Below are 72,089 nucleotides of genomic sequence, written 5' to 3' on the forward strand. Positions count from 1 at the left end.
CAATGTATGACCAAACCCTACCTCCTGTGATCGGTAGAGTTCTATTATCAATAGCCCCAACAGTACCACAGGAGCAGATGCTTCCTCTCTATGCAAGGGATGCTGAACAGCAAAAGACAATACACATTCAGTTCAAATGTTTTTATCCAAACACTAATTTGATAGGAATAGTTAGAGTCACTGTATGCATATATCCTTGTTTACTCCACTCTGGCCACATTGGCCTCCTTGCTGTTCTTCAAAAAGCCATACACACTCCTGCCTCTGAGCCTTTGCACATATATCTGGAATGCTTCTCTCACCTCCTTCAAGTTTGCATTCAAATACCATCTGTTCAGTGAGGATCATACTACAATGCAACACCCCTACAGCTCTACACACACACACACAGAACCTAGTGACTCAGCTTTGGCTTTTTCCTAAGCATTTATTATCTAATATATTCTGTGTTTTACTTAACTACTGTCTCAAGGCAACAGCATGAGGACAGAAATTCTTATCTGTTTCATTTACTCACTGATATATCTCCAGCACCTAGTGTAATGCCTGGCATATAATCGGTGTTCATTATATAGTTGATGAATTAACAAATGATGGAATCTAGCAGGGATGCCTCATGACTTTGTTAGATAAGGTACATTATAGTATTAAACAGGGGAGTTTAATACTATAGTACAGTACATGAATACAGTCTTCATTTATTGGCCTCCCTAGGCTTCTCCAGTCTAGCAAAATACACCCAACCTCAGCTATGTGGAACTAGACCCAGGGTGGGATTTCCACAGTTCTCTGGGAGGAGGGATCACCTTAGATCAAGCCTTATCTCACGTCCTTGTTGTATTTCCGCAATCCACAGGACTCAGAGGCTGCTAGCTTTCCTAATCCACTTTCCTTTCCCCCCACTACGATTTAAATCCTATTCTGAATCTAAACCCTGACACCCTACCTAGCCAGGAGGCTAGATCCTTTGAAGAGGATGCTCCTTCAGCCAGACGGACCACGTGGAACCAACATGCTGTTGGTTCTCACCATCAGTGAGAATGTCCCAAGAACATGGAGAATGGTGTTGCCACATCCCATCCACCAGACCGAATCCCTTTAATACTGATTTGGTCTGATCTTCCTGGACTTCGACAGTTCCCTCTCGGACTCGATATGCATTGCCGCTCTCCACCGGAATCCGGTCTGCCGAGTGATGCGCACGTCAACAAACATCAATGATCCGTGAGATAACTGGATTCTCTGAGGAGTAAACAGGCCTGGAATCCACCAGAGCTTCACACGTTTGCTCCTTCGTGCGACACTCAAAGGCCACAGGGCCCAGGTGTGTCTTTTCACCTCTGCAAACTGTCAAACGACCTCCCTACAGTGATACAGAAGTCAAAGGCTCAGTCGTCAGTCTGCCGTTGAGCGTGAGTCAACCGTCAGCCCCCGAGTCCCCACCCCCGCCTCCCGGTCTCTGAGAAACCGCGGCCTCGGGCTCTCTGGATTGGAAGCGCTGCGGCGGAAACGAGTGAGGCCAGATGAGACTACAATTCCCAGCAGGCACAGCGGAAGAGGTGTCGCCCGGGCGCAGGCCGGAGTTTGGCGCGAAGCCCTGCGCGGGACTTCTGGGAGAGGAAAATGACAGCCCCAGGCTTGCGGCCGATCCCCCGCAAGCTACTGGAGCTTACCGGGGCGTTGCGGCGCGTGAACCGAGCTTGCAGCACGTTCCAAACCGTCGCGGAAGTTCTCAGGCTGCCCAAGAGACAAATGACGAAGCTCGCGTTCCCACTACAGGAACTCCAGCGGCACCTCACTCCAGACGCGAGGTTGGACCTTCACGTGAAGATCTTCGACCCGAGCTTGGAGGACATCTCCAAGGCGGAGAGCGTCTTCACGGCCACCGGCCGCAACCGCATCGAGTACCTCAGCTCCGCGGTGCGTCTCGACCACGCCCCGGACCTCGCCCACCCTGAGGTGAGACTCAGGTGGTGAGGACTGGGCCAGGCATTTTGCCCTCGCCTATTCTTGTCACCGAACGAGAGAGATTTTCTAGCTCTGTGGGGACGCATAAAATTATCTTAACTAAATACGCATATATAGTTTTAGTTACTTTGGTAATGTATATACATTAAATGATTGTAAAAACCAAACCAGTGCAAAAATTAAATGGCTTTTTATTCTTTCTCCTTCTTAATTGACGTAGGGAAAAACATGCCGAGACAAATGAGACAAAGTGAATAGGAAAAGTGCAATAGTTACACAAATGTGATGGTCCTTTAACCCAATCTGAATTTCCTGTCGTGCAGAAATAATAATTACATATACATGGCCACAATGTGGTTTTTATTAAACAACTTTAGTGAAATTCCACGAGTAGGCATTTTATGCATGTCTTAGAGATCTCATTATTTGCAACTGCACCACTGCAGTGGAAACTTTCCTTCGAATTAGAACTGCTATGGTAGTTTAAATAGTCAGAACTAAGGGGAATAGAAGTAGTTTCATAATTTTGAGACAACATCGTGTTTTGACTGAAGCTTCTGAATTGCTGGGCTTTTTGTCCAGTAACTTTTTGTTTCTTGAAATTTAGTTTTATTTATATATTATCATTGGATTTAATCTGGCAGAGCATTTGAAATTTATGCAGGACTCAGATCAATTCATACTGAAGGACTGACCCAGTCTTGCAAAATATGTAGCATCCCTGGCCCCGCCCACGAAGTGCCACCCAGTCCTATTCATAAGTAGAAATGCCCTTACAAATTTCTAAAACACCCCCCAGAGGGTGATAACCACTCTCCCCTAGAACCACTGATTGGTATTGTACCCCCTTCAACACCATGTTAAAAAGCAGTCATGTATATTAATGGTTAGTATCGGGAACATTATGTTCCTTTCTACACTATAGAGGTCTAAAGGAGAGAAGTTTAATTGCAACAAGAGAATCAAGAGAAAAGAATAACCTCATAAATGCAATGGTGTTATAGTCAACTCTGGGAGTTTGTGGGGCAATGCAGTTTGAGACGTAGTTGTACTTTAGAATAAGTTTTGTTGACATGCATATAATTTTTAACTTCAAAAAACTTTGTAAATAAGGAATGCTTAATAAATGTCCCAGATGTTCTTGAGTAGTATAATGTAATTAAAGGCACAAGTTCTGGATATAGATGTCCTGAGTTTAAATTCCAACTTCTTCCCTTCTAGCTATATAATTTTGAGCCAGTTGTTTAGCCTCTCCCTGCCTCTAGTTTTATCATTTGTAAAATGGGGATAATAATATTACCTACCTGATAGGGAAAGATAAAAAGTAGATAAGAAAATTTATGCTAAGTGCTTTGAACAGTACCTGGCCCTGGGAATCATTCAGTAGATAGTAGTTCTATGTCAGAATTTGAGGTTCAACTAAACATAAGCCTCCTTTTTACATGGCTAGGAAAGACAGTCGTTTAACAGATTTTTGCAGCGAATACAATATATAATAAAAATGTATATATAAACCTTGTACTCAGTTATCTTCTTTTTCCTTGTATAAGGTGTGTTTTATAGGCAGAAGCAATGTTGGAAAATCCTCTCTAATAAAAGCCTTATTTGCCCTGGCTCCAGAGGTTGAAGTCAGAGTCTCCAAGAAACCGGTATGTTGAAGGAAAGTGTTGGGGAGGCCCATGGAATATAAAAGAAACAGTATATTGAAATGTAAAACATGTCTGAACCATCTCTGAATTGACTAAAGTGACTAATTAATGTTGAGAGGTACAAGAAATCATACTTGCTAAGTTTCTAGAACAGTGATTTCTTTCAAACAAGTAGTAAACTAAGACATTTTATTGACACCTGTACCTATCCCTGAAGAAGAAGGAAGTATGTCTGGATTTATTTTGGTTGTCTTGCCAGTTTCTTGAGGAAATCTTTTGTTCAGATCTTTTCCAAAGAGTTGCTGCATGAAGTATTGTTGCCATTCTGTATTTGCTTCTTTAAGATTGATCATCTACTCCTGCCCTGATTTTAGAGGAAACTGCTTTGAAGTGATTTTTCTCCTATAATCCTATAATCTTGTATACTTTGCTAAGTCCTTTCTCCCTCCCTTCTTCTACTACCCCTTCTCTCTTTATATATAGATATAGATACAGATATATATGTATGTATACATATATATATATATATATATATATATATATATATATATTAGGCACACCCCAGTTTACCCAACGCCAAATGATGTGATTACCCCAGCCAGTCTGCTATAGTAGCTTTCTGGCATTTTTAAAATTTCCTCTACTCTTTCTCAATGATGCAGACTACCAATATCTAAGATACTGTGTCATTAAAATTCACCCCTAGTTCCTCTCACCTTATTATCTATCCGTGGCAAAATGTTCCCACCAACCTGCGGCTCACTGCCCCCCTTTTCTTTGCATTGGAACCCTTACATGAAGCTTCCTAGTCTTTTCTTGCTCCCTATTTCTTCATGTAGTTAATCTGGCTTCATCGCTAATGCTGATGATTGTATTCATTAAATCTCCTATCCTTAGGCCTACTCTGTCTCCTCAAATAACACAGCTAAACTCTGATTTCTAGGTAGGGTGGGTTCCCTTCCTGCTTGAGAGGACAATGGAAGAAGTGTATTCTTGACTTCCTAATCTGTCTTTTTTTATGGATAGACACATCAACTGACTGGGAACCTAAGCACTGTTTTTACAGAATATTTTCTCTGAAAATATTTGTTCTAAGTTCAACAATTGACGTTTTAAGTTGCTTATCGTAATCTTTTGTTTTCTGATAAATAGCGTCATTAGACACAAAACCATGACTTTTTACCATCTTTACATCATTTTAGTTTAACACATATTTTTAGTGTTGTACATGCTTTTAAAAAATGGTTTACCGAAAGCTCTAAAACCATCTAATGAAACATGCAAAACATCTTGATTCTAGGGAAGCAGTAGTCTAGATGTAACAAACTCTCAAGTTTTGCATCTAGGTTTTATGAAAACCTGTATGACTAACAGTAAGTATTTTTAGTTTAACCAATCTGTGCCATAATTTATATCCCTTTAAAATTTAGATAAATTATTCATCAGAGAATATTGACTAATGCAGTGACACCATTATAGAATAACCTTTCACTGAGAAAGAGCCAATGAAAAGACTCCAACATATTTTGGGTACATATTTCTAATCAGAAGTTCTTCTTAAGTCATATAGATGCTCTTAAAAAGGAATTGGAGGGTAGAAGTAGCATCAACTAAGCTTATCTCCAGCCACTTCTCTTCTATATTCTTTTCCTGTATCATCATCAGCATAGCTAGGATTATATTCAGAACACTTAGCCTTTTAATAAATATTTGCTGATTGAATAGAAAATGTTGAGTCATTAAATATATACAGGATGTATTCTAAGGAAGCTTTTATTTTTCCATTTATTTTATCAGGGGCACACAAAGAAAATGAATTTTTTCAAAGTTGGAAAATATTTTACATTGGTGGACATGCCAGGTTATGGTTATAGAGCTCCTGAAGATTTTGTTGACATGGTAGAGACCTATCTAAAAGAACGAAGGAAGTAAGGAAAATATTTTCTTATAAATCTAATCCAAAAGCATGTTATAGTTAATTGGATTCATGTCTCTTTCTCCCACTAGAGTTCGAGCTTTTTTTTTTTTTTTTTCTTTAAGATTGTATTTATTTATTTGTTGGAGAGAGAGAGAGAGAGAGCACAAGCATGGGGAGCTGCAGGCAGAGTAGGCAGTGGGAAAGCAGGCTCCCCGCCAAGCAAGTAACCCAATGCAGAATTTGATTCCAGGATCCTGGGATCATGACTTGAGTCAAAGGCAGACATTTATCAGCTGAGTCACCAGGCATCCCTATTCAAGCTTTTAAAGGAAGGTACTCACTCATCTTTGTGTTCAGCCCAAGCAGAGGATCTTAGGTCTAATATCTGCTATTAAAATAAATTAATATTTAGTAAACTTAGTTATTGAAAGTAATAGCATTGAGATTTATTGGATTATAGGATGAACTTCTAATAAACTGAAAATTCCCTTTGCCTAAAAAATTTTTATATTTTGGAGTGAAAATTATTCAAAAAATTTCTCCGCATAATGAGGGTCAGGGAAGAAATGAATGAGTATATTTGATATTGTCATTAATTTTTTATTTCTGCATTCTTATAGTTTGATGAGAACATTTCTGTTAGTGGATAGTGTTGTCGGAATTCAAAAAACCGACAGTATTGCCATAGGAATGTGTGAAGAATTTTCATTACCTTATGTGGTAAGTATTTCCTTTGAATCACAGTTGCTATTGGAAATACCAGTTTGTGTGTATACATGTGCAAATGCTTGTGTGTGTGTGTGTGTGTGTGTGTCTTTTCAGTGAGAGAGCAGTTCTTATCTCTGCAAGAATAGTTTTTGAATAATCTTTTTAATTATCAACCAGTAGTAGATAAGTTCTGTGGTACTTTAATTCTCTTTTCTTTCTCTCAGCTTTAAGTTTTCAGAATTATAGTCAAAATAAAGTATTTTTAAGCTGTTCATTTAGTGTTCCTAAGTGCTTTTTCCTTTCATTTTTTTAATGGCAATATAAATATTTGTCTAAAACATATTAGTGGCTCTTTAACAGCAGTTTGGCATATAGTACATATCGAAGTGTAAATGAAGTTGCAACTGAAAAACTTGCTAAAGCAATTTGTAGTTTAAGAACCATTGCAAGAAAATAACAGGCTCCAGCACATACAGGTAGGATTTTTATGTTCCTTAGGAAAACAATATTTCTTCTGGGAATATCTTACTTGTATTTTTTTTCTGTTGTTTGCCCTAGAATAGAATACAGATTAGTAGGTTGGTATCCACATTTATTTTGCTTCATGAGTTTTCCAGATAATATAGACCTCTGAAGTTCCTTTCTAAGAAAAAGAATCCTTTGACTGTAATTTGGTTTCAAAAAAAGAAACCACTAAAATGTAACAGTGAAGTTTAATGCAAATCAAACCATGTTACTAGTCAGTGATGTTTTTGTTTTCTTGGGGTTATGGAATTTTGGGATTTTGCAAAAGCCCTATGAAGCATAAGCTATAACTACAGTTAGTATGAGGAGTCAAAGGTTTGATTATAGTCCACATAGTAGAAAATACCCAGTAGTGCCAAACTGGTTTTAAGTGATACAGTATTCCTGATTTGGTATCATAGGTACCAGTTTATAAAATTGTATATTTTTCTCAGCTTCAAATTTAAAGAAATTCTACTTTCTCTTTTGGAAAGAGGTTGTGATAGAGGAATTATGCCTCCTTTTAAATACAAGCATGTTTGCTTTTATGAGAAAAGATTCCCAATTGGAAGGACTCACAAGTCATTAGAAACCACATGCTTTCTGCTACTCACTTCTTTTACCATTAACATTTTTTAATATCTGGAAAGCATAAATGATTAGTCAGGAAATTTTAATTTTGTAGAAATTCCCCAGGAAATTGATGGATCAAAGTTTTACTTTTTAATTGATTTTGTAATCATTCCTATAAGTGTAGTGGATATAAGATACAATAGCCTGATTTCTAGTTTTTCCTTTGTATTATTGCATATAAGGCAGAACCATTTTGTAGGTCAAAAGTGATTATAAGTTGGCAATTTTATTTGGATCAACCTAATACTATTCGTCTTAGTTAACATAAGATATATAGTGATCATATGAAATTTGTCTTATGTCAATTACAAATATGGCCCAAGGTCCTTTTCACTGGTCTTGAATCCAAGATATTTTGGCCCTTTGTAGTTAAAGCACCATTAAACAGCAAACACATAGTATATGTTTTATCCATTGCATACATTAACTCATTTAATCTTCATGGTAACTCCTTTTGGGGGTGTTGCTTTTATTTTATAGATGAAAAAATAAGTATAGAGAGAATAAGAAACTTACCAGGGTCATCTAGTTGTTATTAACCATGTGTAGTTAGGGGCGCCTGGGTGGTGTAGTTGGTTAAGTGTCTGACTTTTGGTCTCAGGTCAGGTCATGATCTTGGTATGGTGGAATTGAACCCTGCAATGGGGCTCTGCGCTCAGCCAGAGTCTGCTAAGTTTTCTGTTTCCCTCTCCCTCCCCCACCACTGTGCACTCATTCTCTGTCTAGAATAAATAAATAAGTCTTTTAAAAAAATTGTAGCTAAAACATAAAATTTTGTATTAAAGATTATTTATTTATTTACTTATTTGACAAGACAGATCACAAGTTGGCAGAGAGGCAGGCACAGAGAGAAGGAGAAACAAGCTCCCTGCTCAGTAGAGAGCCCGATGTGGGGCTCAATCCCAGGACCCTGGGATCATAACCTGAGCTAAAGGCAGAGGCTTTAACCCACTGAGCCACCCAGGTGCCCAAAATTTTGTATTAAAGACTTTTTATTTCTAATGCTTAAATATTTATTTTCTTAAAGATGGTATTAACAAAAATTGACAAATCTTCCAAGGGACATCTTTTAAAACAAGTACTTCAGATCCAGAAATTTGTTGACAGTGAAACACAAGGATGTTTTCCTCAGTTGTTTCCTGTAAGGTAAGAGCTAAATTATTTTGTAACTTTATGTACTAACATCCTTTCGTATTACATAGTATTTCTTAAATTGAGGTATCTCTTAAAATAAGAGGAGTTTGGAAGACTATGCACTTAACCATGATTTATTGGTACAATCCATCAGCGTTTTTATTTTTTCTTCCTTCTATTTTGTCTTCCTTCTACATGGTAGGTATCTTCCCTATAGGTATCTTCATTCTCTTTCTGCCTCATCCTAGCTCAATCCTAGATCACAGCAGAAATAAAAACTTCTTACTTTATAAAATCAGCTAAATAACAGCCACAATAAAGATACTACCATGCTTTTCTCAATTTCAAAGAAAAATTATCTTTATGGTAGAAAGCTTTTTCATGCTGTGAGGAATAAAAATTTTTCTTTAAAAGGACCATATGTAAAGAAATGTTTCCTTTAAGTTAGAATTAAGCATTGGTAGCAGATAGAATGGTTACTTCTAGAGCTGACAATTTTGAGATATTTGATAGTTTAGTGATGAAACACGAGTTTCATATACCTTGGATATACTGTACCTTGTACTAGAGCCGAGATACAGTGCCACTCCCATTTGACTTTCTTACTCTCACTTCTTTGTGGAAAGTAATAGGGTATTTGCAATGAGAAATAATTAAAAACAAGTAATAGTTGTGTATGAAACTGTCCTCTAATCAGTCATTCAAGGTCCTACCAATCCAGATCACATTTAAATTGTTTGTAATTATGAACATGCCTATCAGAATCCTTCGTTCAGTCATTCCTACAAAGTGCTCTTTTCCTTTGACTTTCTTTCAAGTATTTATCTTGTTCACTTGTCTGTGTCCCATCTATATAATGAAGATTCCTAAGGGCAGGTATGAAATCCCATTTCTTAGAGCCCTGAGCATTGGCATAGAAGAATAGCTATTCTTTTAACTGTTTAATAAGAAGGAAGTGAGACCTTCACTAAAAATGCAGCACAAACACAAGATGGACAGATTATGGCTTAACAGCAGCATTTATTGGGGAAAAAATTAAGTTTTAGTTGACCGTAAGCTGAATTTGAATTAACAGTTTATTGGAGCTAGGGAGAAACTGACAATGTTTTCTTGACCTACATTAATAGAATTATAGTGTTCCAAGCAAGGAAATGATCTAGCACTAGCTCCACACTGCTTTGAGCTACAGGCCCTCAGACCAATCAGGATAGACTGTGGCTAGACATTAAGAACTAGAGCTATCTGAAAACAGATGGTCTTGGGGAAGGTTACATCATTCATAATACTCACCTGGTCCTCACAGTCAACATCCCTATTTCCAGTTACGGTCACAGGTCAAGGAAATGAAGTGGGTTGCAGAGAGGTAATTGTTTAAATAGAAGGAGCATAGGCTTTGAGGTCAGACAGCCTAGATTTTGCATGGTTCCTCTACTTCTTGGCCATAGATTTTAAAGCAACTTACTTCATTTTCTGAGTCTGTTTTCTCACTAGTAAAAATATGATTGTTACAAGGATCAAATAAAATGTATTGTGACTGATGCACTCACAGCCATATAATAAATGTTAGCTTCCTTTCTTGCCAAGTCAGTAAGTAGCAAGGTTAGGCCAACAACCTGTAGTATCAGATTCTCACTACTTTTTAAAGATACTCCCTTCTTTAGATACATCAGCATTCTCTCCTGTATGACCCTGGAATCACTGCTGCCACTGTACTTGCCACAAGTGACCAAGGCACTGTAGAAGCCATACAAGTTCAAGTTTAATTGAGATGCAGGAACCTGGTGACTTCCAAGAACTTCAACATGTACTGTATATACAGGAATTTGGCATACTATACTATGTAGCTCTCAAAACTCAACTCAGAAAGTAGCGTTATATACGTTCCTTGGTTTTATGTGCAAGACCAAGTCCTAGTCCATCCCTCCAGAAAGAAGTTTGGCCTGTTCACAGAACAATTATTATAAAATAAGTTGGGTTTTATTTCCTTCTTATACGATCCTTGTAGGAGAAAGGGGGAATTATAGTCTAGCAAGCTTTGGCCTATAAGGCTTTGGCAAAAGTTAAATGCTGAACTTCATGTCAGAACTCTGCCCCAGCTGAGTACGGATTTGTAAATGGAGTAAAGCCCCTAATGATGCTGGGATCAATATGTTTTTATAGCTGTCATGGAGAAATATGTAAGTAGGTAGAGTATAATTGCTTTCTATATAGTGGAATTCCAAGCAAAGACAATGGACTCTAAGGACAAAGAAAATCACATTAATTGACAAAAATATTGCAGTTGAGTTCAAGATGCCATAATTAGTGTGTGGACAATCTAACTTCTATTTCTCCTTCAAGCTATATAACTTCACTTATAAACCAGAAATCATTATAGGCTGTTCTCAAGCAAGCAGCTTTGGTCAAAAAGTCTAAAATGCTATAATATATCAAGAAGGGAATTAAGAGTACAGCAGAAAATATTTTGCCTGTTTTATGTACAGGTATATATGATTCTTGTATCCACAAAAGTCATAGTGTATTCATAAAAGTCCATGTATCCTGAGAAATCATGTGGTCACTTATAGCTGACATATGGATGGAATTAGTAAGATGAGTAGACAATAACAGACACAATAGTGGTGATTATGATTTTTTAAAATAACCAAAAAAAGGTCTAAATTATCAAGGTTGTTGAATCTTTGTCACAAAAAGAACAAACTAAAGAAATCAAAACTTATAGTCTGGAAAATAAAAAGCAAAATAGAATATATTACAATGATATTTTTCACAGAAATAGAACAATCTTAAAATTTGTATGGAACCATAAAAGACCACAAATAGCCAAAGCAATCTTACAAAGAACAAAGTTGAAGGTATCATGTTCCCTGATTTCAAACTGTATTATGAAGTTACAGTAATCAAAAAGGTATGGCACTGGCATTAAAAAAAGAAACATAGATCAATGGAACAGAATAGAGAGCCCAGAAATAACCCCACAAATATATGGTCACTATGACAAAGAAGCCAAGAATATAAAATGGGAAGAAGGCAGCATCTTCAGTAAATGGTGTTGGCAAAACAGAAGAGCCACATGCAAAAGAATGAGACTTAGATTACTGTTTTACACTGTATATAAAAATTAACTCAAAATGGATTAAAGACTTGAATGTTAAGGCCTGAAACCATTAAACTCCTAGAAGAAAACATAGGCCCTTAACATCAGACATGGCAATGATTTTTTGGATTCAACACCAAAAGCAAATATAAACATGAGGGACTACATTGAACTGTAAGAAAGCTGCACAGCAAAGTAAACCATCCAGAAAAGGAAAAGGCAACCTCCTGAATGAAAGAAAATATTTGCAAATCTTGTATCTGATAAGGGGTTAGTAACTGAAATACATAACTCCTATAACTCAATAGCAAAAAAAAAAAAAAAAGATTAAAAAATGGGCAGAGGATCTGAATAGACGTTTTTCCAAAGAATGCACACCCATGGCCAACAGGAAAAAATGAAAACAAAGATGCTTAGCAGTACTAACCATCAGGGAAATGCAACCAAAACTATCACAATGAGATACCACCTCACACCTACTGGAATAACTATTATCAAAAAGACAAAAGAAAAAAAAAAGACAAGAAATAACAAGCATTAGTGAGAATGTGGAGAAAGGGAACCCTTGTGCACTCTTGGAAATGAAATTAGTACAGACACTATGGAAAACTGTATGAGATTCCTCAAAAAATAGAATTACCATATGATCAAAAAATACCACTTATAGGTATTTCTCTGAAGAAAACAAAAAGTCTAATTTGAAAAGATATCTGCACCCCCATGTTCCTGCAGCATTGTTTACAGTAGCCAAGATATGGAAACAGCCTGTCCATTAGTAGATGAATGGACAAAGCAAATATGGTATGTGTGTATGTATATATATATATATATATATATATATACACAATGGAATACAATTCAACCATTAAAAAAGTGAAATCTTGCCATTTGTGACAACATGGGTGGATTTTGAGGGGATTAAGTTAAGTGAAATAAGTCAGGCAGAGAAAGACAAATATCACATGATCTCACTTATATGTAGAATTTGAGAAACAACAAAAAAGCAAAATCATAGATACAGAAATTGGTGGTTGTCAGAGGTAGAGGTTGGGAGATAGGAGATATGGGTGAAGGGGATCAAAAGGTACAAACTTCCAGTTATAATCAAGTCATTGAGATGTAATATACAGCATGGTGGTGTTTATACTGTATTGTATATTTGAAAGTTGCTGAGAGCAGATCTTAAAAGTCCTCATCACAAGAAAAGGAAGAATTATAATTATGACTGGTGACAATAGTTAACTAAATTTTATTGTGATCATTTCACAATATATACAAGTACCTAGGCATTATGTTGTACAACTGAAGCTAATATTACATGTCAATTATACCTCAATTAAAAAAAAAAAAACAGTCTGCTTAATAAAAGGCAAAGTAGTAGATATGGTGAAATTTTTAGGATCCTGAAGGAAACTGGATCAAATAATGTATCATCAGATTTAGAATACAAGGTGGAAGAGAGGAAAGGTAGAACAAATCAAGACATTCTGTTTCATACATGGAACTCAAAAGTTTTTAAGCAGTTTTTAAGTTAGATGAATTCAGGTATGTTACTACATCTTAAGTAAAGAAGAAAATTTTTCTTTTCTTTTCACAGTTCCGTGACCTATTCTGGAATCCATCTGTTGAGATGCTTTATAGCAGATATAACGGGGAATCTTAAGACTGATGGCTTTGGCCAACTGGAGTTGAATACCTAGAATTTCAACATTGTTTTAAATGTTGTGTATCTGTAATTTGCAGAAGGAACATTTCAGCTTTAAAACCTGCATCTTTCCAAAGCACAAATGAATTTGTGCTGGGGAAAAAGATCTTGTAAATAATTAAATTGTGCAGTTCATTAGAACAGATACCCTTCTTATTTTAACAGCGTTTCTGTTTTAACAAACTGACAAACAAGAGCATATAGAAGTCCATAATATGAAAACCTATTTACTACTATGTAGAGAATGGTTTTTATTGGGCTTTTGTCTTTTAAAGAAAATGTCTGTTATGTATATTTAAGTATTAAAATGGACTAGGTAAAAAGGGGCTACTTTTCTGTTGAGCACTTTCAGGTAGATGGAAGATAAATGCTTCTCTCTATGCCTATAATTAGTCTTTTATCCAAGTCCTTATTTGAATATAAAATATTCTTGATAAAATTTCAGTCAGTCCATGCTGAAAACATCAGTCTTTGCAAACTGAAATCATTCACCTTCAAGTGAACAGGGATTCAGAATCAGAAGATCAGAATTTAAGTTCCAGTTCTAGTATTTATTAGTTTGGGCTTTGGGCAAATTACTTGATTTCTCTGCCCTTAATTTATAATTCACAAAGCTACAGAGATTAAAATGGTATTGTATGTGTAAAGAATATCTGTATACTCTGTATATTCGTAAAGTGAAACCAACGAAGAATACAGCAAAATTCAGATTTATCACAGAAAGCCTCTTGTCATAAAGGAGGTAACATTTTCTCTACTGAAAGACAAAAACCAAGGACTAGTTTTAAGTGAGAACACTGATATTTGCAAAAGGGAGAAGAAAAAAGTTGATGGACCAGTGTAGAATTGGTACAGTAAGATTCACAATGGAAAGATAAAGCCGTACTTTGAGCTAAAGTTAACAGAAAAATTTTTTATGAAGATGCCACTGACCTGTTCGTGTAAGTGGCATAGCTTTTCAGGTGAGGCTGAATATTAAGATTATAGCAGTAGCCCTGGTTAAAAACTAAGTCTGTAAAACAAGTTTGTGGCTTTTTTAGGGAATTCAATTATGAATATATTTTCAGTTTTATAATTGATAATCCTGGTCTATCCTACCACCAGTGTTTTAAGCTGAAAGAAACAAAAAACTTTATGTAGGCATTCACAAAGTGAAATATATGGTGACAATAGAACAATCTTAGAAGTCATCATTTTGCCTGCCAGTATTACTTTACTCCTTATCTTAGCCTTGGTTCTCCTAAAAGCAGAGCCCAAGACAAGTTTGCATACAGTCGTTTATTTGGCAAGTGACCCCAGGGAATAGGAGTGATGGAAAAAGGAAACAGAAGAAAGGAAAGTCAACCAATGATGCAAGAGTTGGACATCACATAGGTACTAGTCTTGATCTTGAGGCACCTTTTGGGGAGACTTAGGAAATGTGCCTCTGTGTTGCCTTTGAAGTGGGGAGAAGGTGGCTCCACACTTCTTCCAACTTGTGCGTGCCTAAGGGCCAAGCAGTTCCTGCAACTTGTCAGGAGCATGAGAGAGGTCTCTGGAACATCATGCAAAGTGCAGTTGTCCACTCCTACTGGAAACTGGTGGCCACAGGAGTGGCTGAAGTAAGGCCAAGAGGATTTGGGCATGGGAGGTCTCACCACAGTGCTCTTATGAATGATCTAAGTGTTTTAATGCTACCAGAGGGGTAAAACCGGTATTTACGATGACACTAACAGTATTTCTTTTTCTTTGGTTGGGGTATGGAGACCAGAGGGAGAGGGAAAAAACAGAACTTTAAGGGGGTTCCACACTCAGCATGGAGCCCAATGTGGGGCTCAGTCTCATGACCCTGAGATAATGGCCTGAGCTGAAATCAAGAGTTGGGTAGTTAACCAACTGAGCCACCCAGGCATCCCCACTAACAGTAGTTTCTAATCTAATTTACTAGTAAGTTATGGTTTGTATATTTTAGATTTTACTTTTAAAAATTTAAGATATTGGAATTTCAAGTTGTTTGGAAAGATTAACTGATCTAAGATATTACATTTCTTATAAATATGTATAAAATATCATTTGGTGAACACATGTGAAGCTTTTTTACTATTCCCCCAGAATTCTAAGGAGCAAGAGAGCAGAAGAGGAGATGAGGAAACTTACTCCAAAGGAACATTAAGTAGAAAAAAGTGATAGGCCTGTAGTTCAATCCAGGCTCTAGCCTCCATAGACAAATCACTGAACACTCTGGTTTTCTCACTGAGGGAAAATCTCTTTGAACACTTCAAGTTTCTGATTCTTGAACAATGATGCCACTTCAGATGAAGCAGTCAAAGTCCAGGGAAACTAACTATGTGGATTCATCTGCAAATGAAAACAGAAGCAAGACTGGACCTTAAATCTTAAAATCACAAAAGCTGATGGCTATGGCTAGACTTGTTATAAATGAGATCTCCCTAGTATTATCTGTGTTTTAAGGTACTAAGTAGCTACTATCACTTGGTAGGAAGCCAGGAAAAATATAAACAATGAAAAGGGACTAGAAGTGTATTAAGAACTTTGAAGTAAATCAGGATGTTTGCAAGGCTTCAGGAAAAAAAGAATCTAAAGTGGTGTTTGACTTTGCTTTGCAGGCTATTTGCATCAGATCACCTAAGCGCCTTGTTAAAAATGCAGGCTTATGGGCACCTGGATAGCTGAGTCAGTTGGGCATCTGACTCCAGATCTCGACTTGGGTTTTGATCTCAGGCTCCATGAGGTCATGCAGGCTTCTGTCCCTGTCCCCTGGCTGTGTTTATCAGTCTCTTCAAAAGGGAATCTGCATTTTAAACAACCCACCAAGTGATTCTCAAAACAAGAACCCCCAGTAGAGATAAGTGGGAAAGGTGCAGAAAGAACAAGTCCAGATCAAGAATGGAACGGAAACAGAGGGAGGATGGTGAAGCAAAAGGGTGGGTATGATACATACTGGGGAACTGTTTTACTTTTCTATAAGTCTACATGTAACAGAAAACTTAATACCACAAACTTCTTAACGAATAGAAGCTTACTGACCTAATTCTAGTAAACTAGAATATTTGAAAATATGTAAGATTTACCATCTCTGGCAATGGTAAAACAATATAAAAATATCAGATGGTAGAATCAACAGTAAATTATTGATATATGTGTGGCCTCATTCCTGGTTCTGTTTTGTGTAACTAAGCTTTATTTTTTCATTTAACTTTCTTATCTACTTCTACTTTGCTATCTTCTTTGTATTTCATGTATGGTTATACATGTCACCTTAATTCCTTTTTGGGAAAAAAGTTTATTCAGAATCACTCACTAGTACCCAAATAAGTAAACCAGAAAAAAACCCAAAAACTTTTAGAGAACTCCAAAAGCATTTTAATTTGCCCTCCTGTGAGATAAGGTGAACAAATGAAGTACAATAATGGTAGTGACCAGTCCCTGAGAATACAGTTAGTGGCAAAATTTTTTAGACCCTTTGATGATCAATTCTAATTTATAATCAAGTAAGCACAATCATTAGAAGCTACAAATATGGGTATTCAGAGATGGACTTACCTACAACGGAGCCAGTTAAGACCAAAGTGACTTTTCAAGCACTCCTTGATACTTCCTAGGCCAGCTGACTCTCTATATAACCCTAAAGCACAGGGTAGGGTTTTATAAACCTAATTACTCAGTTCTTAATTCCCTGGTAAATCATAAAATTATTCTGTTTTTCAGGGACCCACCAGGTTTAATCAAGGAATTATATCTGCTTTTCAAGGACAGGATATGTTAGATTTCTTTTTTCATCTAAACCCCTGACACAAAGTCAAATTCAAAATTTGACTATTTAATATTCAAATACTTGTCAGTTAAATGACACAGAGCTACTATAAATGTTTATTGAACTGAAATGAACCGCTGTACAATGTTACACTAAAGCAGCTCCTGTATGAGTCCAAGTGGTACTTCCAAGTCTTTCCAGATTTTTTTCAGCAGTTCCACATAAAACAGCAGGACACCAGATCAGTTTGTTAAGCACTTAAATGTCTCACAAATGAGCATCTAAACTCCCATTAAAGCAAAAATATCATCAATGTCATCTGTCTCCTTAATGGTTCCTGATGTATTATGTTTGTTCATTTGCAGTATTGTCCATGAATCAGTTTCATTTTCATTGCTTCCTGTAAGGTTTTCATGAATTTGTTTCTCTTTAGTTTGTATGACAGGATTTGAAATTCTGCTACTCAGGAGAAGCTTACTGTTAGGGGAGAGATCAGTTCTCTGAACTGTATAGTGCGAGAGTCGCCATTTACTGCTATCTGTAGCATTCTGAGTCTCTTGAGGGGATGGCTGAATTTCTTTTGAAAGAGTTAACTGCAACTTTCTCTGTAGTTTCCTCTGTTCCAGTAAAAATCTATTCTGAGATCTTCGTCTCACATGACGCTTTGAAGTTTTGATTCCTGAGCCACGAAGAAGGCAGTTGCAAACAGATGTTTTTATGCACTCTAATTTCTTTGGCAAACTTTAAAGGACAAGAGAAAGGCAAAATCTGGGATTAAGACACAGAAAGACATTTTCAAAAACTTCTGTCTCCCTTTTTGTCAACTCCTAAAAGAAAAGTACACAAAACTGTATAGAGGTCCTATAACTGTGTACAACCCCAGAATCATCACAAAAAATAAATAGGAGCTTCAACCCAAATCTGTGTTTTCCGAGCAGAGTTTCCCTCTGATTCAGATTATAGCCAAGTATGTCCCCATTTTGTTCCCTAAGTGAAGTACCTCCTACAACTGCCTAGCAAGGTAGCTGTCAGGTAGCTCCCTGATAACCACCAAACTGTTCTTAATGTAACAGGAGTGGAGCTGGGGAAAGGATGTTATCACAAATAGAACATCCGCCTGGATGCATTAATCTATATCCGGATAAGTAACTTCATGTTGTAGCAGGGAGTGAACAAGGGAAAAGGAATCAAAGTCAGAGACGGAGTTTACCTAAGAATGAGAAGACAGAGCTTCTGGGGTAGACCACCTGATACCCTGGGCTGCCCTAATTGTGATTCATACATCTTCCTCAAGTGTGGGAATTCAGAACTCAAATTGCTGATTATTTTAGGTGCTTTGCTTCTGAATAAGGTATACTGCGACAAGGTACATTACATTGTCTTGTAATGTTACATTACATTTTGAAATGTGTTACATTTCAAAAGATTAGCACGGATCTGTAACTTCTACCCCGTCACTCCCCCTTTTTCTTTTTAAATAAATATATAACTTTGAGGAAGCCTTTATAATGTAGTGATTCAAGACCAGTTTCCAAAAGCTTTCCTTGTCTTACTCTAAGTGGTGATTTTTAAGTGGGGAGAGGGTAAGTGTACCTCCTAATTAAAATGGAAATAGAAAAATATGTGAACAGAAGAATCGGAGGATCTGAATTGAGTTCTAGATCTCCAGATGTAACAATCTGAACAAAATCCCCTATATCCTCAGCTACAAAATGGGAATAATACTGCCTACCTCAGAGAGCTATGGACATTATGCAAATTTAAAACATACTACAGCATATTGAAACAGCAAAACAACAGTACAAAAGAGCAGGTTTTTTGTGGGGTAGGGAATAATGGTTTAACCAAATACCACTTTGTTACCCTTCTCACTAACTCTTAATTGTTATCATCTCTGTCTCTTCTACCCCTTCTCCATCTCAGGCTGAGTTCCACCCTAGAATGGATCATTTTTAGATGGCTACAGTTCTTTAAAGGACCTTAATGTAGAAACCCTTCCAACAATTCTTTCCTTAGGAATACTTAACTTCTCCCACAGCTCTCAATCAAAACTTGTTCTTGTTGATCTTTACAGCCTTTTTTGTCTAAAATTGTTATGATGGGCATCTATTATTTTTTCAATAAAAATATAAAACCCTAAGGCATCTGACTTCATTATAATGCTTCAAGTAATACTGACTCACAATCAAAGATAACCACCCTTAAGCAGTTCTGTGAACCTAAGAACCAGAGGGAAAGGAAGAAATCAATACATGGAGAGTCTGGCACTCACGAACAAACATTACCTAACCCTAAGCCCAGAGTCTGGTGTGTACTTCTGCTCTCACACCCTCATCCTGCTGCCCTGAAGCTGTGGGGAGACTGGCTGTCTCTCCTACCAGAGCAGGAGTGAGAGCTAGTGCTCCATGAGGATTAAGTCCGTCTTACACAATGCATCCCCTGGCTTAGCATACTACAAACACTCCTAAGGCTTTCTGAATGAACAAATGGAATGGTGAAGAATATAAATGAATAAATCTCATTAACCAAGTTAACTTTCTTCTTCCCAGTGAGACAGCTGTGACCAACAAAAGCAAACAAAGCTGCAGTTTGAATAGATTCTTCTTTTAGCCCCCCTAGGGGGGCTATCCCATTTTTCAGAAAGCTAACTTGAATATATATATACTTTTGCCCTAAATAACAACAGAAAAAATAAAGGAATGGAATTCTTATTATATACCTACCTACACCCTTGAGCTTCTACATGTTTAAGCCGGTTACTTTTAAGAAGTTTGTTACCCAGAAAGGAGGCCAGAGCCTTGAGTTTTTTGCTCCTGCACCACAAAATTGCTGTTCGGATTTCTTCAGAAAGTTGAATGAAATTCTCAGCCTCTCGAAATCTCTGCACAAAACTTTTGGCACAGGGAGTTCCTGTTGTTTTCTGAGAAGAATGTTTGGTTGCCTTTAGTTTGGACTGCGAACATTTTAAGTTGGTCTCCTGAAATATGGAAAGGTGAGAAAAATATATTGGATTTCCTATTGACTTACAAATATATAACCAGAGAAAAGTTGACCCCTATGAAAATTAGAAAATGTCTTTTTAAAAGAAGGAAAACTTTTAAAGCTCACTGTGCTTTCCTTTGTCTTAAAAAACAATGGGGGGGGGGCGCCTGGGTGGCTCAGTGGGTTAAGCCGCTGCCTTCGGCGGATCAAGTCCCGCATCGGGCTCTCTGCTCAGCAGGGAGCCTGGTTCCCTCTCTCTCTCTCTGCCTGCCTCTCCATCTACTTGTGATTTCTTTCTGTCAAATAAATACATAAAATATTTAAAAAAAAAAAAAAACAATGGGAAGTCATCAGAGAGGAAGACAAACCATGAGATTCTTAACTGTAGGAAACAAACTGAGGGTTGCTAGAGGGTAGGTGGGTCGGGGTTGGGGTAACTAGGTATGGGCATTGAGGGCATGTGATGTGATGTGCAATGAGTGTTATATGCAACTGATCAATTACTGAACTCAACATCTGAAACTAATGTTGGTTAACTAATGTTGGCTAGTTGAATTTAAATTTTTTAAAAAACTTAATTTTTTTATCCACTGCTACTAACACAAGATTTTTTTCCTCCTCTATGCAACAACAGACCCCATCTATAACTAAATTCAGATGTGAATCATAATACAAATATTCTAACACATACAGCTATTTAATCTATACATAAAAATGAAACTGAATAAATATTAGTCAAGGTCTATCTGGTAGGGAAAAGAAAAATCACTGAAGAGCCCTTTCCCTTGACATTACTAGACTATCACAAATTTGTTTTTCACTTATTTCTATACCAAGTTACTCCTCAATGATGGGTCAAAAATGTTACTGAAAATGCACAAAGGGATGATGCTGAATGTGTGTTAAAAATGCTTAACTGAGCAACACTTCCAATTCAGCCATCTTTTGATGTGTCTCTTCAAACCCCATCTTTCTATGTTAAGTAAAGTCTGAATTATACCAGCCTTCATTGTTTACAAAAATATGCTACTTACTAGATCTGCTTTCATTTTTCATTCAAAACTGCTCCAAATTTCTCACTTTCAAGAAAAACATAAAAAAGTAGTAGAAAATATAAAAGTCAAGACCTATCAATACTTAGTGTTGGTAACTGATAAAAGAAATTTGACCTTAGAAGCAAGCTGAGCATGTTAGTGCTAACTGTTAAAACTGTGGTAGTGATTAGTCATGAATAGGGACTGGGGACCAACCAAATGGCTTTAAAATCAGCTCACCCAGGAACAGATAGATGTACTGCAGAACTTTCAAGGGTCAGAGAGCCATAGTTCTTGAGACAGAGTTGACAAAACAATTTGGGGCACTGATATAATGATAAAGAACAGACTGTGAAACCAAACTGTGTTCAAATCCCAGCTTTGCCCCATACTTGCGGTGCGGCCTAAGCAAGTTTCTTGTCCTTTCTAAGCCTCAATTTTCTCACCTGAAATATGGAAACAATAATAATAGCACCAGCCCAACAGGGCTTTTGCAAGGATTGTAGGAATTAACACACATAAAGCATTTCAAGAGTAAATGCAATATACATATTAGCTATTATTAGGGCTATGATGATGATGATTCCTCCCTCTAGAACTCATAAATTGGACAGAATATAAATCCAAGCTAGAATCCTTGTAAACATTCAAGAAAGAACTCTGATTTATCAAAAATAATTAAGAATTCTTAAATAGAAAAGAAGATATCATCCATGTAGGACACCAGGAGAAAACAATCTGAGGACAGATGATAAAAGAAGTAGTTACCACATGAAAGTGGGTAACACTGATGTATTTATCTGTTGCTAGGTCCAGAACAGAATTTACAGACAATGACTAAGAGGGATCATGTTAAAGCTTGAAGCCTAACTGGGAAAGAAAGAGAAGCCTCCTGACGAAAGATGAGGATGACAGTAACGATGAGAGTAGTTAATAACATCTGACCACAGTGAAGTGCTTAACCATACTCCAGACTCTGGGCTGAAGACTTTACATGCATGGAAACTGCATAACCCTATGAGGGGCATACTGTATTAGAAAACAGAGGTATGGGCAGGTCAAGAAACTTACATAACGCCACACCGCTAGTACCAACTAAAGCCAGGACTCAAACCATTTCTGTCTCACTGCAAAGCTCATACTCTTTTTTTTTTTTTAAGATTTTATTCATTTATTTGAGAGAGAGAGAACATGCGCAGGGAACAGAAGCAGAGGGGGAGGGAAAGGGATAAGCAGATTCCACACTGAGTGCAGAGCCTTAATGTGAGGCTCAATCCCAGGATGCCAAGATCATGACCTGAGCCAAAATCAAGAGTCAGACGCTCAACTGACTGAGCCACCCAGGCACCGCCAAAGCTCATACCCTTAACACAATCCTACACCTACAATGGATCCTAGAGACACTTTAGAATTCTAGCAAAACTCTGAGTAAAATGTTTTTGAAGACATTCTATAACCTGAATTTACTGGATGCACTCAGTCCCTTGGGCCTCTATTCATTCAGAAGCTTAGGAGGAAAACTAAGGTGGCACTAAGCTGAGAGCTGGGGATAAAAACAGAGACTCAATCTCTGCCCTTGGTAAATGGTATCTATTCCACAAATTAGCAGAAATCATAAGCCATAGTAATAGAAGCCAGACAAACCTGAGTAGCTTTGTGTTTCAGCTGATTGCAGAAAGCTCTCACATCAAATTCTGATGACTTTTCTGTAGAAATGGAGAGACCACGGATACAAAAACTGTTTTCAATATCATGCTATTTTCATACTATTAGCATACTATTTTCAAATCAAATTCTTAAGTATATGACATTTCTTGCCAAATTACTACAAAAGAAATAAAGGGACTTGTAAAAGTCTGTGCTATATAAAAGTAAATTACCTTTGAAAACTTTCTTATTCTTTATTGGCTGTCCAAGATCCACATTATTCTGTGTATTGATCCTCATTTGTTTAGCTTTTTTGGAAATTCTGAGTATAGTTTCTTGGTTAAACCTTGGTGATTGCTCTTTTGTTAAAAACAGTTTATTTAACAGTTTAGTTACTCCTTTAGCTGCAAAAGCTGTAGGCATTTTTTTCTTAAAGACCTCAAAATAGGGCTGTCCTAAAAACTCAGCAATATCAGAAGGAAAAGTAAAATCTTTGAAGTAAGGCAGTGGTTGAATCCTAGAGACCTGCTGAAGCAATCTGAACAATGGCTCATATAAAGACGTCAGCCTTTTCAAAACACCTTTATAGAGAACCCTAGAAAAAGAGAGGAAGTCATGAATTAGCAAGCAATTATAATTTGCAGCTTATGTAATAACCACAATAGATTCAAAGCTGAAAATAAGTATCAGTCTGCCACTATAGATTAAAAATCCTCTAGTACATATTTGCGAAGAGCGAGATTAGTCCAGCCCAAGCAGAAAAACCCAAGTACAAAATGTTACTTAAAACTAAATAAAGTACTCAACGAGAAGGTGTCTCAAAGGATATGTATGGTTTTAGCTACATGGTGAGATTTTAGGCAAGTTTCAGATTCTCTACATCGTCTCTGCTCTTTTGGAATGTCTTAAAAGAAGCAAAAATTAAAGCTATTTCCATTACAGAAAAGAATAATAAATTAGCTGTTATTCATTCTAATCTTATCACCTCTAAGAATAAGCAGAATACACAAGATGATCGCAAATAATACTTGAGAGACCCAAATAATACCTGAAAGACATCAAAGACGTAACCGTGAACATTTAGGTTCCCAATCCACCACAGGTAAAACATGAATCAAGTGAAGAAACAGAACCCCTGCACCATCAGCATCCCAGGGGAAAAAAAATATGAAAACCTAGGCTGAGTTAGATGAAAAAGAAATGAAGGATTTTATATACATACATACCATAACCTGCTCACCAGCCCAACCATCACAAGGTTTAAAATAATGAATTCTTGCAAGCCTAGGTGCTTCACAGTCAAGCTGGAGAATCAAGTTAAAGTTGGAAAACAAAACCAAAGTAATCTGAATTTTGCAAGTTACGTTTATGAAAAAAACAGATGGGAAATAGAATTTTCTTGAAGAAATTAAAGCCTTAAAATGTTCTATTTCAGTCATGGAAACTTAAAGTAATATGCACTCTTCCAGAGCTCTCATTATTTAGCTTCTATGATGTAGAATTTATAACTGTCAGTGCCCTTAGGATAATACATGCTAGATGGAGACTGACAGTCTCTGGCAATGGCTGTATCAGGCAATTCCTAGGAAAAGGAGGCCAAGATGCAAAATTTTAAACATACATTATAACTTCCTATAACCTCCTTCCTATAACCTCATAGCTTTCAAACAGAAATACCAATTAAATATATCCAAAGAATTCCAATTCAGAGGAAAGCATTTCAGTTGATCAAGGATACAGAAATGTCTTGCAGCAACAGTCCAAGAAGCGAAGTAACAACTTGCAGGCTCCCAAAATCTTCATGAGCACCAGCTCAACCACTGGTTGGCTAGGAATGACACATGCCTTGGTATTTACAGGCTGATTTTCACTTCACAAAAATGGAAAAGAATTTTATTTTCTGTTATTTTCATTCTTAAACTTCATTACTTGTGAAGCACTTACACAGCTATTTTCAAGCACAGATGAGTTGGACACTCCTCACTGGAGTTGACTGACAACAATGTTTCAATATAATCTATCTTGACCCAGAGTTTAGTGTCCTGCTAGACCCTCCCACAAACCAACAGAGGAGAGATTATCACAAATAGGAGGTGCCCCTTATTAAAATAACATTTGTAAAACTCCCCAGTTGGGTTGTATCCCAACACCAAGCAAAGAAGTCCAATGGAGATCACATTGAAGACTATGAGTTCCCAGCCCACCACACAGACCATTACAAAGCCACTGGCCCGCTTACTTGGAAGAAAACAACTCAGACAGATGTTGAATTGAACCCTCCAAATCCATGTTTTTCAAACGTTTTAAACATTGTTCAACCTGAAAGGGGAAGAACAGCTCAAATTTATATCACACAAACATGGCCACTAATATGATCACAAAAGCAAAGAAATGGAAAAGTTCAAAGTATGGAAATACACTCAACACAAGAGAATACCTTCATTTTAGGGTAAAGTAATGTGTAGCCCAAAAACAGCTGCCCCTACTTAAAGATGTGAAATTAACCCAGCCAAATGCATTTCTCAAATCAGTTTATAACTAGGAATTTACTATGTGTCAGGATGTCACTGATGCTCTAAAGGGCACCAAAGTAAGTATGAGATTATTCTCAAGATTTTTCTGAAAAACATGCTTTCTAATAGTGAAACTACTAAAACAAGATAGTAAAGCTAAGAGATTTCACCTTTATTCAGAAGACAATGGAGCACCATTAAAAATATCAAACCTTGTTTTAGGATGATTACCCTGGCTTTGGCATATAGAACATGCAAGCATAGAGGAAAAACTGGAGTTGAGGAAGAATCAATTACGATAGCAAGACAACTAAACGTTGACAAGTTCTGAAGAAAGAAGATGCAGCCAGAACTAAAAGAAGGAACTAGATGCAGAGAAAGTTTTGACTGATCAATGGACTGAATGGGAGAGATACCTAAAAGGAAGATGCAGAGAAAACAGAACACCCAATTTTTCTGATAGATAATTATTCATAGCTTGGAAGCCAGGAGGAAAAAGAAGTTCGATCTGATATGTTCAACATGAAATACATTCAGGTTTGGTTTTGGAGTAAAAGACTCATAAGGAGATAAAAATCTGCCCCAGCGAAGAAAACTTAGGGAAGAACCACACACTCCCAGATCTTTCTTTGATGAAGAAATCTCCATTCTTTTTGCCTTAAGTAATGGGAGTAGAAAAAAACCAAAGGGTACAATCTGTAAATTTAGAGAATATGTCTGTTTCACCCCTGTATTCCGAGCACCACGCACAATGCCTGGCACATAGAACTTATAAAAAATACCTGCAGAATTAATAAGGTGAATGAATTTATGACCTTATAAGGAATCCAGCTTAGGAGACTTGTCTGTATAGGGTAGTCCCTAAATTGAGGGCCCAACTGTGTCTTAAACTCTAAATATTACGGAAACCACTTCCCATAACTTGTTATACAGCTATTTAGTCTAAATATTACTGATTAGATTATATGCCCTATAATATATAAACCACAACTTTGTTCTTTTTATGATTTTAGGATTTTCATTATGATTAGGAAATTGTTTCTTAATGCAACACTTTGTCTTGCTCAAATCACTGTATCTGTGAACTAGGCAAAAGTACTGTAATTTATTATGTCATATATAATGGAATTTTTCATAAAAATTACCCATTAGAAGCAAGACTGGCAAAGAATTAAACATAGTACCTTTCTAAATAAATTGCTCTTTGAAATGGTTTCAGGGGAAAAAAAATGAAATCCCACATGCAACTGTGGACTGATGATTTATGAAGTCACAAGTAATTGACTGGGTTTCCCATAATAACAAAATATTAAGTGGCAGTGCAATCTCATTTTCATCAAGCAAACATGTTGAGTCGTAAACGCAGGGCTTCCTCCTTACCTGTTTGAGGGCTAAATGGGGCTTGTGGCGGCCCATCCTGTTGTGATTGCTGTAAAGGACTGCACATAGCACATCTGTCTCTGCATCTAAGATTTGGTTCTTCAGTGACAGTGTAACAAGACAGCATTCTCTAATTACAGCTGCAACACAAAGGTCTAAACCAGAGATATTTAATAAAACTTAGTATGTAGTTCTATGTGAAATTTATTATGTAAAAATACTCTGAAGAGTATTTCCCTTATTAAGGGGATTAAGAACAAATTAATATAATCAGCTTTAACTACAAGAACACTATTAACAATTTTAAGTATGTGAGAAGATGGAAAATGGTGACCGATGATACAAAGTCTAGAAATCATCTGTTAAACAATAACACGTATCTTCGTATCACATTTTACTATGATTTTTAAGAATCTTTCATATCAATACTTTGCAGTCATTTGGTGTACACTTACCTTAAGTACTTTGATGGTGGGGTACCTGTTCTAAGCTTCTCTAAATCCCCTAAATCCTCTATTTTGTTACGTACATAAGCAAGGCAGAATGATATACTCTTAAAAGCAAAGGTGTGGTATGAGTGTACTACTTTCAGGTAAGAATACATTCAGGTAAGAGAAACAACTGTGCCAACTGTTATGTAATGTATGTAACCGTAATGTAATGTAACTGGAAGTTACACTACTTGATGAATGTTTGACTGAACACGGGGTGCTCAGAATGATATAACAGCTTCCTAGTCTGAAAAGCTGTGAAGTAGAAGATGGAGGTAATGTCTCTGTGTCACTAAGGGAAGCACTAGCATCCCAGATGGACGGACTATAAAGGCAGATTACTACAGAACAGGGAGAACTTTATTTTGTCCCAACTATGTGAAGCCAGAAAGGACTGCTTTGAGAATGGGGAGTTGCTGAATTTCCAGGCCTAACAGAATCCTGTTAAAGAATTTTTTAATAGAGGAAGAGGAAGATTATAAATTGCGCAGGTTGGATGGATGGTGAGGAGGACGTGATTAGATAGGTGGTATTTAAAATTAACTATCACTTAAGTGGGCACTGTTCCAAATGCTTTCTAACTGTACCTCTTCCTCAAAACAGCCCTCTGAGGCAGGTTCTATGTTTATCCGCATGTGAAAATGAGCTGAGCACAGAAAGGTTAAATAACGACACCCCCCAACCTGCCCACCTCCCGCAGAGCGAAGTGCCAGGATTCAAACCCAATTTGGCTCCTGAGGCACGCTCCTAACTACTGGGCCCTACTGCCTGAAAACAGCCGTACCACGAGAGCACTTTCCCCTAATGACATCATTAGACGCTTTCAACAACCGGTGATAGGCAGGGAGCACTAATCCTAACCCGTAATACAGATGCGGACTGCCGTCTAAACACAGAGTGCCCCTGCGCCTTCCTAAGAGATCAGGACACAGACTGCAGGGTGGAGGGGGCTGCTGGTGGCCGGAGGGAGCCCAGGCTTTCCAGGCAGCACTTCTCCCAGACGCCAGCGGCGTCCACCTCTCTCCGCTCCCCTGGGAGCGGGGCCGGGCCTCGGGCGTCCGTCGCTCCAGGCACGGCGTGCCGTGGGCACAGTGGGTTTAGTGAAGGATTCCAAAGCAAACCAGAGCCCCTACAAAATTCCTAGCAAACTCGGGACCGAGGGCTCAGGAAGTCCCGCCCCCACCGCGCACGTGCACCGGCCCGGCCGGACGCCGCCTCCGGAAGCGTCTGCGGTTCTCCGGGCCCTTCGCTCACCCAGAGCTGCGTCGGGGTCCGGTATGGTCACTGTGCTGCGGCTCCCCGCCTTCGGGATTCTCACGCGGTTCCACGGCTCCAGGCCCGGCCGCACCGTAGCCATCTCGGGAGGTCGGGGAGGGGCGCGGAAGGGCGGAGCTCGGTGAGACCTAATGAAGAGACCGAGGGAGGAGAGAAGAGAGGAAATCTGGGGGGGAGGGAGAGGACAAGGGGTGGGACTGGGGCGGGGCCCAGTGGTGGGGGCGGGACCTTCTCGAATGGTGTGCCAAATACAGCGGACTGGAGAGGATGGTCGTCCGGACTCTGGTCACCAACGCTTGGCCGGTTATCAGAAGCATTTGGGGGAGTTTGGGGTTGGGAGCTAGGGAGCAGTCCCAGTACTGCTTAATCAGAATCGCCGAAGGGGGGAGGAATCTGCATTGGGTTTAGGCTCCCACACAGGGAAGTTTGAAATTAACTTCAAGGCATTTTACAGATGTAGAAACTGAGGTTACCCATACACCCCTCTCTCCGCATCAGACATTAGGGAGAACGGAAGAAATTAAATAAAGAGGTTTATGGAAGGTGTGACATGTGAAACACAGAAGAGGGGATTTACTTTGTCCAAGACAGTCAAGGAAGTTTCCTCTATCTTCATCAACAATAAACGGTGTGGCAATTGAAACACAGAAGAGCTTTCTTTTGTCCAAGACCGTCAAGGAAGTTTCCTCTAGCTCCACCAACAGCAAAACCGAGATCACATCAAAGAAACTTAGAGGCCATCTGACTCTCTCCATCAACCCCATCCTCTGTCAGTGTTTAAGACATGACGGTATCACCAGCTCTGCTGATCCTCACCTCGTTAATAACTTTCTCATAGAGTCTTTATCTTCAGCCACACTGACACTACCTTACTTGAGAAAGTCATTCACTGTAATGTATAAAAGAGGCAGTCCGTGGGTTTTGGAGACAGACCACTAAGGTTCTAATTCTAGCTCTGCCGTTTACTAGCTCTGTGACCTCAGGAAAGTTATATAACTCCTCCAAACCTTAGTATCCTTGTAGGTAAAATAAAAATTATAGTCTCTACCTTAGGGTTGTATAGTGCTTTAGAACAGTGCCTGGCATATAAGCAGCTATTTACTCTTACCAGAATTAATACTGTTTAATACAAGTAACCTTGCCCTGTTGAAGCACTTGGCCATGCTCTTCCTACAAGCCTTACAAATACTAATCCCTCCCTTGGATCATTGCTTCGAAATACAGTCTCCCTCAGCTCTGGTGTCATCACCTCTGAGTAATTCCCATCCCCAGTCCATAACTTGATATAGAGACCCCTTTATATACTACCATTGTGCCTTGAATTGGCCTCTGTATTAGCTTCCTATTGCTGCTGTAATAAATCATTACAAACTTAGTTGCTTAAAAGACTTATATTTCTGGAGGTCAGAAATCCAGAATGGATCCCACCAGACTACAGTTGGCAGGACTGGATCCTTCTGGAGGCTCTAGTGGAGGATTCATTTACTTTTTCCAGTTTCTAAAGGCTACTTGCATTGCAGTCCTTTGTTCATGTGTCCATCTTCCATTTCCAAAACCAGTAACGTAGCATCTTCCAGTCTCCCTCCATGTTCTCTTTCTCTCATCCTCCTGCCTGCTTAGAAGTACCCTGGTGATTACACTGGGCCCACCAAAATAACCTGGTATAAGCATCCCATCTCAGAATCCCTAACTTAATCACATCTGCAGAAACTGTTTTGCAATGTAAGGTAACATAGTCACAGATTCTGAGGATTAGGATGTGTCCAAAGATTTGGACATCTTTGGGGAGCCATTATTCAGTTACCATACACACTCTCACTATGTTGTATTTGTATGTCTTCTTCAATGGCATATGAGCTTACTGAAGGCAATACTAACCAATATAGTTCACTAATCTTTATATCTTAGTGCTTAACTGAGAGCCTGGCATCTAGTAGAACCTGAATAAATTTTAATAACTTTACTGAGTAAAGTAATTATACAATTACTATAAGAGAACCACACATATTTAATGTATAAAATTTGTTTGTCAATATTTACTGGTTGAATAAGGGACTAGATAATGCTTGAATAGAGTTTTTAAAAGATGATAAGGAATTTCTCAGACAGATAAGGGAAGAAGGACATCCCTGACAGAATGATGTTAAACAACATGGGTTGGAAGAAGCACTAGTCCTGGGTCAATATTGCTGGAGCATGATATGTGCTGAGGGGTGAAGGTGGGAGTGGTGGTGTCAGATTCTGGGCAGAACTTGGATTTTACCCTGAAGGCTGGTGGTTCCCCAAACTGGCTCATCATAATTAACCTAGTTAGCTTTTAAAAAATAGAAATTATCAGGCCCCACTTTGGAAAATCTTACTCATTAGGTATGAGTACGTCTCTAATCTTTGTTTTGTTAAAAGCTCCTTTTGATGGTAGTTTGGATTGGGGAGCCCTTGCTTTAGGTGATAAAGGAGTCTCTAAGTCTTAGGCAGGACAATTTTGGTCACCTTGTATCAAAGAGCACCCTGAAGAACAGATTTAAAGGAGATGAGACTAGGCATAAGGAGGTGAATCTGTTGCAAACAGGCAAGACACGATTATAGCCTGGATTCAAACATAGGCACTGAAGATGAATAGTAGAACTTATTTAAATGTCTGGTATTTAGATATTGAGTTGTCTAGCATGACTTTTAGATTTTTGCTTTGAGTTTTTGATGTAGCATTCAAAAGTAGAACAGATTTAGGTAGGTGGCAAGGATAATGAGATAACTTTTGATGTATTAAGTTTGAAGTCACCCACAGGCTGTCCACAAGTATATGGCCAATTCACCAGTTGAGTAAATGGAACTATAGCTCAAAGTGTGATTGCAAAGGGAGGAATACAGAGATGATGAATATAGGATAATATTTTTAAAAGGTTAGATTAAAAAGGGGAGACCATTTAACTTGTAATAGGGTATTGTTTTGGTTCTCATTTTAAGATAGTATATCAGGGTTCCACTGTTCAAACAGAATCAATAGGATATATATATATATATATATATATATATATATATAAATTTTTAAAGGGATTTTTTGAAAGAAATTGGCTTGCACAATTTTGGGGCTTGATAACCAAGTTTGAAATCCATAACAGCAGGCCAACAAGAGCAGGTGAAAAACTCAGTCAGGAGCTGTAGCTACTACTATCTATAAATGGGATTTCTTCCTCCTTCTTATTTTCAGAGAAACCTCCTTTCTGTTTTTAGGACTTTCTAAACTGATTGGATTGGGTTTACCCAGATTTCCCAGAATAATCTCTTTTACATAAAGTCAACTGATCGTAGCTGACAATCCCATCTACAGAATACTTTCACAGAAACACCTAGACTTGTGTTTGACTGAGTAACAGGGTTCTATAGCCTAGCCCAATTGATACACAAAATTGACTATCACGGACAGGAAATTACTTGCTCACATATAGGGTAAAGGAAAGGAGCCAAAGAGTTAGAGAAGCTAGCCATATCATGGAGATAGAGGGGAGAAAATTAATAGAACAAGACCCATTATCCACTCCATAAAGTTTTTGAGCATCAGTTGTTTGCCAGGTACCATACCATATCCCAGAGGAGACAAGGATAGGATCAAATATTCAGGTAAAGAGGTTGACTTAAAGATCAAAAAAGCCTTTATGGTCCACGTCAGGAAGAAAAATAAAAATAGCTTTAGATATGGAGACATTTAGGGTGGGGTGCTAGGAGGATGAGGGACACCAGAGCAAAAGCATCTGTGTAGTCTGTGAGGAGGACTGGCTATCATTACCAAAAGTAGAGGACAGGGAAATGGGGTTGCCTGTGAGCAGTGGATATTTGAAGTCAGAGCTTCCTTGAACTGGGGGAGGGTGGGTAAATGGAAGAGACATGGACTCTGTACATTAGACAGAAAGTAAGGTTTTAAGGCCATGCTTGGAAAATTTAGAATCTGTAAAGAAAGACTGCCACAGATACAAATGACCATCAAATAAACAAAACCCTGGCCATCTCATTAGTAATCCAAGAAATACCAGTTAAAATGATTTTCAGGTGTTATCAGAGTAAAAAGATTAAAAAGCATGGTGTCCCATGTTACTAGGACAAAAATTTAGATACAAAGTTAACCTTTGTTGTTTTCATAAAAATGGAAAATTTTTAATAATTACATGATGAATCAGTTGGTTTCTAATATTTTGGTAGTTGAATTTTTTTCCCCACAAAAATCAAATATCTAAAACAAGTAAAAGTGAAGTTAGTTTTTGAGGTATATGGTAGAATGCAAGGCCTTCCCATTAAGTATTATAAAGACACTTCGAGGAACAGTTTTGAAACCCACAGTTGTAAATAAATAAATATGTATTGATGTGAGCAATTTTTGGTGATACAGTAAGGTGTTTTTTTAAAGGAGCTTAAAAAACGACATGTATAATACAATTACATGAAAGAATACACACCCATACATTGAAAAAAAGGTCTAGAAGGATCTAAATGAAGGTGTTAACAATGATTATCTTTCCAGCAATGGGGTACATCTTTTCTTCTTCTATGAACTTAGGTGTATTTTTTATTTAAAGGAAAGGAAAATAAGGAAAGAAATATGTGTTAATATTATAATAAGAAAAAATATTTTTAATGCCAAAATAGTGTATACCAGGGCCTTAGGATGTATGTATGTGCAAGCACAGGCACATGTGCCCATGCTCTACACACACAACAGTATATTTAGAGATACATGCTTTCTATTATGCATCTTACTATGGGCTCTCAGCTTCAGTCCTACCCTTCTATACTTTCCTCTGTGATTCTATGGCTGGGACAGTGCAAAACCAAATCATCTTTGCCAGCTGGTAGTTATATCAACATGGACTGCTAGAGGGAGGTTGAAAGGCAGAAAGAGGAGAAAAGGGACTTGTTCCTTCCTGTTTGCTCCTTTCTTTCTAACAGTATCACTCTGCAATAGCTCTTTTTCCTGGGTAATGGCAGTTAGTTCTAGTCCCTGACTCTTTTGACACACTAGCAGAACTTGTTGACCCCTCAAAGGTAGTAGCAGCACCTGGATGGTGTTCTCTGCTCAAAAATTTGGTCCCAATTCTGCATATCCCTTCCTCCAAAAGTCTACATTCTAATATCCCTAAACTCTTCCCCTTGTTTTTTTCAGCTCCAGGATTTGCTGGACCTCCAGCTTTTGCATATATGCTTTTCAGTTCTTCAACACCTATTTAACCAGTTCCATATGTTAAATTCTCTCTGGTGAGATAGGTAGTTTGAGTCTGTCTTATTAATGGATTCTGACCATTATGATACTTAGAACAAGAAGTATTCCTGGAAAATAGCCCCTCAAATGGAACAAGGTTGGTTTGGCCATGTCCCTTAGCCTTTGAACTCAGTAGCTCCTTATCAAGAGGAAAGGGGACATGATAAATCCATGCTGTACTGAACTGTCATGCTTAATTACCAGAGGCTGATTGTGATGAAATGCCTTCTGAAGCCCCAAGAGCACTAGATGACTATTATGGTAGCAATGATGCTTCTGAGTGCCCTGGAGAGCCAACAAAAAATGACAAGCTCAGATCTTTAACTCTTTGTTCAAGTCATAGAGAATCAGAGAGCTTCTGTGATGGCCCTGAAGGAATCACTTATTTCTTATAACTGCAGGGCTGAACTTGATCCCAAATTTACTTTTTAAAAAATATTTTATTTATTTATTTGACAGAGAGAGAGAGAGATCACAAGTAGGCAGAGAGGCAGGCAGAGAGAGAGAGGAGGGGAAGCAGGCTCCCCACCAAGCAGGGAGCCCGATATGGGGCTCAAACCCAGGACACTGAGATCATGACCTGGGCCGAAGGCAGAGGCTTAACCGACTGAGCCACCCAGGTGCTCCCAAATTTACTTTTGTTGGTTGAATAATTCCAAAGTAAATTGAATTTATTGACTCTTAAGTCTCATATATATGAATTAGGACATTGATTGGCAAGAAGGACTCTTCAGACTTGGAATGGGAATTATCCAATTTGATTTGGAAAAAGCTGAGGAAGCTTGTGTGAAGACCCTATAAAAACCTCAAGAGCCATCCCAACCACTTCCCATCACCCCTAGAGCTATACCTTAAGTAGGATCTCATTTTACTCCAAGAGACAAATATAAAGTTTGACATGGAAAGAGATAGTTTATACTCCAAAATATTTGCAAAGTGTTGCTAATTTTTGGTGACAGAAACAGAAGAAATAGTGGATTTTAAGGTTATTAAACTAAAGCAGATGGAATATGAAACACTGGATTGGACCAAATGTGTCAATATGAGTCTCGTCATACAAGTTGCTAGAGATTTTTGCAGTTAGAACTATGTCTGACAATTTTCTTTGTTGATTGAAACTTGAACTCGGCTATATGGTTTATATTCAATAAAGGCAAGATGTCCAATTTCCTGGCATGATGTAGAAGGAGGAATCCAAATTCTTAGGGAGGTTGGAATAATGGAATGGATATATAATCTGTGATCTTTATACTCATCCACCCACTCACCCCCAGCTATGTCCTCTTAAAAGTCACTCCCTGCACTGAGGCACTGGGAAATACATTAATGAGGTACTACCAGTATCCTCACAAAGCTCTGTAATGGCTGTCTTCTGTAGGCTTGGGCAATGATAGGAAGATACCACACTTGAAAGCTGCTCCCAGAATAATGAAGGCCACATGATACCAATTAATTATAAGAGACAAGATTGATGCATTTACTATAACAGACAACAGGAAGAAAATAGTAATCAAATTGTTTTGACTAGCAGGGATCTTAAGTAGTAGCTAACTGATGATAGAGTCTGTGGAAATTCAATAGATTACAGCCCAATGAAATATTGCTTCATCTGTATAGCAGGGGCCAGAAACCTCATTTGAGCATCAAAATGGAGAGACATGACTTCTTATTCAATTTACAGACTTAAACAAGTACAACAACATAGATTCCCTTGGTAGACAAGGAAGCCAGTAAAAAGATGTTCATTGCTGTTATTTACAGTAACAAAACTTTGGAAACATTTAAATGTCCAAATTTCAGTTACCTATTGCTAGTTAACAATCAAGATCTTAGTGACAGGTCGTTGGACTGGATCTAGAAGACCCAAGATGGCCTTACAATTTTGGCCCTCTCTCTGGCATGGCTCAGATGGCTGAGAATGAGAAGGGATGTCTGGGTCTCTCTCCTTTCAGGGCATGAGCTGGGCTCACACATGTTGTCTGGGACCTTGGTTCTCTTCCATATGACTTTCTCTCATGTGGCATCTCATCCTCTAGGACCTATCTCTCCATCTAGACTCTCTTCAGTAGGATAATCTGCACTTCCTTATATGGCAGCTGGATCCACCATGAGCAAAAGCAGATGCTACCAGGCTTTGTTTTGTCTGGGCTCAGAAGTTCCTGAATGCCACTTCCATCACATTCTATTGACCAAAACAAGTCATAAGAGCAGTCAGATTCAAAGAATGGGCAAACAGACTCCAGCTCTTATTGGAAAAAGCAGTGAAGACACATTGCAAAGAGGCATGGACACATGGAGACATCAGTCATTCTTTGGAGGCCCTTTTTAACCACATACTACAGTCTAATAAGAAGCATTTCTTAAAAAAAAAAAAATAATAATGGTAGGGGCGCCTGGGTGGCTCAGTGGGTTAAAGCCTCTGCCTTTGGCTCAGGTCGTGATCCCAGAGTCCTAGGATTGAGCCCCACATCGGGCTCTCTGCTTGGAGGAGAGCCTGCTTCCCCTGCTCTCTCTCTGCCTGCCTCTCTGTCTACTTGTGATCTCTGTCCGTCAAATAAATAAGTATAGTCTTTTAAAAAAAAATGGTAATGTTCTGGTCCAAGATGGCGATGTAGAAAGACCCTGAACTTGCCTCCTTTACAAAACACACCAAATTACACCTGTTTATAGAGTAATTGCTCCTGAAGAAGAACTTGGGGCCTACTGAACAGCTTTTGCACAACAAAAGATAGAGATAATGGCAAAAGAGAATAGCAAGAGTGACAGACACTGGTAACAAAGGAAATCCCAACAAAGGGAACTCCACCCCAAGCACTGCAAACTGCCATGGAGAGGGATAGTACTGACGACAGGTGAATCTGTCCATGGGCACAGAAAAAAAGCCTTTGATTAAAAGACAACTGGCATATGAAAGAGCGACCCCCCAGAATTCCAGTGGTAGGGGAAGCTGCAAGAGCACTCTCTGAGTCAGAGGGAGGATCTGGAGAACAACAAGGTTTATTTCTCTCCTCCACCTTGAAATCACAGAATTGAGCGGGGTCCAGACACTATAGCCAACTTGCCACTTCAGCAAGGGCCAGGTCCTTTAACCCACACCAGCTGCAGTCATGCTGGGGCACAGAAAAAAGCCATGGTTTAAAAGAGCAACTAGCTTTAAAGAGAGTCAAGCTTAGAACTCTACCACCTGGCAGCTGCAGAAGGAGGGGAGCTATTGGAACACTCTCTGGGTGGAAGGGGCTGGCGGACAGTCTACACTCCACCTCCATCTTACTAATGTGAAGAACGTGAAGGGATGGAAAAACATTACCATGTAATGGAAGCAAAAGAAAAAAATACGGATGGAACAAAACAGACTTTAAAACAAGGACTGTAACAAAAGCCAAAGGAAGGCATTACATAATGATAAAGGGATGGATCCACCAAGAGGATGTAGCAGTTGTAAATATCAACACACCCAACACTGGAGCACCTAATACATACAGCACATATTAGTGGACATAAAGAGAAAAATTGATGGTAATACAATCATAGTAGGGGACTTTAACATCCCACTTATATCAATAGATAGATCATAGGCAGATAATTAATAAGGAAACAGTGTCTTTGATTAACACATTAGACCAGATGACAAAACAGATACATAGAACATTCCATCCAAAACAACAAAAGAAACATTTTTTTTCAAGTACAAATGGAACAGTCTCCAGAACAGATCACATGTTAGGCCACAAAACAAGATTTAATATTGAAATCATACCATGCATATTTTCCAACCACAATGGTATGAAACTAGAAATCAATCTCAAGAAAAAAAAAAAAACTAGAAAAAACACAAATTTGTGGAGGCACAACATGGTACTAAACAACCAATGAATCAATGAAGTAATCAAAGAAGAAATTTAAGAATACATGGAGACAAATGATAATGAAAACACAACAGTCCAAGAATCTTTGGGACATAGTGAAAGCAGTTTTAGGAGGGAAATATAAAGCATTACAGGCCAACCTCAAAAAACAAAAGAAAGTTCGAATAAACAATTTAAAATTACACCTAAAGGAACTAGAAAAAGAAAGACAAAGTTCAAGGTGATTAGAAGGAAGAAGATAAAGATCAGAGCAGAAATAAATGACATAGAGACTAAAAAACAAAACAAAACAAAAACAATGAAACTAAGAGATGTTCTCTGAAAAGATCAACAAAATTGATAAACCTTTACCCAGACTCATCAAGAGAAAAAGAGAAAGGACCCAAATAAATAAAATAAGAAATGAAAGAGGAGTAACAAGCAACACCACAAGAAATACAAAGGATTATAAGAGAATACTACAAAAACGAATATACCAATGAATTGGACAACCTAAAAGAAATGATTAAATTCCTAGAAACACAATCTTCCGAAACTGAATCAGGAAGAAATAGAAAATTTAAACAGACCAACTACAAGTATCAAAATTTAATTGGCATTAAAAAAAAAATACTACCAAAAAAACAAAAGTCCAAAACCAGATGAACTCACAGGTGAATTCTAAGAAACGTTTTTTTAAATATTTTATTTATTTGACAGAGAGAGATCACAAGTAGGGAGAGAGGCAAGCAGAGAGCTGCTGAGCAGAGAGCCCGATGCAGGGCTCAATCCCAGGATCCTGAGATCATGACCTGAGCCGAAGGCAGAGGCTTAGCCCACTGAGCCACCCAGGTGCCCCCTAAAAAACATTTAAAGGAAAGTTAATACCTACTCTCTTCAAATTATTCCAAAAAATAGAAGAGAAAGGAAAATTTTCACATATATTCTATAAGGCCAGCAGTACCCTGCTACTAAAACCAGATAAAACACCACAAAAAAAGAGAAACTTACAGACCAGTATCCCCGATGAACATAGATGCAAAGACCTCAACAAAATATTAACAAACTACATTCAACAATACATTAAAAAGGTAATTTGCCATGATCAAGTGGGCTTTATTCCAGGGATGCAAAGGTGATTCAGTATTCACAAATCAATGTGTTACACATCAACAAAACAAAGGATAAAAGTCACATGATCATTTTAACAGATGCAGAAAAAGCATTTGATAAAATTCAATGCTCATTCATGACTTTTAAAAACTCTCAATAAAGTGGGTTTAGAGGAACACACCTCAACATAATAAAGGCCATATATGAAAAATGCATAGCCAACATCAGACTCAGTGGTGAAAAACTGAGATTTTCCTCAAAGATCAAGAGTAAGACAAGGATGTCCACTCTTATCACTTTTATTCGACATGATTCTGGAAGTCCAAGCCACAGCAATCAGACAAGAAAACAAAATGGGGCATCCATATTGGTAAAGAAAAAGTTAAAACTGTCACTATTTGCAGATGACATGCAGATACATAGAAAACCTTAAGGCCTTCACCAAACAAACAAACAAACAAACAAATAAAAGCCTACTATACATAATAAATGAATTCAATAAATTTGTAGGATACAAAATTAATACCCAGAATTGGTAGCATTTCTATACAATAATAACAAAGTAGTGGAAAGAGGAATTAAGAAAACAATCCCATTTACAGTCACACCACAGGAATTAAATACCTAGGAATAAACTTAAGGAAGTAAAAGACCTGTACTATGAAAACTATAAAATATTGATTGAAGAACTTGAAGACAACACAAACAAATGGAAAGATATTCCATGAATTAGAAAAACAAATATTGTTAAAATGCCCATACTATCCAAAGCAATCCACAGATTCAAAATAGCAACAGCATTTTTTACAGAACTAGAACAAATAATACTAATATTTATATGGAACCACACAAGGCTCCCAAAGAGCCAAAACAAACTTGAGAAAGAAAAGCAAAGCTGTAGTTAATCACAATTCCAGATTTCAAGATATATTACAAACCAGTTGTAATCAGAACAGTGTAGTGCTGGCACAAAAATAGACACATGGATCAGTAGAACAGAACAGGGAGCCCAAAAATAAGTACATGTTTATATAGCCAATTAATCTAGGACAAAAAAAAATCAAGAATATGCCATGGGGAAAAAGCAGTCTCTTCAATAAATGGTGCTGGGAAAACTGGGCAGCTACATGTAAAATAATGAAATCTAGACCATTTTTCTAATACCATACACAAAAGTAAACTCAAAGTGGATTAAAGACCTCAGTGTGAGACCTGAAACCATAAAAACCCCAGTCAAGAACACAGGCCATTATTTCTCTTCAGCCATAGAAATATTTTTCTACATGTGTCTCCTGGGACAAGGGAAATAAAAGCAAAAAATGAACTATTGGGACTACATCAAAATAAAATGCTTTTGCACATCAGAGGGAACCATCAACAAAACAAAAAGTCAACCTACTGAACAGGAGAAGATATTCACAAATAACATATTTGATAAAGAGATAGTATCCAAAAAATATAAAGAACTTATATGACATCAAAAAAAAAAAAAAAAAAACAACCCTTCCAATTAAAAAAAAATTGGTGGGGGACCTGAATAGACATTTCTGCAAAGAAGACATACTAACGGCCAACAGACACATGAAAAGGTGCTCAACATCACTCATCAGGGAAATGCAAATCAAAACCACAATGGAATATCACCCTAGACTTGTTAGAATGACTAAAATCAAAAAGACAAAAAAATAAAAAGTGTTGACAAAGGTATGGAGAAAGGATGTGCACTGTTGGTGGGAATGTACATTGGTGCAGCCACTGTGGAAAACAGTATGGAAGTTCCTCAAAAAATTAAAGATATAAATACCATATAATATATTCCACTACTGGGAATTTACCCAAGGAAAACAAAAACACTAATTCAAAAGACATGCACCCCTATATTTATTGCAGATTTATTTATAGCAGCCAATTTAAGGGACCAACTCAAGGGTCTATTGGTAGTTGAAAGGATAATGAAGACGTGATATATAAATATATATATAGGCACACACAATATACATATACACATACATACTAGAATATTACATAGCCTTTAAAAAGGAGGAGATTGTGCCATTTGCAACAACATGAATGAACCTGGGGGAATTATGCTAAGTAAAATAAGGCAGACTAAGAAAGACAAATACCATATGATTTCACTCGTGTGGACTTTAAAAAAACAAATGAGTAAATGAAAAGCCAAATCAGACCTATAAATACAGAGAACAAACTGATGGTTGCCAGAGGGGAAGGAGGTGGGGAATGGGCAAAATGGGTGAAGGGCAGTGGAAGATGCAGGGTTCCAGTTAATGGAATGAATAAGTCACAGAAATAAAAGGTAGAACCTAGGAAATATAGTCAATGATATTTTAATAGTGTTGTATGGTGACCATCAATCAAAACGCTATATTTGTGGTGAGCATAACATAGACAAATGTTGAATCACTATGTCATACACCTGAAACTAATGTAACACGGTGTGTCAACTATATTCAAATTTCAAAAATTAGTAAAAATAAAATAAATTACAATTTTAAATTTCAGAAAATGAAAAATTATCATAAGATGAAAAACAGGGTAGGCAAAACTGCTGTAACAGATCCAAAAATACAATGCTTCAAACACAAAAGATGTTTATTCTCATCCACAATGTATTCAATACATGATTATTGAGAATTTTAGGCTCCTTCCTCCCTTTGACTTTGAATTCCCCTAGGGCCTTATCATCTGCATCTTGCTTTAAGAAGGGGGAATAGATAACATATAGGAAACACACTGTCAACTTGAAAGCATTTGCTCAGGAATGGCACATACCACACTGACTCATATTCCATTGGCTGCACCTAACTGCAAGAGAGCCCTGGAAATGTAGTCCAGTGCATGACCAGGTAGAAGGAAATGGGTTTTGGTGATCAGCTAAAAGTCTGCGCCACAATCCTTTTTTAAAGATGTGTAATAACACGGGGAAATGCCCACATTATATTAAGCAAATAAAAGTGATTATAAAACTTTCTACAGAATATGACTCTTAACTTGGGAAGAGGCAAAAAAAAAGATGGTATCTCGAGTGAAAATGATGTCAGGATGTTAATAATAGTCATTTCTGACTGGTGAGAATACAGAAGTTTCATTTTCTCTTCTTTTTACTTTCAGAAGTGTGTTCAATGAGCCCAAACGATCTCAATAACATGATAAATAATATTTTTCAACATTAAACTATCTAAAGTGCAAATACAAAGCACTCTTAGCAAGGAACACTGCTGACAAGTCAATCTTCTATCTCAACTCTTAGAACCTCATAGAAATGTAAAGAAAAAAATGTTATTGATAGCATTATTTTTGCCACTCGATTTTCTGAGGTATTGAGAGGCCAATGCAATTTTAATACAGAAATCTTTAATTTAGAAGAGTCATTTCTAAGTCCATTGTTTGCATGCATTCCCCATAAAATTCTTATAAAGGGTAATGATTAGAATCCAGAACCAGCTCTACAAAGGTACTTGACTTCAACATACATGCCGTCCCTGCCGTTGGTTCTATAGAGGCCAACTGTGAATCCCAGGGCTCTTAGAGGAAAGTGCTTTCCACAGTCAGGATGGTAGCAGGAGCACATCTTTCCTCAGCTTGTGTTGCCCCTCCCCCCACTGGAAGCCCCAGTAGGCAGAGTGGCAGCTTGTACCCTGCCATAGCCCCAGAACCAGTTTTCCCACTGGAAAAGCAGGAGCTGGCACTCGCTTGTCAGTGAGCCCCTGATGCAGCTGGAGGGAGGAAGTGTTGCAAAGCTAATTTCTAGGCCTGGCCTGGTCATATGAGACCCAGAATTCTGAGGCAGACATAGAGTAGGATGATGACGAGAATTCTAAGGACCCCTGGAATGTGGAAGAGATGCTTTTCCATTCACTTTTACTTCTTTGAAGCAGGGATCTTGAATACCCGAGTTCCTTTCCATCCCAAGTCCTCTATCATCCCAGCTACCTTATTGTCCTCATCTCCAGTGATCTTCACGTTCACTTCACTTCAGTCATTCATTCACGAGTCATGTCCTCAATCTTACTGTCATCCACAATTGTTCCATCTCTGCAATCATAAATTCAGACACTTCTGTTTGTCACATCAGCTTCCCGGCTTTTCAACTTTCTTACTCTATTTACTCCTTATAAATCTGATGTTACACATCCCTGAAGCACCAGTCCTTAACTCTTTTCTCTCTCCCCTGCACCCTGATTTGTATAGAGCTTGGGTTCTCCCAGTCTATGTCAATGTTCCCAACTCCCTCACCTCATTATATTTCAATTGCCTTTGCCTGCCAAATACCTATTCCTATATCAATTCCGTTCTCTGAGTTTTCTGTGATTACAGGTAAAAACAAGTCCTTGGACAAGAACTCTCTCAACTTCCTAATGCCAAACCTATAAACCTACTTGTCTTCACCACCCATTCCATCTTCCAGTCCTCCGGTTACATTGGACAAGACAATCCTCCCCTCACCTAAGACAGGTCCCCTGTCTGTGTTCCATGTCTCAAAACTTTCTGCCTTCTTATACACTTTAGGCAATAGATGAACCCACTACTCTTAAATAGCAACAATATGCCCTTCTCTATTGGCTCTTTCTCATCAGCATTTAAACATAAACAAGTCTTCCATCTTGGAAAGAACAAACTCCTCCCTCCACTTCAGGGTGTTTATACTGGTTGTCCACTCACTCCTTCCTTTCACAATGAAAGGAGGGAGAAATTAATCCCATGGTCAAACTCCTTGAAAGTCTAACTCCTTCTTTACCAGGTATTCAGTCTTCAACCCACGACAGCTTGGTTTCTAACTTCCTGCTAACTATTTTATCAGTGTGTATGTCAGAAGGAAGTGGAATCCACTCCAGATGGTCCAAAAGAAGAGGCTACTTACAGAGATTTGGCAACAACCATGTAATGGCGGTGTGCCCAGAGTAGGGACAGTGGTAAGCCATTATCATTCCTGGGGCTGAAGAGACAGAACAGGAAGTAGAACAATAAGAACTAGAACCAGGGAGAAGAGGACACTGCTGGGAACTGAGGTTAAGGTGGAGTGCACCTACTTCCTGAGACCAGACAGGAAACGGGGAGAAATATCTTGCCCTCTCTGCTTTCTGATCTGCCATTGGCCAAACCCCATTGGAAGCCAGAGAGTAAAGGAGCTCAAGTGATAAAGTCTACAGGGATACAGCCTCTGGGATACAGACAAGGGGAGAGAAGGGTAAATAAACAGAATAACCTGCACATTCACACAGCTTCTTTTTCAAAATATCCAGTGTCTTGCTTGGACACTGTCAACTACTGCCTACTTGAAATAATTTCTTCCGGTGACATCTGACATTCCAATCTGCTATTTTTCTTCTCACTTGGGATGCTCCCACTCAGTGTCCTTTGCCAGTCTCTTTCCCTCTGCGCATTCCTTGGATATGGTGTTCTCTACCTGCTCCCATGTCTACATCCAGAAGATGAAAATACAAATCCCCATTTGCAGCTCAGATTTCTTTCCTGAGCTTCAGGCTTCAGAGAAGGTAACTAGAGCATGTATCTGTATTTTACCCCTGATGATGCCAAAGCATTTCATATTCAACAACACGCCCCAAACTGAACTCACCCCCTACCTTCCGCCCTGAAACCTTGCACCTCCTCCTGTGTTTGACTGAATAACATTTCTCTCCATATGGTTATCTCAGCCAAGCCATTCTCTTTGCTGCTGATAGAATTACTTTTCTAAAATTAAAAATATGATCATTTTACTCCTTTGCTATCAATGGCATATTAATTCCACGATAAAGCCTGAAACTCACCACGTGATATACAAACCATGTATCAAAGATGGCTAGCTATATAAGATCTATGTTCTCCTCTTATTCCTGGATGTACAGCTGACCTGCTCTTCCCAGCCGCTCTGGAATTCAGGGTGACCATGTCACTGAGTTTCAAATGATGGATGCCATCCCCAGACTAGTGTCTTTAAGAAATAACTATGCCTCTGGGACGCCTGGGTGGCTCATTTGGTTAAGCAGCTGCCTTTGGCTCAGGTCATGATCCCAGCGTCCTGGGATCGAGTCCCACATCGGGCTCCTTGCTCATCAGGGAGCCTGCTTCTCCCTCTGCCTCTGCCTGCCATTCTGCCTGTGCTCGTGCTCTCTCCCTCTCTCTCTCTGACAAATAAATAAAAATCTTAAAAAAAAAAAAAAAAGGGAAAGAAATAACTATGCTTCTTCCACACTCTCTCTTTCCTGTTCAGTAGTTAGGATGATGCCCTAGAGGACGGCAGACCCACAAGGCGAATTTGTTGCCTGAAGGGAAGTCATTGTACTCCAGAAACAATTGCCATTGGTCAAACCTCATTGGAAGCCAGAGAATAAAGGAGCTCAAGTTATAAAGTCTACAGGGTTCAGCCTTATTGTCCTCACCTCCAGTGACTGTCTAGCACTGTTAGGTAAGCTAGGAATATATTTCTATCAAATATTAAAATGAAGGGGCGCCTGGGTGGCTCAGTCAGCTAAGCATCCAACTCTTGATCTCAGCTCAAGTCATGCACGATTGCAGGGTCATAAGATTGAGCTCCGTGTCAGGCTGCCCACCCAGCATCCAGTCTCCTTGAGATTCTCTCTCTGCCCCTCCCCCACCCCACTCATGCTCTCTCTAAATAAATAAATAAAATCTTAAAAAAAATTTTGGAGTGAAAAGAAGTTGAGTAAGTAGCCCAAGGTCACATGAGGGAGTATATTCAATGGAGCCCACATTCGAATCTAGACTGCCTTAAACCAGAAGGCAGGTTATTGACCTCTGTGGGTGTATGGTTTTCTTATTGTACACTAAGAATTTCTGTTCCATTGCTTATTTGGCTATCTCCATCCAGTAAATGCTTTTTCAGACGAAGGATCAGGTATGCTTGTTTAATTGTTGCCTTCTTGTATTTTGCAGAGTATCCGGCATATGCTAAGTGCACGCTAAATATCAAATGAGTAGCACTGGTGACTTACAGAAACGATAGGGACAGAGAGATGGGATAAAATGGCGACCTCCTCTCTTGTTTTACTGCTTTTGGTCAGAAGAGAGAAGAGTATTTTGAGGAGGAAAGCAGACATCTCTTTGTAAAGGACAGAAGTCGATCAAGAATTGACAGTATCTGAAGTCACCTGAATGGGTGGTGAAAGTTTATCTCCATGGAATTCACTAGCAGTCCATAATTTATTTTCGCAGGAAAATTATTGCTTTCAAAGAAGTTTCCACATTTATGCCATGTGGCATAATTTTATGTCCAAATCCTATTCATCCCTTAATTCCCAGTTCAGGCGCCCCTCGTTTTGCCTGCTCCAGAGGTTGGCATTAATCTCTTCCAATTCTGAACTTCCATGTCACTTCATCTCTGCCTCTCTCATGATATTGACCACAGTTGGTCTTGTTCTTGAGACACTGGTACTCAGTTCTGTAAGCACCTCCAGGCAGAAGGTGCATATCCTCCATCCTGCTGGCACATGGGTGCTCAGCTGAATATATTGCTGAATATATACTGAGTTAATTCATAAGTAAATAAGCCTTCCCATAGAACCAAATACTAGCCTGGCATGAAGAGTTTCTTCATTCAAAACAAAAACAAAAGCAAAATACATAATAGCTCTGGATGTCACTGGAACACATTTGAAAGGTCAGCCATACACTTATATGCATAATATGTTAATATCCCACACACAAGACTCCAAAAATTTTGCTGATTCTAAAATGTATTCTGCCCTAGATTTAAATGTGAAGTGCATGCTTCTACTGTCCATACTTTTTGAGAATTTTGGCATTTTTAGGACTTAAAAAAAAAGGCGTGGTCTCCTTCAAAATGTAATTTGTAGGGGCGACTGGGTGACTCAGTTGGTTAAGCATCCAAGTCTTGATCTCAACTCACGTCTGCATCTGAGGATCCTGAGTTCAAGCCTTGAGCTGGGCTCCATGCTGGATGCTGGGCAGGGAGCCTACTTAGAAATAAACAAAGTGCAGTTTGCATGCAGAAGTCTTAAAAAGACAGCCTCTCGCTTGCATTGAGGGACTCTCAGAAGGTATAAAACTAACATGATTCATTTGAATTCTGGAAGTGAGTTTTGGTTTGGGTTTTGATCTGAACATACAGGTATAAATCCCAGTTTATCATCTGGAGTATGTAAGAATTAGTTTTTCTCATTCAAATGCTGGTTTTCATTTTTTTAAAATGTTTGAAGATTACTCTTTACAAGATTCTTATAACTGTCTCAAGATACATGAAATAATGGTTGAAGGGGAAAAAAGGAATTTAGATAGCAAAATGAGAAACGAGTTCTTAGCAAACAGAAGTAAAGGAGGGTAGAATTAAAGTCCCATTACTGTGAGAGCAGACTGTCATAGAGAAACCTTTTAAACTCCATTTATTTAATATAGCTTTTTATTGTGACATGTAGATTCACATTTTAGTTTAACTTAACAGCTTTAGGTATAATTGTTCCTGGTGGACCTGGGCGTGGACACTTTTAGTAGTGTTTGCTTAAGAACAGTCTTTACCGCTAGTTCAGTCCCCACCTTTTCCATCAGAGGGCAGCAAAAGGCCATATCCAGATTACTCTCTCTAGCTCATTCTGGCTTCACTTAGAAGCCAAGCAGAGGAACTTAATCCACATTCCATTCATCCAAGGGAAACCTATCTCCACAACCTCAGACGGAATGGAGACAAATCAACTTATCCCTGGCGTGGAGATTCAGATAATCAAGGAAACATCTCACAGGGAAAGGAGATGCATGTGATTTCAAGGTGTGGTTCCTGAAGAGTGGCCCGAAGGCCTTGCTTTGGCCGCGTGGGGCGGGGGCGGGGGTGGGGGTGGGGGGGTGGCATAACCTAAGTTTATTTTCAAGGACCAGAGGCATCTGATCCTGGAAATGGCTAGACTTAAAAAACAAGTTGATAGTCAGATAATTGGATGTATGTTTTTTCTACGTTAAAGACTAAATGCCCAAGAACTGGCCTAGGAGTCATTATTACTATTATTACTATTTTTTGACAGCCTTGAGGCAAAATTTCCAAGTCAGATTTATAACGTGCGTAGGGATTTGGTTGCTTGTTTTGCTTTCTTCTCTCTTGCCAGTTACCTCCTGAGAACTGGGCATGGGTCAGTAGGATCCTTCGGTTGTGGCTGCTAGCAAGTCTGTGCCTGATTTGGCAGGTTTCTGAGAAAGTACCAGGGCCTCTAATGGAACATAACACCCTCGTGCTCTGCCAGGGGACTGAGCCAAACCACATTTCAATGTCTGCTCCTCACCCAGGCTCTGAGCAGCGGCCATCTTTCCTGCGTAAGAAGTCATTACTGGAGTCTTCTCCATGTGTTTGCTTTTGCAACTAAACTAGTCAAGAAAATGTTTTTTGTTTTTTGTTTTTTTTAATTAAGGTTCACTCAGAAAGGAGATAGTCTTTGTACATCCAGCATTTTTAAGAGACTCACCATCTGTGTGCCCAGATATACTCACAAACACACATACACACATGCACACAGCCAAGAAACAAAAAGTGCCCAGGACAGTCATGCTCCTAAAAGCTTTTCTTTTTGCACCAGTATATATCACTATGTATTCTCATAAAATCTGCTGTGAGAGATGCCACATAGCAAGAATTTTGAAAACATGACCAGGGCAATACGCAAATGTATTCAAATAGTAACAGGAAGCTAAAGTGTGACAAAGCCAACACATGGAGTCCCATTTAACTCAGGTTCTACTCTGGGATAAAAATTAAGGATATTAAAATTAGTATTAAAACTCTACCCTCTTAAGCATGTAAGCATCATGAAAACAGGAATGAACCTTTTGTTTTAATAAGAAATGACTCAGTTCCTTCTTCTTACTAAGTATTTCTTACTTAGTTCCTTTTTCTTACTAAATGGGCTCAATTAGTATCTGTCAAATGAAGAAAATGCTTCCGAAATCTCCCACATCAGAGACCAGTATCTCTGAGTAAACCCTCTCCAGGCAGCCTTTTCTCCACCTCCAGCATTAAAGACTAGGATTTCTTCAGTAGAACCTTAGGTGAGGTAGTTGTCTTGGGTCAAGGGCCCATGTGAGGTACATCTTCACCAGCAATAATATTCAGAGAGGCAGGCTGCCCCTGAGAAGTGTGTGCACACAGATACTGACTGAATAAAATAGAAGACTGCCTTCTCATTTTCTCCCTGGGATAGGATTGCCAGATTTAGCAAATAAAAATACAGGGTGCTGGGGTGCCTGGGTGGCTCAGTGGGTTAAAGCCTCTGCCTTCGGCTCAGGTCATGATCCCAGGGTCCTGGGATTGAGCCCCACATCCGGCTCTCTGGTTGGCAGGAAGCCTGCCTCCCCCTCTCTCTGTGGCTTCCCCTCTGCCTACTTGTGATTTCTGTCTGTCAAATAAAAAACAAAAAACAAAAAACAGGTGCTCAGTTAAATTTGAATTTCAGATAAATGAATTTATCAGGGGACACATCGATACTATAATAATATTCATTATTTATCTGAAATTAAAAATAACCAAGCATTCTGTATTTTACCTGGCAGCCCTACCCTGGAGCATGCACTTTCAGAGCAGAAGGGTGAGGGAATTGTCTGACTCTATATTTGTGATCTTTCTTCCTTTCTGGGCATGTAGATTGTATCCTTTTAACTTCAATGAATGAAAGCCATCATAGTGGGGTGGTAACAGTAGATAAAATTTAATCCCCTAAAGTGTGCCGTCAAAAACTCTAGTATTTGAAAATGTTCTCTGGCCTCCAAGGTTTGAGAAGCACTAGTGCACAGTCTTCAGTACTCAGTCATCTTTGATCTGAATGAAGAGTCTGCCTGCCCTTAACATTCTGGGGTCCCCCATATTTTGGGAAATACTTTCTGGGCAGATACCTGATTTTAGAAGGTTGACACCAGGCCTTGGAAGTTCTATGTTTCCTAAATAAGTCCCAGCTCATTACCACCTTCCTAATAATGGAGTAGATCCAGCATCCAATTCTGGGAATGGAGCAAGGATTCATATACAAGAGTGTGGGGTGGTGGGGAGTACTGAATCAAGTGAGGAGACTCTGAATTCAGCTTTTCCAATATAAATAAGGCTTAGAAAAGTGATCCTCAGACTTCTGTTCACAAACATCCAGTATTAGTCCTGGACCAGAGCCCATCTTTCTTGAAAGCCCACACCTAACAGTAACTCTAAAAGAGTGAGCAGTTAACTCATAGTGGCAAAGGGGCTGGGTTCACATTTTACCCTGAGTTCAACCATTGTACTTCATGGGTCCAGGTGACTCTGGACACCTTAGGGAGAGGTGAGGAGGGAGTGGCAGGAGACAAAGGAATCGTGCTGGCAATGAGTGAGGGGACAGGAATAAACCCTTTTCTGTAAGAAATCATTGTTCAAGTGATCTCAAAGCTTTAGTTAATAGAATTTTGTGCAGAAAATTCTCTGTTATTACTTATAAACATCACTTTTAATTGAACCATATTATAAATGAGTATCACTGAGTAAAATGCAACCAATCAAATGAATAAAAATAAAACTTGCTTCTCTAGAAAACTCCATCATATTATATGGCATTTAAGACCTTTCACAAATTAACACTAATCTATCTTCCCAACCTAATCTCTTGTCACTTCTTTCTAGGACTGCCATTTCTAGGACTCAGGATTTCTGAGTCTCAGCACTGTTGACATTTCAAATGGGATAATTCTTAGTTCTTAGTTGTCCAGGGCTGTTTTGTGCATTATAGAACATTTAGCATCAACCCTGGCTTCTACCCACTAAATTCAAGTAGCACCCCACTCCCAAGGTCATGACAATCAAAAAATGTCCAAAGACATTGCCAACTGTTTCCTGGGACATAAAATCACCCCCATCGAGAACCACCAGGGATAAATACCTCACCTCCTTTGAGAACCACTACTCTAGCCCATGAGGCAACTTACCCTTCTATGAACATGTTTTCACACATTATACCCCACTACACATGCAGTCACACACACACACACACACACACACACACACACACAATTTCTTCCTGTTCCATTTACCCAAAACATCCTACCAAAACATCCTACTTTTCCCTTTTTCATTGAAAGATTGTACTTTTGTTGAAGGCCTATATCAAATGTCTATCTGCATTATTTCCCTTACAATCCATGCCAACTTAATTTCCTTTCCCTCCTCATGATCTCATGTGTGTGTGTGTGTGTGTGTGTGTGTGTATATCCATTCCCTAACAAAAACATAAAGCACTCAAATAAACGTTTTTGTTGAAGCATAAGCCAAAGTTATGTCAAAGTTATATCCTAAGTTATGTCATTTAGTATATATTTTGCTAAAGGAATATGTAGATTTTCATACCCATCAAGTAGATTAATTTAGACTAGATAGCTTCAGCAAAGCTGGAAGCTGGATTGTTTGCTATTTTCCAAACATGCATGGTACTTTCCCATCTTTACCCAGTTGTTGAAATTTTTTACTTCACCTGGAAAGTTCTATTCCCATTCCTTTCTGTCAATATTGGCTTGGAGTCCCTGAGAAAGAGCTGCCTTTGGAAGGAGGAAGGACATCTTCCCCTAAGAGAAAAGGAAAGAAAAGGGGAAGGAATGAAGCACCACAGCACCAAGGTAAAGAGGAAAATGGAGGGTCCTCACCTCTAGACATTCTCATCCACTACAGCAAGATGGTAGAGTGTGTGTCAGGGCCTGTCCAGTGTGTGAACGTGCAGTTCCCAAGGGTAACCCTCAGACAGATGTCTCAGGGAAATGTCAAGGGATAACTTCAAGGATGGCAAAGCAGCAGTGAGATTGCAAGGTTGCTTTCAGATGGACATATCTTTTCCTAGAAAACTCCTACTCCTACTTCAAGACCCAGCCCCAAAGATTCCCTTCTCTGACTCACCCAGGTGGAAACTAAACTCACGGGAGTCCTCTCTCCCCCACCCCATCCCTGCAATCCCTCCAAAGGTATATACCTTGTATCTGGGGTTTTATGTTCACTCCTCCATCTCTCCCATTACCTCTGGAGCTACTCAAAAGTCCTAATTCATCTCTACATTCCCAGCACATGGCAACATGGCCAGAGCATGTATGTGCTAGAAAAATGCTGAGTGAGTGAAGGGTGGGAAGAGTGAGCATAGGAAGGAATGAGTGGAATTCCCTCCTCAGCAGAAGCTGACCTGTGCTGGGTGGATTAAGCAGAGCAGAGAGAGACCCAAGGCGAGGCTGGTCATCTCTGGCTGCACAGGAACAGGGAAAGACTGCACGTGTGCCGGCACATGAAGGAAAGCAAACAAGAATAATAGCCGTGAAATAAATGTGAAACTCAGATGGTTTTCTCGGAAGTTGTGTGCAGTCCTGAATACCAGGGGATAGAGTGGGAGGACAGGGAACTGAGGGCAAAAAGTAAGGGGCCCAGGAGATAATTTACAGTTGGGAACGGAATGCCTTCCTAAACCAGAGAGTGTGTGGTCCAGAAAGCAGAGCGCCACAGACGCAATTACTGTAAAAAACCACTTGTGCCTTTTTTTTTTTTTGACAAAAATGAAGTCTGTTTTGAATCTGACTGTCTTTCTAACAGCACATAACCTTGCTTTGACAAGTTGTAGCTCCACAAAACCATCCTTCAGATGGAATTTCGTTCCATGTGAATACATGGCACCTTGCAGCACTGCTGCTTCCTGAACCCCTCCTGCGTGCTCTCTGCCTTGGTCTTTATCCCTGACAACCGGCCTGCTGGGGTGGGGGGCGCTCTGTCTGTTTCACACACGGGGAGATTGAGGCACGCAGTGATTATGTGAGTAACCCAAGATCACACACTAGTACACAGGACCAACATGAAAGACCCAAGTCTTTTCTTTCTTTTCCTTTTTTTTTTTTAAGATTTTTTTTTTTTTAAGATTTTATTTATTTATTTGTCAGAGAGAGAGCAAGCGAGAGCGAGCACAGGCAGACAGAGTGTAAGGCAGAGTCAGAGGAAGAAGCAGGCTCCCTGCGGAGCAAGGAGCCCGATGTGGGACTCGATCCCAGGACGCTGGGATCATGACCTGAGCCGAAGGCAGCTGCCTAACCAACTGAGCCACCCAGGCATCCCTTTTTTTAAAGATTTTATTTATTTATTTGAGAGAGAGCGAGAGACAGAGATAATGAGAGAGCGCGCAAGCAAGGAAGAGAGAGAGAGGCCCGATGCAGGGCTCGATCCCAGGACCCTGGGATCATAACCTGAGCCGATGGCAGACACTTAACCGACTGAGCCACCCAGGCTCCCGGACCGAGTCTTTCTGATGGCAGAGCCCATGTGCTTCTTACTATATCAAGCAGATGCTGTGCTTCTTACTATATCAAGCAGATGCTCCTTCAAGTGTAATCAGTGAAGGGTAGTGATGGGGACACACCCACAGAATCAAGGCTTCATGGGCCCTGTGCTGGAATGACCGTATGCATCCCTTAATGTTCTGCTGATGCTGTCATGAAATTCTTAATATTTTTTGAACAAGGGGCTCTGCATTTTCATTTTTGTTCTGGACCCTGCAAATTATGTAGGCAGTCCTGAATAGAATCATAGAGTGTTTGAGTTGGAGGCGGTTTTAAGAGGATACCAGTACCACCCCCCCCCATGCATTTTAGAGATGAGAAAACAGGCACAGAGAGGTCAAGTGGCCTACCTTTGGTAACACAGCTGACTGGCAGCAGAGTAGTGGCAGAACCTACGTCCTCGTGTTGTTTCTCCCTCACCACACTGTCCCCTTGAGAACTTTTAACATTAGAGAAGGTAGGCTTTCCCTTCCCTGTAGGAGCTTATCTCTAACCAGAATGTCATTTGTGGCCAAGCTGGGTCAACTCATTTCACTCCTGGGCAAATGGCCCTGGGTATTTCATAAAACCAAATGCACATAAACCTAAATGTGATTCCAACAAAACCACAATGTCTACACTGTGGTAAAAGAAACTTTTAGCAGAGCCGCTTACCCCTCTGGCCTGCCCCAGCCTCCCTAACCTGCATTTCATAGCAGAGGGAGGAAAGCTCAGCCAGGTCAGGCTGGGGTCATTGCCAGGGCAGCCAGGGGGACGTCGGGCTCAAGGCCAAGGCCAGGCTTCTACCTAAGCTGACCCAGAGAAGAGGAAGCATTTTGGCATGCCCAGTCTCCCTCCAGGGTCCAAGGCCTAGATATTCAGCTTCTCTTCGATTGGTAACACATTAAGCCTCGTCCACGGAGCCTGCCAGAGCCACAGTCAGGTAAAGACAGAAGTAAGGGTTTGTGTTCATCTCTTTCATGCCCACATGTTTGGAATTCACAAGAATGGGGACACAGGGTTCTGATTTCCAGTCCAGAAAACATATTTGCCTCAGACACACGAGAGCATGTGGCTTTCTCAGGGGAGTGCTGGTGCTGAAAAGTTTTAGACAATTTTGAAAGTCACCTGTGTGCAACATGGCCCAAAGAGGTGTAGCCCATGCAGATCACTGAGGGAACACGGTTATGTTATAAAAGAGCTTCTCAGTTGCCTGGTGTTGTGGAAAGATTTCGCCAGTAGGCACAGTATGAACGGTTTCCATTTTCAGTCAGAATAAACACAGTGTGTGTTAACACTGCTACAGTGTGGTCACAACTTCATGATCCGGTATCCACCAGATGACCGTTGTCCTTATGTCATAGACAGCACACAGAAATCACCCTCTAACATAGAAACATCACAAAGACAGGGGATCTTACTTGTTGCAAGCACCTGAACAGGGACTGGCACATAGTAAGTGCTCATTAAATACTGCGTGAATGAATGCTACTTGTGGCTTTGAAGGATTATTAAAATACTGGTATAAATGAAGGGCGCCTTGATGGCTCAGTCACTTAAGAATCCGACTCTTGGTTTTTGGTTCAGGTCATGATCTCAGGGTTGTGAGATCAAGCCCCACATCAGGCTCTGCACCCAGAGAGGAGTCTGCTTAAAGAGTCTCTCCCTCTGCCCCCAACCCCACTCATTCACACACACACACACACACACACACACACACACACACATGCTCTCTCTCTCAAAAAAAAAAAAAAATCTTTAAATGAATGACTAGTTTGGTGTCACAGATTTTCATTCTAATTTGATGACCAAAAAGGGATATTTCATGAACTCTGAGGAAGTTAAATGGGTCCATTATTTCTTGTGTGCATTTGATGCAAATGATGACAAGTAAAGATGGAAAAAATTTCAGAAGTTACCATTTCATTTCTCTATTAATGTCCAAGAGCTTTATATATCTATACTAATTTTAGTAACTCTAACACACAGATATAATTGTAAAGTATATTTATAGTTATTAATAGAGAAATACATGGCTTTTATTTGCTTATCTGTGTATAAATATAAGTGATATATATATATGTATATGTCTGTGTGTATGTTTATGTGTGTGTGTGTATGTATATGTACAGAGAGAGACAGTCTTTTTTGTAACATCATGACTCAAGACTCCTAAATATTCCATGTCTACTTTCACAAAACAAGAACACTCTTTTGTGAAACCATCAGACCACTGTCCCAATCAAAAATCAACATCAACACAACACCACCTTCCAATCCACTGACCCCATTCAAATTTCTCCAACTGTCTGAATGTCTCTTTTCTCATTCTTCCCTAGGAACACCCATCGTCTCATTGTTCTCCTTCAGTCTGGAATAGTCTTTCCTTTCCCTGGCTCTGTGTACTTGACAGTCTTAAAGAAACAGACTTTTCATTCACTAGGATGACCCTCCACTTGGATCAGTTGGATGTTTCCTTAGACACAAGCCCTACATTCTTGGCAGAAAAAGTGGAGAAAAGCTGCTGTGCTCTTCTCAGCATGTCACATTCAGAGGCTACATTATGGCTTGTCCCACTATTGGTGATGTTAATCTTGATCATCTGGCCAAATGTCTGCCATGTTCTCCACTGCAAACTCACCACTTTTCTTTTTATTCAATTAGTATTTTGTGGGGAGACAGTCCAATATCACACCGATATACTATACATCAAATTTGTACACTTAGTAGTTGGAACTATAATGTAAGGAAGAACCACTTCTTTCCTTCATTTGTTTGTTTACACATTTATTTACATCAATGTGAACTTATGGATCCTTATTTTATTCATGAGTTTCAATCCAGTGTTTTCCTTATTTATTTGATGTTTTAGTTGTCCTAGATTTGACTAGTGGGAGCTCTTCAAGTTGACTTATTTGTCCTATTGATATATCCCCATCAATCTTTGAGCATTACTTTTGGTCTTAACACACGATGATTCAGGTTCATCTGGTTCTTTCCTCACCTTAGCCTTATAGTCAGCCATTCTTCTAAGGAGCCTTGTTCCTTTGAGTGGAGGAAGAGTGTAAAAATCAAGATCTGGGGACATGGTATGCTCAAACTATTTCTATACCTGTGTGTATATGTATGTATATATGTAAGAATTCATGAGTTCATACCATTATTTACAGCTTCAGTCCAACACCTCGGGATCTTTCTGGCCTTCCCTATTTCCACATTTGAAGATCTTGCCTCAGATGTTGAGAAATATCAATGGACTCTCCTCAATATTTTACCCATTTTCTCAATTAGCTTATTTGCTAAAAGCAACCAATGCACAGCCTTCCAGCTGTCTTCTCCAGCTGTGACCTCTACATCTTCTCACTTTGTTCCTCAGCCATCAGGCTGCCTCCCAATACCACATCCTCATAGTACCACCACCCCTTTACTGCCCTGTTTCCTTGGATGAAAGTGAGAAAGGAAGGGAATAGATTGGCATTTTGAAAGGCTTCCCAAATTATTCTAAGTATGCATGCACATTTGTACATCATTGGAATAGAGCACAAAATGAGGGTGATATTTATGTGTAAATTGGCATTCTCCTGGAAGCATCTCTGTTTTAGCAAGAATCTACCATCTCACTGAATGGGTGGAGTTGGAAGGTCCTGGAAAGGGTAAGAAGTCGTAAGACTCTAGAAACAAGATAAGAAGGTAGGACAGAGAAGTTGGGGATGCCAAAAGTAATCATAAAATTTTGCTACAGGCTGGCCCTCACCATGCCTTCTCACAATTATCTTGTGTGCCCCTTTTGGAATGTGTATATGTGTCTCTGCTCTCTAATCTAATTTGCAATCAGATTGCTAAATAAGTCCTAATGCTTTGACTCCTGAAGTCTAGGAAGAATATGATTGCTTTTAATTTGTGGAAGACTTCACTATTTCTGGTAGTTTTCTTACATTTTTCCATTTTGGAGAATGGATTGCACCCCTGAGCATGAGTATAGCCAATGCATGCACAATTTGGTCTTGAGCTCATCTCTGCCAGCACACCTAAGCCTTGACCCCTGATATCTGTTCTTGGACCCCTACACAGCAACCTCATCACCCTCTTAATTTAGTCTTTGCCATATTGCCTGGTAGAAATTGCAAACCCAACACTAAACTCCACAAAGCAGAACTGCCAGGGAAGAACAGTACTGACATGCCTTAGCCAAAATGACCACACTTCTTCCACTTCTTCCAGTTCCACACTAATAAAGAAATTTGTCGATTATTTATTCTGGAAGAAAATTTGAAATCAAGTTAATAGGAAAGGAGGATGAAGGATTGAATTCTGTTATTGCCTTTTCCCGGCTTCCAACGTCGCTGGAGAAAGCCATAAAACCTTATTTGTGCTGTTCATTTTCATATTTTCATGCTTACATTATGGCTGCAAGAAAAGGCAAGGCTGGCTCCAGATGAAACATCTCTGCCTGAAAAAGGAACACTTGGTCCCAGAGCCACAACTGGCACAGCCCTACAAAGTAAGCTTGCATAACAAAGTTAGGGCAAAAGTTAAACAAGGAAAGAACTGAAAGGGGAAAGAGCGCAGTAGAGGCGGTTCTTTAATTTTAATGAAAGCTTTTGTGGTAGTCAGTATCTGATTTGCTAATAATATGTTGGTCTCTAAAATATTCCTCTGACCTGATGTACAACTCCCAGAGATCATCATGGATGACATTTCAAGAAGGAATCTTTGAGTACCTTACAGACTGACATGGACCACCAGAAAACTCCAGTGTGAGGTGGAGTTCACAAGGCTTGAAGCTAAGCTCTAGGTGTACCTTCTTTTTCCTAAGATACAAACAGGGAAGTTTAAAGGTGATTTTGTTTTTATGGGTGTGTATGTGTGCATTAAATATCAAAGTACCAGAAGAGGACAGGAACAGGAAAAAAAAAAAAGCAAACCAGACTAATTTATAAACTGAAGAGAAAGTCACAATAAATAGAATGAATTAGGGGTTGGGCCAAGACCATCTTGGAAATGATTACAGTTACTGTCCCTAAGAAAGATTATGGAGATACTTAAGTCTGTTCAGGCTGCTATAACAGAACAAGATAGACTGGGTGACTTATAAACAACAGGAATTCATTTGTTACAATTCTAGAGGCTGGGAAGCCCAACATCAAGGCACCGGCTAATTTGGTGTCTGGCGAGGGTCTCCTTCCTGGTTCACAGACAGCCATTTTTCACTGTGTCTTCATGTGGTGGAAAGGGGTGAGAGAACTCTGTGGGGGGGGGTCTCTTTTGAAAGGGCACTAATCTCATTCATGAGAGCCCCACCCTTATGAACTAACAGCTTCCCAAAGTCCTCACCTCCTAATACTATCACAATGGGGATTAGGTTTCAACATATGAATTTTGGGAAGATATAAGTCTTCAGTTTACAGCAGAAAGTAAGAAAGATTGTACTAATCAAGGTGCAAAGAGGCTCTGTCAACCAGTGGTTTCACTTGTGTTCCTACTATGTGTGCCACATTGTGTTGATACTATAGACCAATGTAAGAAGTAGAAGGTCTGGTTTCTATTTACAATCTATGCCAGGCCAAGTGGTGTGCTGGAATCAGCTCACACCAGCTCATAAGAACAGAGTTAAATAGTCAGGAAATTCTCAAGAAGGTTGTTCAAATTTTGTTGGCTTGAAATCAGCCACAGAAATAATATTTACACCCTGAAAATGAACAAACACTACAAATTAGGACTTCATTTTAAGAGAGCTGGTTTACCAGCACACACTGCCAGTAACCATAAAGGGACATTCCCCGAGGTTGGAGATGATCGATTAGAGTTAGAAGGAATATGAGGATTGGTACGAGAAAGGACAGAAGCCATGTCTGCAGAAGAGGACAGATCCAACTGGTGCCTTGGAGAGGCTCCTGTTGAAAGCAGTACTTGACTGTGGAGTATAAAAGAGCCATCCATTTTTTTTTTCCTAACCAGGCTTAATCACCATCCCCTCCTCATCCCTGACAGAGGCCATCTCATCAATCTACTCAGTTTCTAAGGAGGGGCAGAGAGGAACACAAACCAGAAAAAGAAGGAGAAAGTAGAAAAGCTGCTGAAGCATGCAACTCATTGGCTTTTACAGATGGGACAGGGTTTGAGGACTACCCAGCCCAACCCCTCACTTAGAGCTGTGGAAATAGAACCAAAGTGGTGGAAGGACTTGTAGGTCATACAACTAGTTAATGGCATGGCCCAGGGCAGCAACTAGGTCTCATTCATTACCTCCACCACGTGCCAGGCACTGTGATGGTTCCTAATCCTTGCTCTTCCTACTGCTGCCTCCAGTATGACTTACTCGCAAGAATGGGAGGCAGATTGGAATTAAAGGAAGAATGGAAGTTCGCTAATCCTTCCCTTCCAGCCAGTGCATGGAATATGTGTTGTTTCAAGAAGAATTGGGTTTAGTAACACCAACCGTGAAGTGCCTGCCAACTTAGAAAAGGGAGGTTTGCTTGAAGAGATGATAATGAAGGTGTTGTGCATGGTAAAAGTAGAAAAAAGCATCTTTTGTCCCAAATTGAGTTCCAAGTCATAATTTCTTAAATCACAAACTTTACTCCCTAGAAAACTACCAAAAATGAGCTGATGATTTCAATTCTTTCCAGATGGAAAAACGTTGATGTCACCCCAAGCCTTGCCTCTGCAAGAGTCATTTATTCCACCTCGCATAATGGGGTAGCTGAGGCCAAGGTGTCACAGTTGGAATGAGTCTCTGAGACCAAACAGGCCCCTCGAGAGCTAATTCCTACCTGTCAGGGCTGCACCACTCAGACTTGGGGAGAGGAACTCATGCTGTAGCTACATCAGCTGAACCTTCTCAGGGAATAGAAGACTTGCTTCTCCACTGGCCGTCCAGCCCCTGTCATCAGTATTAAACTCACATTATGTTTTAAAAAGAGAGACTCTTATTAAGCCAGTCTAAATAAAGCCTTTGTGAGAAAACAGTGCCATACTGGTCCCCAGAGGTGTGGATGGAATGTCTCGCTTGATTGATCCTCTGCCTCTCAGATTGCGGTGATCATTCCAACAGAAGTAACAGGAGGATAATATCCACCACTGGCAACATAGACTTTTCTTGGCAAGAGGAATACAGAGGTTTTCTTTAAAGAGTCATTTTGGGGCTAGAATTATATCCAATTCATCTTCGGAATTCTTATTTTGTGCCTAATAATTAATCACATTACTGAGATGACTTAAAGGACAAACTCTTCATCAGTGAGTATGTCCATCAGACAGATGGTAACTCCCCTGACAGAGGGGGCAATAAAGTAGAACAATAGAGACACAGAATAAAGCAAAACTAAAAAAAAAATTTCTAGGTAGTTGACCTCTGACCACTCACTCACCCTCCCCTGGGGGTAGCAGTTCCATCTAGAGGAGATGTGCTATTACATGATATGTGAGCTTCATACCAATTGTTCTGGGTTGTCTGCCCAGGACTGGGAGGGTTCCTGAGATACAGAATTTTAGTTTTAAGATCAGGATAGTCTCGGTGAATCAGGAAAAGCTGGTAACACCACTAAACTCCAACTCTACCATGCCCCAACTCACTGACTACAAAACTAATGCTCTAAGAAATCGAGAAACTTGCTCACGATCACAAACTATATGATGGCAGAACCTGAATTTGTATCCCAGTCTGACTTCAAAGACAGGGCTTCCCTTTCAACAGTCTGTAAGGATATTTATATTTATTGACAGGAAGGGATAAAAATATTAAAATAGTGGATGTTTCCTTGTAGCCCCCCCACATTGGAGGCATATTTAACAAGACAACAGGCTTGAAAACTAGGCTTTGGATGCGAAAGATTTCTTAAATTTCTTTGGGAAGGAAGCATGGAGAACTCAGGTCATAGAGTATTCCTATATTTTATGGAAGATACAATTACTCATTATGAAGACTAGGTCATGAGTCTGGTGACCACATATTCCAGTTTTCTGGGACAGTATTGGTTTGTTCCTATTATCCTGATGAATAATTAAGAGTGCTCCCTTTCACTTTCAAAAAAGTCCTGATTCAGATGACAAATTATATGATTTCCCTAGCTAAGAGGCTTAATACTCCAAAAATAGAAGGATGTGATAGACTGGAAAGAAAACAAAGCCCAGGGTACCTGGGTGGCTCAGTCAGTTAAGCATCTGCCTTGGGCTAGGGTCATGATCCCAGGGTCCTGGAATCAAGTTCCACATCTGGCTCCCTGCTTAATGGAGTGTCTTCTTCCCCTCCCCTCTACTCCTTCCCCCTTGCTCGTGTGCTCAAACACATGCTCGCTCACTTTCTCTCTCTGTCTCTCTCTCAAATAAATAAATAAAATCTTTTAAAAAATTTTAAAAAGAAAACAAAGCCTACACTTTGTGGCTGTGGAGTTGTAAAAGACAATAGATAAATACGAAGGAAACAAAGACAGATAAAGGAACGTTCCAGGCAGCTGAATGCTGGAGTCAGCTTATCCTGGCTAGCAAGGTTACTTTTTTAAAAATTCAAAAATTTTCTGAGCAGGTCGTTAAGTCATTGCTAGCTTGAAACCAGCCATTTCATCCCAGAAATTAGCAAACACTACATGCCAGGGCTTTTCTCCCTCACAGAGCCAGATGACCAACACACTATTGGATCCCTTGGATCCATAGGACTCATTTTCTCTCTCTCTCTCTCTCTCTCTCTCTCTCTCTCCCACCCCTGGCCTCCATCCCACCCATTATGCACATATTGTACATAGACCATAAGCTGAAATGGCAGGGGTGCTTTAGAAGCACCCACTAAAATTAAGTGAACTCTGAGGAATGTAATCTTTATTCTGACTCCTCACTTAGGGCTCTGGAAGACGACTTCCTATGCTGCCCTTGATCAAAGTGTTTCTTTAATGTAAACCCAGGAGTACGGTATAGTGGAACAGAGGAAGGCATATAAATATAGCTTGTCCAAACCACCTTCAGCTACCCAGAGCATGCAGAACTCAAATTTGGCTGAGGATCTATCTGGAGAACTTGCCGCAGAGGGCCTGCCAATCTGACATGGGATTATACACAGCAGAGGAGATGACCAGAACCAAGGGCAAATATAGGACTTAGCTCAATTCCAGAGGGATCTGCATGTGAGGCAAGACTGCCAGCCGTGATTACTATCCATAGCTGAGTCAAAAGGGACCTATACGAACATTACACCAGCCTCTGGCATTAGTTGTGAATGCCAGCAATATCAGTAGGGATGAGGTGAACAAAGGATGCCACTGTGGGGCCTAGAAGAGCAGAGGGCATGTGATAATGAGCACTTAATGAATATCTGCTCTCCCCAGTTTATGTCTAATTTTCTTTCCTAACTATTGGCCCTGGTGACTTGGGGCCCCACATGAGATATGGAAACAGGGCCTTAAGTAGACCGCTTACCCATTACTGTGCAAGGCCTAATCCATATTTTTTTAAAATTTTTTCAATTTATTTATTTTCAGAAAAACAGTATTCATTATATTTTCACCACACCCAGGCCTAATCCATATTAAAATCCCTTACTCAATGCCACTCATGGGTGTGCTTCTCTCCAAACTCTTACTGATACGGAAATTAGTATTGTAAGGCCTTAAGGATGGGTTCTCTGAATTAGCTTTGGGTTTTCTGGAATTGTTATTTTGATCTGATTGGATTTAAAGGTATCAATTACCTTACTGCCCATGGTAAAGTGGGGGACACTGGTCATCTCTATCATGCCGATGCAGAATTTGTATTATCACCTGTTACTTGCAAACACATGTAATCAACTGCTAACAGAACTTTACCCTTTTCCTGAACAAGCAGATGTTGTCATAGAACATAAAGATAAGAAGTATAAAGGAGCTAGTTATATGCTTCTTAAGAAACTGGAGAACTTGGGAGAAAGAAAATTGTGAGTTCAGAGCTTCAGATTCTCAGCTCACATTTTAATGAAGACATATGGGCACATCCTGACCTTAAACCCCTAAATTCTGCTAAGTCTTCATTGCTGAAAGAAAACTGCCTGCATGTCTGCCTGCCTGCCTGCCTTCCCTGAGGGAAGAACTTAGTCTTCCCTCACCCAAGGAATCTGAAATGGCCAATCGTGAGGTAGTGCCCTTGCAGGAGACAACTGGTCTTTTTCTAGAACTTCCCTCACACATTCTCATTGCTTCTAGACCTATGACCAGAGTCAATTCCCGGCAGGCCCAAAGAGTGATGTACAGAATTGACAATCCATAAGAAGGTGAAATATACAACAAAAGAATTGTGCAATTTTGCCCATTTTCACAGAAAATGTGGGAAAATGTATGGGAATCCTACATAGATCCTAAAAGTGACAGGTCAGGGTAGAAGGAATACAATGTTGGACATGACCAAATTCATTGATATAGGTGCACTAAACAGAGATTCTGGATTCAAAATACTAGCTTGATCAACCAAGAGCAGCTGGAAACCGCTCCACCATGGGTTGGTTGGTTGAATTCTGGATGCAAAGGTGGCCTGTACTAAATAAAATGCCAGAACCTCTTTGATAAACTGTAGAACAGCAGTTCTTACAGTATAGTCCACCGAGCCCTGGGGGTCTCCAACACCCTTTCACAGAATTCGTAAGATCAAAACTATTTTCATAATAATACTAAGATGTTATTTCCATGTTTCACTATGTTGCACTGATGGTGCAAAAGCAGTTAGGGTAGAGTGTGTCAGTAAGAATCCAGTAAGATCACCAAACTATACCAGTCACCCCTGTGGTCTTCACGGCTATAATAAAAAGTCTTTATTCTTTTTCTTTAAGTCTTTTTCTTTAAGTCTTCACTCATAATAAAAAGAGTTAATTGCACTTAAGAATAGCCTTGATGAGGCAGTAATAATATTAATCATATTAGGTTTTAATTGTCTAGTGCACATATTTTTAATATTCTTGTAATGAACTGGAAAATATTTTTTTAAAGATTTATTTATTTACTTGAGAGAAAGAGTGTGTGAGTGGTGGAGGAGGGTGAGGAGGAGATCAGAGGAAGAGAAAGAGAGAGAGTCCTGGGGCAGACTTCATGCTGAGTGGGAAGCCTAACGTGGGGCTCGATCCCATGACCCTGAGATGATGACTTGAGCCAAAAGAGAGTTGGCTGCTTAACCAACTGAGCCACCCAGGCGCCCCCAAATAAGAAGCACTTCTTCTGCATGCTGAAATATGATGGTTGTCTTGAGAAAAGCTCTTGTGTGACTGTTTAAGTTGGGAGCTTTGGAGCTGAACTAGCAGGTTTTTTTTTTCTTTTTCATGGAATACCATCTTTTACTTGAAAAAAAACTGACAAACTATAGACTTTTCTTCACATTTCATGTCACTTCTGTGAAAACAACTGGCAGCATTTGTTGATGATAATAGTTCAAACTTCCTAGTAAAAATTAGAGATACATAAAACTTATATCTGCTACTAAAGTTCGATAGCTTTTAATTTCTAATATTAAGAAATGAGATTTTCAATATTATACAATAACATGTATCAACATTTAGAAGGTTAGTATAAGTCAGTGAACCAGTATTTTCCAAATGACCAATGCATGACCCTATATGTAATATCTTATAAGTCAACATCATTCCATATCATTCAAAGTTCAAGATAGACCAGTGGTTTTTATAAAATTTTAAAAATGTATTGATGTCATTTAAATTTGGTATTTTAGGGATGTCTGGGTGGCTCAGTGGGTTAAGCATCTGCTTTCAGCTCAGGTCATGATCCCGGGGTCCTAGGATCAATTCCCTCATCCAGCTCTCTGCTCAGCAGGAAGCCTGCTTCTCCCTCTCCCTCTGCCTCTCCACCTGCTTGTGCTTGTTCTCTCTTTCTCTCTGTCAAATAGATAAATAAAATCTTTAAAAAGTAAATAAATAAATTTTATAATGTAACCTTCAAGAAATTACCACTTATCAAGTTCTGGTATAGTATCAAAGGAATATATTTTAAACTCTTCAGTTTTAATTTATAATACAGTAAAAAAAAATAGATGTAACCCAAATAAACAAGAATTCATGGGAGTTCACAGTAATTTCTAAGAAATGTCAAATAGTCTGAGACCAAAAAGTTTGAAATCAGTTGTCACAGAGGAGAGTATTCAAAGGCTTCAGGACATCTGAATACTAAAGTGGATTTATCTTGTAAGATATGTGCTTTCCAACTATGTCCCACAAGAGAGTCCAGAAGACTCTCCATTTTTTAAGTCTAGAAGAGATAAATATGTTCACGAAGGGAGCTGCAGAATCCAGAGCCCCGACCTGCTCTGTGTTGCCATCTAACTGGTTCCCTGGGATTCAGGGGTGGCAGGGGCTAAGTCATAGGCAATCACAAAGGCAAGGCTGGTATGATTACTAGACTGGGTAGGCGAGCCAAAATAATATATGGAACAGTCTGAACCTCAGAGGTCACTGGCATTGGCTAGTTAATTTTGCTGTTTCTAAAGCTAAATAGATGGATAGTCTACTAAAGTTTTACTAAATTTGTGAAAGCAGAAAAACTAGGTTTGCTCAAGAGAATTATGAGTTGAACCACCATAATAGAGAATTGAGACCCCTTAACCAATTTCTAAACAGAAGCCAGTCTTAAGATCCAGAGGCCCTTAAATGAAGAGCCAGCTGAGTTTTCTTGAGGAAATCTTCTGTACACAGCCAAAAAATGTATATTATAAATCACCTTTCTAGACTTCCCTTCCTACAAGAGGCATATACCCCAGCTCTCCAGGGGCTTAAAACTGTCTGAATTAGCCTAGTATTTCCATCTAAGTCATTCTATTCTAGCTAATCATTGCCTGGTGCAGGCCCACTCAGGCCAAGAAAGGGAGCACAGATCTGAACAACCCTGGACCCCAAAGCATGAACCTGATGTCCATAAGATTCATATTGGACCAGTCATGGGTATACATTTCTTCATCTCTGCCTCCTCTTCCCCAATCTGTTTGTTCAGTCTTTTCTCTTGCTTCTGCCTTATCTTTGCCCTTAAGGTTTTGCCTGTTAGTCCAGTCAGTAGGCAGGTTTGTCCCAGATGAAAGAGGAGTCCTCCATATTCAGAGTTGAGAAAATACAAGCAAGGTATCTAGACCATCAGTGTCATGTGTTTATCAGCCTTGACTTAATTCCCATCCCAAAGTAAAGCTACACCAAAGGAAACTTTCAACTTTTTCAGGACTTGAAGGCCTTGCTGTAGTCTTCCAAAGGGCTGGCACCTTATCTTACTCATGAAGGAACTGGTTCATTGAAGGAGCTCAGGAAGTGTGTACTGAATGAACAGATAAATGGTCATTCTCAGCCTTGTTGCACGTGAGTGTTGAGGTTACCAGTACCCAGAGCACTGAACCCTACAGCTTAGTAGTTGGAGAACCCCAACTCCATACCTCATTTGAAAAGATATAGTACAGGTGTTTCTAGAGCAAGTTAGAAAGGTATGTGCTCTGTATATAGCTAGGTTATATAATGACAATGAACTGAAATTTCAGACCCCACCCACTGGGGGCCTTCCTTACAAGTCCTCTGTAATGTGAGTTTTCTATGTAACTGAGGATGTGTCCTTTTAAGGATCAAATATTTTTACTGAACCATTTTGAAATTATAGATATAGATATATTCATTTTCACAGATTTTTTCACTTACTATCTATAAAAATAAATATATATAAATATATATTTGTGTATAACAAATGAAAATGTTATACATATGAGATCTGCCTTCTTAACCAGACCACCTTGCACAGTGCTGTCTATGTTCAGAGCATCAAATTATGAATACCAAATATGGTTTAATGTAGTATCCAGTTTCTATAGCAATTGGATATCTACAAATCAGTCAGGAGTCAGACTTTTCTGTCTGTAAGAACAATTCCATAGCTAGGTACTGGAATGAGCTCACCGTTCCCCTAAATCTTTAGGTTCGAGTCAACAGTTCAAGAATGTTTATCCTGCACCTCCTTCATGTCAGGTACTATGCCAGGGACTGGGTACAGAGGAAGAATAAGGCCTAGAAAGAGCTCTCAGGCCACAGTTTCTTAAGACACAGTGGGGGAGAAGGAGCCCCGGGGGCCTTCCCCTCCACAGTCAGTTTGTCCTCTACATCATCCAAGTTGAACTGTGACCAAGTATCTCTTCCAAGGTTCTTGTTCATTGCTCTCTTTTTCTTGGAGAAAACGTTTCTGTAGCAGCAGAAGCAGCTCTTTCTATGTGTTGAGGACTTATGCTAATCAGCGATCTGGCACTGGTTTTCTGATTCTTTGGTCTGATTATTTATTATTTGTAGAGTGTGGTAAGTGCAGATGGCATTTTGGAAAGCACAGAATTCTGAGCATGAAACCCCAGCGTCAAGGCGTTGACTGTCTGATTTAGGCTTAAACAAAACACTGAATAAACAGGGAGACATCTAGTTGAGTTGATGTGGCTGGAAAGGAGGAAAAAAACTGAGACTGAGAAAAAGAAGTAAGTTTTATGGAAGGATTTGAAAAGGGATAAAGGAGCATCAAAAGTGGGAGCTATTACCAAACCAAGGGGTTAAAAAGGAAACAAAAGGAGCATTGAGGAGAGAGTCTCAGGAAAGAAAGAAATTCAATGAGACTCCCTGCTTTAGTCTTTTGGTTGAAGAGATGAGAGGCAGGGATGTTGGAGTACTGGTGTTATATGCAATTGATAAATTATTGAACACTACATCTGAAACTGATGATGTACTAGACATTGGCTAATTGAATTTAAATTAAAAAAACTAAAAAGATAAAAAGAAAACCTTAATGATTGTGGACTAAGTGACAAGGTCATACTAGCATTTACTTTCTGGAGAGAAAGGGGGAAAGATGGCAGTGGGAAGGGGGAGAAGACTCTGGGGAAGTCCAGTTGAGAAGAGAAAGGAGAAGATATGGAGAATTCAGATAATAAGTCTTGAACATGGGTCACAGGAGCGGCCACTACTATCTATTGGGCCACCTGCACCTGATTTTAACCTTTTATCTAAGTTCAGAAATTCCCTTTTTATTGATTCAGCCAGAGATGATTGTACTCTCAGTATCTCACTAAAACTAATTAAATTTACAAAAGTTCTTATATAATCAAGAATTGAGATGTATTTGATCTTGAGTAGATGATACAGGTTGAAAGTAAGTAGATAAAAAAGATAAACCATGGGCGCCTGGGTGGCTCAGTGGGTTAAGTCTCTGCCTTAGGCTCAGGTCATGGTCTCAGGGTTCTGGGATCAAGTCTCACGTCAGGATCTCTACTCTGCATGGATCCTGCTTCCCCCCCTCTCTCTGCCTGCATCTCTGCCTACTTGTGATCTCTCTCTGTCAAATAAATAAATAAAATCTTCTTTAAAAAAAAAAGTTAAAAAAAAAAGATAAACCATGCAAAGTAAGCCTAAAAATAATAGAAAGCTCTATTAATATCAGATAAAGCAGATTGCAGAGCAGAATATTTCCAGAGATAATGAGTATTTCCATAATGATAAAGAGTCAATTCATCAGGAAGGCATAAAATAATGAGTATGCACCTTATAACAGAGCTGCAAAATATACAAAACAATAATAAGCAGAATTAACAAGAGAAATAGACAAGTCCACAGTCATGGTAGGAGATTTGAACACCTTTTTCTCAGTAACTGACAGAACTAGACAAAAAAAATTAGTAAAGACATAGATGACTTGAACAACACTATTGACCACCTTGACCTAATTAATACTTTAAAACATTTCATACAACATCTACAGAACATACATTCTTTTCTAAAATTGGTGATAACTCTGATCTCAAAACTTGTCCCTGTTACATGAATGAATTATCCCCCACAATGTAGAAGAATGATCAATGTCAACTAAACCTCAGGTCCCTGCACCCAAATAGATTACAGTTTACCTTACATTTGTTAAAATATTCCTGATTCTCAAGTAGTGGTTCTAGGTTCCTTAGTAACACTTAAGGAATACTCTACTAGATCAAACCTACAAATTGTCTGCAAAGTTGAATTATTTTCAGACACTATTGCCCTTCTTGACTTCTTCAGTATATACATAAAGTCATTCTCCAGCAGCTCTCTCCAATATTAACATGAAATATTCTATATCTGAGCCCTAGAAGACCTGGTTCTTGTCTCCCACACCCACCCACACACCTCCACACAAATTCCTTAGCCATGTGACTTTAGACTCTTAACCTCTTTAAGCCTGACTCACTTTCCCTGTCTATAAAAGTCTTAGGACTATAGTGAAGTTCAACGAAAGGGTTAAATGAAACCTTCTGATGAACCACGAAGCACTATCCAAATATCATGGAGGGATTATTTTTGTACCAATACCAGTGGGGGTAACTGTACTCAGAAAGGGAAACCGGGGCAGGTATCAAACCTAGGGTGAATAGAAATTATATGATGGGAGAATAAAGAAAAGGCTGAAGGATTTATTTTGAGGCAAAAACTGTGAGAATCTTAGATTTCATATCTCAGGAAAGATTATAAAAAGTGTAATTGGCCACCATTTAAAGTTTGCAGAAGGAGGAGACAAGAGAAAACTTGGGCCTAAAAATAAAAATTAGCCATTGGAGATTTTGCTGGAACATCTGTTGGATGTCATTGATCTCACAGCAACATGGGTGGATTTCAACCTGAGTATGATGAATTCTAGACCTCGTTCTACTACAGTTTCTAGAAAGCTACTAGAAACTTCATTTCTCTAAGCCTGTTTCTCCATCTGAAAGTGGAGGGTAATGTCACCTACAACTGTCCTGAAGTTCGATTAATGTTTGTGAGTGCTTTGAGCAATTTGGAAGGACAAAGTCTTTAAGGATACAACAGATTATTTAGAAAAGTGAAAGACTATGATCAGAGAGGACTTGGAGCATCTCCCTCTATGTAGACTGTCCACGAGATTCCTCTGTTTTGGTCTTATAAGGAAAGAAAATCAAGTCAGGAGATGACTAATCCCACAGGCTAATCTCTTCCCTAAACGTTCTCTCAACACATGGTCTTCTCCTATAGGAGAAGGAGTACATTGGAATATAGGAGTATGTTGGAATTTTGTCATTCAGATTGCACAAATGCATTCTTTCCCAGAAATATGATCATAAAAAATGAAGGCTGTGGTTTTTCAAGGAGCTGGCTGGGGGCCCGGCAGTCAGATGTTGTCTGTCCCTTGCTCTACCTTGGGCCAGTGCAAATCATAGTGCTGTTCAACTTCCTTTCCTCAGATGTACAACTGGAATAAAAATGCGCCTCTATGCGAGGTCAAGTGAAAACTAATTAGCTGTGTTTTCTTGAAGTTTCTCCCCATTGACATTTCAGCACTCTGCTGGCATTAATTGGAGCAACACTTTCAGATATTACTTCTAGCCCATGACGACAAAATTCTTAATGGAAATGAATATGAAAGAATCAGGGAAGTTTACTAATCACCAAAGTTTTGGGATTCTGGTGACATTTCCTAAGCTTTCCATTTAGAAAAAGCACAAAAGACCTTTGCCAAATCTATTAGCCACTTGGAACTGTGTGTTATATTAAGCACACTTTTTTTTTTTTTTTGGTTGGTATTTCTCTCTGAGTCTCCCTGGGTTTCACCTCTTCTCACTCTCTCTGTTTCCCTTTCTCATTTCTCCCAAATTTAGGTAACTTGTGAAAATGAAAGCTTAGTTGAGGGTTATCACAAAGTTAGCAAATTTGCAGGCTTGCTGGGAAATAAAACTCTTAAATACAACTGTCCTCAAACTCATTAGCATCCTCCTCCCCTTACCTCTTTCGCATTGGGTCACTAACAAGTTACTATGTTTTTCTTTTTCCTCTCCAGTCCCTGTTGTTTTGGGGTTTTGTTCTCTTCTTCCTCATTTCTGCGTTGCTTGCTTCATCTTAGAAGCCTGGGTCACCCCTGCTGCCACCAATGCCATCACTCCCCGGCAGACAGAAAGGCTAAAATGTCAAAAGATGCCTGGGTTGCCTCTGACAAAAGTGCAGATCAGCTCTGAAAGGGAATAAATATGATAGGGGGCACAATAATAACAGTGTGCGCTTGTTAACTACAAAAATCCAGCAGGATTGGGGGCAGGGAGGGAGGGAACACGGAGAATAGAAGCTGCCTGGGCAGGAGCCCCTGGAGGACAGAGCGGAGGGGGGTCCTCCAGCAGCAACCATCAATTCTATGGGCTGGTTTTGTTTTGTTTTGTGAGGTCTGAACTGAGGCTCAGCTGACGGGGCAGGGGGGTGGCTAGGGGGTGAATAAGGGATTTTACCCAAACCAGTGACTCTGAATGGAGGTCTTGGGCTCTGTGGAGGGGGCCTCAACAGTGGGAGCTTGAAAAGAGGGTCTTTGGGCTATTGGGGAAGGGGGGGTGGGGGTTGGGTGGAGGCTGGGGAAACATTTTGAGGTGGGAGGGATAGGGGGAAGGAGGAGAATAGCACAATAATGGGAAAAAGGAGGCCAGCTTCTGAGCTCTCATTTCTGACAATGGGTCCCATGTGGTTCTCTTTATCTCAGCCATTCAGGAGTCAATAGAGGGAGCTTTTTTATTTTCAACTCTGAGTATACAGCCACCCCACCCCCATCACACACACACACACACACACACACACACACACACACACCCCTCTAAAAGTGTGGGACACTGGGCAAGACTTTAGACACATTTGAAAAGTTTTTTCCCTTGGGTCAGTCTTGCTGAATGTTAACGTCCACCTGCCAGAACTGTACCTATGGGACATTCAGCCCACAGCCAGTGACCCCCACTGCTTTGCCTGCCTTCTCCTACCACCCCACACTGAGCCTCTGCTCCCTCCATCCTCTGTGGTACAGTACTCCTCTCCTCCTTTGGCAGATGCCTGAGTCCTTATAAGGACACGAGTCACATGATCACAGGTAAAGGAAAGATCCACAATGGAGTGAATATAATTTTCAACCCCAAAAAAGCAAAAAGATTAGGGCTAACCTTAGCCTGCACGGTAGACTGTTCTAAAAAGCAGCAAATAAAAAGAAGTTGTTTTTGATGAGGGACTTCTCTGAAATGTCAAGTCCCCAAAAGACAAATCCCTTTCAATGTATTCCCAAGTCTATGACTGAGGCATCTGCCGCCTCCAAACTCAGTTGTCTTGATAGAAAACAATTCATCGATTTTTCATACAATATCATTATGTGTTCTCATGGCATTCTTGAGTCTGAGTGGGTATAACAATCTTAATCAGGAGTAGAAACTTTTAAAAATATGAATTCTAGGCCTCACGTGTGTGTGTGTGT

The 72,089-nt window shown here is 39.4% G+C and overlaps 2 protein-coding genes across 8 annotated transcripts; one reads left to right on the forward strand and one right to left on the reverse strand.

The window, feature by feature from the left end:
- Window positions 1–1,550: 1,550 nt before the first annotated feature.
- GTPBP8 (GTP binding protein 8 (putative)) lies at window positions 1,551–19,796 on the forward strand. 4 transcript variants are annotated; one of them, XM_004761448.3, is made up of 6 exons: window positions 1,551–1,959; window positions 3,519–3,617; window positions 5,415–5,545; window positions 6,156–6,255; window positions 8,408–8,521; window positions 15,408–16,444. In XM_004761448.3, exons 1-6 carry the CDS (start codon window positions 1,624–1,626, stop codon window positions 15,480–15,482), a joined length of 855 nt encoding a protein of 284 aa, XP_004761505.1. In that variant the 5' UTR covers window positions 1,551–1,623; the 3' UTR covers window positions 15,483–16,444. The 4 variants fall into 4 exon arrangements, with proteins under 4 accessions (XP_004761505.1, XP_044944317.1, XP_044944318.1 ...); XM_045088382.1 differs by lacking the exon at window positions 15,408–16,444 and adding an exon at window positions 18,994–19,796 and having other exon boundaries at window positions 1,552–1,959; window positions 8,408–8,526; XM_045088383.1 differs by having other exon boundaries at window positions 1,552–1,959; window positions 8,408–8,526.
- Window positions 17,164–28,577, reverse strand: NEPRO (nucleolus and neural progenitor protein). 4 transcript variants are annotated; one of them, XR_006609092.1, is made up of 10 exons: window positions 28,372–28,577; window positions 26,627–26,781; window positions 24,973–25,052; window positions 24,472–24,603; window positions 23,960–24,037; window positions 22,967–23,328; window positions 22,731–22,792; window positions 21,327–21,532; window positions 21,087–21,131; window positions 19,983–20,047 (listed from the first exon to the last, which is right to left on the reverse strand). XR_006609092.1 is itself a non-coding variant. In XM_004761446.3 (9 exons), the coding sequence occupies exons 1-9, from the start codon at window positions 28,472–28,474 to the stop codon at window positions 17,352–17,354; spliced, it is 1,686 nt and encodes a 561-aa protein (XP_004761503.1). In that variant the 5' UTR covers window positions 28,475–28,577; the 3' UTR covers window positions 17,164–17,351. The 4 variants fall into 4 exon arrangements, 2 of the variants coding, with proteins under 2 accessions (XP_004761503.1, XP_044944316.1); XM_004761446.3 differs by lacking the exons at window positions 21,087–21,131; window positions 21,327–21,532 and adding an exon at window positions 17,164–17,811 and having other exon boundaries at window positions 19,794–20,047; XM_045088381.1 differs by lacking the exons at window positions 21,087–21,131; window positions 21,327–21,532 and adding an exon at window positions 17,674–17,838 and having other exon boundaries at window positions 19,794–20,047.
- Window positions 28,578–72,089: the final 43,512 nt, after the last annotated feature.

Source organism: Mustela putorius, unplaced genomic scaffold (genome assembly GCF_011764305.1).
Source record: "Mustela putorius furo isolate JIRA1106 unplaced genomic scaffold, ASM1176430v1.1 tig00003834_pilon_pilon_pilon, whole genome shotgun sequence".
Classification (NCBI taxonomy): Eukaryota; Metazoa; Chordata; class Mammalia; order Carnivora; family Mustelidae; genus Mustela; species Mustela putorius.

What these genes read in the sequence shown, in the direction of transcription:
- NEPRO (XM_004761446.3), bottom strand. Translation starts at nt 28,474, where the DNA reads ATGGCTACGGTGCGGCCGGGCCTGGAGCCGTGGAACCGCGTGAGAATC. An exon ending in CCCATTTAGCCCTCAAACAG is followed by an intron (nt 25,053 to 26,626) that starts GTAAGGAGGAAG and finishes TTCCCCTTTCAG; the next exon opens with GTTGAACAATGTTTAAAACG. An exon ending in TCTGAGTTGTTTTCTTCCAA is followed by an intron (nt 24,604 to 24,972) that starts GTAAGCGGGCCA and finishes ATTTTTGTGAAG; the next exon opens with TGAAAATCAGCCTGTAAATA.
- GTPBP8 (XM_004761447.3), top strand. Translation starts at nt 1,624, where the DNA reads ATGACAGCCCCAGGCTTGCGGCCGATCCCCCGCAAGCTACTGGAGCTT. An exon ending in TCAGAGTCTCCAAGAAACCG is followed by an intron (nt 3,618 to 5,414) that starts GTATGTTGAAGG and finishes TTATTTTATCAG; the next exon opens with GGGCACACAAAGAAAATGAA. An exon ending in CCTCAGTTGTTTCCTGTAAG is followed by an intron (nt 8,527 to 13,208) that starts GTAAGAGCTAAA and finishes TTCTTTTCACAG; the next exon opens with TTCCGTGACCTATTCTGGAA.